At 31.6% G+C, this 63089-nt stretch overlaps 2 protein-coding genes across 2 annotated transcripts; both read left to right on the plus strand.

Moving 5' to 3' along the window:
* Positions 1 to 2346: 2346 nt before the first annotated feature.
* LOC134726428 (glutamate receptor ionotropic, delta-1-like) lies at positions 2347 to 19770 on the plus strand. Its single transcript, XM_063590830.1, has 13 exons — positions 2347 to 2429; positions 3657 to 3779; positions 5315 to 5569; positions 6045 to 6220; positions 6741 to 6923; positions 7900 to 8058; positions 10725 to 10943; positions 12091 to 12191; positions 13358 to 13448; positions 14229 to 14562; positions 15981 to 16198; positions 18447 to 18697; positions 19428 to 19770. The coding sequence occupies exons 1-13, from the start codon at positions 2372 to 2374 to the stop codon at positions 19741 to 19743; spliced, it is 2484 nt and encodes an 827-aa protein (XP_063446900.1). The 5' UTR covers positions 2347 to 2371; the 3' UTR covers positions 19744 to 19770.
* Positions 19771 to 29054: 9284 nt separating this feature from the next.
* LOC134725120 (ionotropic receptor 25a-like) lies at positions 29055 to 56549 on the plus strand. Its single transcript, XM_063588673.1, has 13 exons — positions 29055 to 29471; positions 39652 to 39804; positions 41372 to 41629; positions 45723 to 45904; positions 46519 to 46656; positions 47716 to 47799; positions 48682 to 48789; positions 49793 to 49885; positions 50425 to 50616; positions 52431 to 52749; positions 53577 to 54132; positions 55457 to 55697; positions 56217 to 56549. Exons 1-13 carry the CDS (start codon positions 29381 to 29383, stop codon positions 56331 to 56333), a joined length of 2532 nt encoding a protein of 843 aa, XP_063444743.1. The 5' UTR covers positions 29055 to 29380; the 3' UTR covers positions 56334 to 56549.
* The last annotated feature ends 6540 nt before the right edge of the window (positions 56550 to 63089 follow it).

The raw sequence follows: 63089 nt of genomic DNA on the forward strand, positions 1-63089 counted from the left end.
TTGGTTCAAGAATTTGATAAACATTATTGTTTACCACTCACTCGTTTCATATGACTTTAAGATTGCCAGACATAACCAGGAAAAATCCGGCCAAGGCCAAAATCTGAATCACAACATGACTGTATAAATTAGGGACATCCGAAAACATGTCGACGGGGTTTCTTCAATGTACAATGACGCTTAAACAAAATGATGGTTATGTATCTTGTTGAACCCATGAGTTTGAATTATAGATTTTTAACATTTTGCTATGCCATCCTTTTACTTCACACAAAAATTACACAATGGGGAAAACACAGTGCAGAACTTAGGAATTGAATGCATATTTTTGTAACTTCATTGGAGTGTAAAAGCGTTGACCGAAGTACATTTTGAATGAAGCGCGTTTTTACAACCGTATGAAATTACGAAAAGACGCAGTTAATACTTATAATTACATTTTTTTTAGCTACAAATGTACATGTAGGATCATGAAACACGATTGTTATCAAGTTTTTATTTAACTTACCTGTACAGTTTATTGTGGGACTTTGTGTCATCATGAATGATGTATTGTATTCTGTAATGAAGTTGCTTAAGAAATAACGCTAGATTGCAGTGTAGCCAATCAGAATAATTTATTATAATAAAACTTACATCTAATGTAGTTATTTAGCGTAAAAATGTTTTTAATTCTGAAAAAAATCAAGTGTGATACATGTACCCTGTGCATTAGATTTAACAGCATATGTATACACCACACTGCTTGTCATTACAAAAGTGCAGCTTTTTATAGCTGACTATGCGGTATGAGCTTTGCTCAATGTTGAAGGTCATACAGTGCCCTATAGTTGTTGATTTCTGTGTCAGTTTTGGTCTCTTGTGGACAGTTGTATCATTGGCAATCATACCACATCTTTTTTTTATATGTATAATTTAATTACAAAACATTACGTTTACTCCGGGGTCATCAGTAAACATTTCATTAATTAATGATCATGTGGGAATAAACCGGGAAAAACTTTAAGTAAGAGCAAACATAACATTGAAAAACATGCCTGTTTGCTTTCTCTTTGGATTCTTTCAAAAATTCAATATCAATTAAAACGCTGAGAACTGATTTTACTCTCTTTAAAGATACTTTACCCGTGGATAAAACCTGGAAATTAATTATTGACTGGAGATTCAGCAAAGATAAATATCAGTTAATCACTATTTAAAATCTTTAATATAAAATCACGAATACTTTACGTATAAATTCTAAATGACCAGGGGAAAAACTATGAAGAACTGAACTTAGGTAAACATTAAAATACCTTGAAAACAAATTAGTATAGTTTACTATCTGTCAGCCTTTATTGTATTTTTGAGAAGAAAAGATCATTATGACTATCATCTGTTTACTCTTTCTGATCATACAAGATCTGATATCATATGCACTGTTACACTTCGCTATAATGAAAACCTTGATGCATCGAATTAGGCAATTTATTTTTGATTAAATTAATCAAATGCTTATTTAGACCCTAGACAAAAGGTGAAAAAAAGTTCCTAAGAAGTTAAAAAATCTTATGACCTTTGTCTAGTTTAAGTTACTTTTGTTGTTTAACAATGAATAATAACGTTATATCCCTTTTGTTTTTCAAATGAATAAGCAATGTTGAAAGTTTAGCTCCAGCCCAACTTACATAACATTTAAACTGTTCATATTTTCTTTTGGGGACATAGTTCAAAGCACAGGTTTTTGAATTTGAGCAACTACTTACCCAAATTCTAAAGAACAAGGAGTTAAACAGATGCAGATTATCATACAACCTTCAACACTGAACGAAAGAAACACTGCATTTTGATAAATAACATTTAGGCTGTAAACAACTGCATGGACCATAAGGCTTCCAACACAAATATAATTTATTTATAATGTAATATCAGCTTGTAAATTCTCGAAAGATAATGTTAATATTATTGCATATGTTTATATAATAACCTTTTAATTGGTTATCGATGAATAAATGCTATATTAGTGATTTTGTCCTTGAAAAGATTTAATACTTTTATTGATCTTACATATTTGATAGTATCTGTTGAATTTATCAATTAAAGTTTTAGACTCGGGCGATGTATAACTCGATATATTGTATGCACTTTTACACTTTTCACGACAGAAACTATGTTCACCTTCAAAAAATATTTATAGTTCGGTTAAATGTATCTTTGGATTGCTGTCTCAATGCATTTTACATCATTTTATTTCTATAGTATCAAAGAATTATAGTTATGCAGAGGTTATGTTCCCCGATCCGTTTGCATTTTCAAAGACAACACTATTTTAATACGTACTTTCCACATATTGACTAAGACACTTCTTTTCAGGTTGAAGTAGCCATTAAAAATGTGGCGATTGTTAATTGTGTCAGTTGTGATTACATCCTGTACACCCTTCAAGATAGGTAAGCTGTCTGAAATCTAAAGACGTTATATGTAAATTTAATTAAATAAAACAGTTTTAAATCTCTATGCTTAATTGTTTACAAGTTTGCAGTTGTTAGTCCTTTAATTTTCAGACAAGAACTGTAAATTTTGTTAAAAGGAACCTAAACAAATGTTTAGATATGTTAAGATAACAAAAAATCACTATGATATCATATGCGATATTATCACCTCGTACACGATCATGAAATATATGAAATCAAATATCTAGTTGATGCACATAAGACAGCCATGTGACTGAAAACTAGAAAAAAAATACTCAATTTAGAAGGGGTCCGTGTGTTTTTTTGTTTTCTTTTTAAGCTGGCAATGTATTGTATTGTTATATTATTGAAAGACTTTTGAAGACTTACTACAAAGTTCGCACCTTTATTTGTTTGCAACATTCTGTTACAGCGATATTAATTGAAATACTTAATTAAGGTAGCACAATACAAAGATTTTATAACTCCCAAGTTTTAAAATGCTGTAACTTTCTTAATAATGCTTGAAAATTTATAAAAGTGGTAGTTTTGGATAGCTAACAGATTACTCTCTCAAATTAATGCAATGTTAGTATTATGTAACAATTATGTAACCAATTATAATGTTAACTGTGTCTAAATTATTTTTCACCAAATTTCCACTTTCAAATGAAATTAGCTTCTGCATATGTATCCCTAGAGGGTTGATTTTATTATATGTTGTTCCTATGGCCATTATCTACAAAAGGGTGTCTCGATTTCAGATAGAAAGTATAGAACAAATTGTACACCTAAATAAACATTATCTTCTTTTATGTGGTTAGGATGTTTACACTAATTAGAGATTTATGAGAGAATGGAACACCATAGAGACAATCTGAGACACCCTTTTGAAGCCCTTGATGTGTTGATTAAGATTTCCTTAAAATATTATGTATAGTTAAAGAGATGATAGAGCTAAATTCAGTCGAGTGAACTTACCCAGATTTTGTCGCTAATTACATAATAATTGATTGCATAATGATTGCATAATAAAAATATTGCATTCATTTTAAAGATTAATCTTTTATCTATCTATATATACCTCTTTTATTATTTTCTATGCATTCATAAGAAAGTTACAGCATTTCAAAGGTTAGTGATTGGAAGTAAAAAAATCTTTGTACTGTGCTACCTTAAAACAGACTCTCCTTCCTTTGTTATGCATTTTTTACTTATTCATAGGAGTTCTTGTTGACACAGACTGGATTGATGATGACCTGTCAGCCTTTGATGACGTCTCATCAGGAATGGAATACGTCACACATAGAGTACCAGAAAATAATTCAATGAAAATGACTAACAAAGGTATACTATACCTACAAATTTATCATATAAAAATGATATAAGGTAAGTTCAAATAAAGAGAACAGTAAGACAGAAAAAGTGAAAAAAAATTGTAGAAAAGATGAAATTATTTATTCTTGATTTTTACTAATGTGGTAGTTTACTTTTTTTTGTTTTTGTTATTATATTTATTTTCAAAGATTTCAAATTTTCGGTACGTGAAGCTATTTGTAATTCAACAGAAATGAAGACAGAACCATGAAAAATCGTTTTGAGGTAATTGTCACAGACTATAAAAAGTGAAGCAATGCCGAGAAAATTACAAATCAGAAAATCACTTAACAGATAGCAAAACAAAAGCTCAAACGAATAAAATGAAAAGACAACAACTGCCATGTTCTTGACTTGGTCACCACATTGAAAACGAAACGGTTCATTAAACCTAGTTTAACAGTACTTCGGTACTGGCATGAAAATACGGATTTTTTGTGTTATTAAAATTTGCTGTTACAAAATATTAAAAATTATAAATTAAGGAATGTATCTCCCTCGTGCAAAGCTCTGATTCCTTTCAGGAATTTGGCTATACTTTTTGGACCTTTTGGATTATAGCTCTTCATCTTTTATATAAGCTTTGGATTTCAAATATTTTGGCCACGAGCATCACTGAAGAGACATATATTGTCGAAATGCGCATCTGGTGCAACAAAATTGGTACCGTTGATTTTATTACTACCACTGGGTCGATGCCTCTGCTGGTGGACTATTAGTCCCCGAGGGTATCACCAGCCCAGTAGCCAGTACTTCGGTACTGGCATGAAAATACGGATTTTTTGTGTTATTAAAATTTGCTGTTACAAAATATTAAAAAATATAAATTAAGGAATGTATCTCCCTCGTGCAAAGCTCTGATTCCTTTCAGAAATTTGGCTATACTTTTTGGACCTTTTGGATTATAGCTCTTCATCTTTTATATAAGCTTTGGATTTCAAATATTTTGCCCACGAGCATCACTGAAGAGACATATATTGTCGAAATGCGCATCTGGTGCAACAAAATTGGTACCGTTGATTTTATTACTACCACTGGGTCGATGCCTCTGCTGGTGGACTATTAGTCCCCGAGGGTATCACCAGCCCAGTAGCCAGTACTTCGGTACTGGCATGAAAATACGGATTTTTTGTGTTATTAAAATTTGCTGTTACAAAATATTAAAAATTATAAATTAAGGAATGTATCTCCCTCGTGCAAAGCTCTGATTCCTTTCAGGAATTTGGCTATACTTTTTGGACCTTTTGGATTATAGCTCTTCATCTTTTATATAAGCTTTGGATTTCAAATATTTTGGCCACGAGCATCACTGAAGAGACATATATTGTCGAAATGCGCATCTGGTGCAACAAAATTGGTACCGTTGATTTTATTAACAGATAGATTTGGTATTTTTAGTATACCAACATAACGCCACACATCAGAAGCGCAGATAAAAGCTGCAAAAATGAGAGTGACATTAAGAAATATTCTAAAATAATGACACTTTACACTTTGTGTTTCAGTTTGTGAACTTCTTAATCAAGGATATGGTGGATTCATTTCATTTCTTGGATGCTTCAGTGCATTGTCTGTAGAACTCCAAGCCAAATCGAGAAAGATTCCTCATATTATGTACACAAGAAAACCCTGCTTTCTCGGTGCTCAACCAGAAACATTCCAAATAATTCCTAATTGCAAAGAAGTAAACAAAGCTTTGACAACAATAATTTCGAAGCTCAGTTGGTTGGATGTATTTATCATACACGACAAGACATTGGGTAATTTGAATATATGTATATATCTCACTAAAAGAGAGGCAAAAGATACAAGAGGGACAGTGAAACTCATAGATTGAAAATAAACTAACAACGCCAAGACAATTCATAGTACACAAGACACAACATAAAAACTAAAGACGTAGCAACACGAATCTCAACAAAAACTGGGAATGATCTCATTAACCTTTCTTTATATTTTAAGTAAAGATATGTTTTATATGATAATGATCCGGATAAATTCATCAACGATACCAAGCTCATAAATTGGTACGCCAGACTTACATTAGACACTTTTCTTATAGGACATAATTACATTTTCCTCAAACAAATGATCATAATACCAAGAATTTGGTCAACTAGGTTTAGCCAAAAAAAACAGGAATCTCATTTAGTTATGTTACACTGTAAAGATGAAACAAAAACTGAATGTATCTAATTAAAACATCATACTACACAAATTATTGCATTGTTCTAGAATCTAGGTGTCTCCAAGATCTAGTTGCACGTTTTTCAAGTATTGCGGTTAGGTCAAGAATGCTGAGTACGTCGACTCTATCCAACAAGCAGACTGTCACAACAACAAAGACCCACAATCCCGGTATTATTGTTCTTTTTGTAGACGAAGAAAGAGTGGAAGATATTTTAATCGAGGTGAGTGAAATTACATTTGTTTTAACATTTAAACAGAAATTTGTCATTTTTTGTGTGCAATCGATACTTTTGAATAATATATTTTTTTTAAATTTTTTTCTAAATATAATTGTTCAGTTTATGGCTTCGCTCACTACAAAATAAAAAAGAAAAATCACAAAAGATACTTAACTCAGAGGAAAATACCCGGAACGGAAAGTCTCTAGTCAACTGGCAAAATCAAAAGCTCAAAAACAGCAAACGAATTGATAACAACTGCCATATTCCTAACTTGCAAGTCGTTAACCTAAACCCAATGCTTTAGGTGTACGCACTGTAAACGATTTCACGTAAAGTACAAGACCGATAAGATGAATATTCATGCATTTCTATTTTCTAAATGCTCTGATGGTAAAACAATTTAAAATTGACTGAAACATATCTATTTTCGAGTTTTAAAAAATACAAATTTATTGGAGATTTTTTGGATATGAACCGATTAAGATAGATACTTATTCATCGTGCTTTATCTTTTTTACAGGCAGAAGAACAGGGATTACTGACGGCAAAAAAATCCTGGATTTTTATACCACCTGATATAAGTCTTCCAAAAACAATTAATATTACCTCTCAAGATTCAAGAGTACTTTTTTTACGTCAATATAATAAGAAGCTGAATATGGAAAACGATAAATGTCTGTCTGTTTTACAAGATAATTCAACGGTACTGAATAACAACAATTATAAACGGGTCTGGATGTGATATCCTTCTTTGTTATGTTCTTTAATTTATTTTTGACATTTTCTGTAATTATACCACCGCTTTAAAAAAAAAAAAGGGGGATATACTGTTTTACCTCTGTCTGTCCTTCCGTCAGTCAGTTCGTCCGTCCCATGAATATTTTTCGTCGCATTTTTCTCAGGAACTACAATTCAAGGATTTCTGAAATTTGGTTTCAGGGTTTATCTAAGTCAGCTATACCGTGTGATGCGTTTTCAGATTGATCACTCGACAACTTCCTGTTTACCGAACACTTTCATATTTTTACACTATTAATATTATCCACTTGCGGCGGGGTATCATCAGTGAGCAGTAGCTCGCAGTTTCACTTGTTGATTTTGTTTTAGGGGGATGCTAAGTACACAGATGTGCCGGAAAACAACTACATGGTTGATGATCCTGAATGTTTTAACAACATCTACTCAGCACACACATGTTCGCCAATGTCAAATTACGCAAAAGAAAATACTACATGGCGTACAACTTCTTGTTTCCTATGACTTTCATTCAACTTTGGATCGTTTCGATTACAAATCCCAAAGGCTGTTTTTTATAAAGCACGATAATTTTCTCATAATTCGGTCAAACAGTATATATATAGAGAGATTAAACTTCTAATGAGATCAAAGAAAATATACCTTATAATAAAGAATAATTTCAAATGACGTCCAACAGTGTTACGTTAAATACTACAGTGACCTAACCGTACAGGGTAAAACTTAATCATGTCATTGGAATTATACCTTCAAAGCAGATTTGACAGTTTTTTTTCGTTGATTAAATTAAGAAATACTCTATTCTTAATCCATTTGCATGCTTGGAAAAAGACAAAAAGTGAAATGTATCAACTTCAAATCTTGCTTAAATAATGGTTGTTGCTTTTAAAAACTTCTGAATTTTCAACCAATTGTTTTTTCAGATGATCACTGAAATTCTAAAGGATGCTAAAACAATTTACAAGAAAGCAATACACAACATCTTAGCTGTTTCGCCGAGTTTTACTTTCAAACCATTTGATTGCAGAAACCATACACGCATTATGTCAGCTGGTGACAAATTAATTACAGAAATAAAAAAGGTATTATCTGTTTCACTGTTGGAAAAATTGTAGAAAGTTTCCTAACGATATAATATGAAATATAGAATATAAAAACCTCATTACCAGTTTTTGAACTTATGTCAACCAATGTTTAATTTTCTATATAAATGTTTGTATAATAAACGCGTTAACAAAAAGTCTTGAAAGTAAATGTTATTACAGAAAAGTACAACAATAGTTGAATTATTCGACCTCATTAAATCCGTATTGATGTTAACCTGTAAGCTGGAGATGGCTTGAACAGCTAGTAATAGGAAAAACATTATCAACATTGAAAGTTTATCAAGGGTTAATCATTTGATTCACTGATTCGATCTGCAAAATTTTATTCTTTTACGAATAAGAACGATATTTAAAATATTGTTTTAACCTATAATATGATTTCAAACATATCTAGAAAAATTAAATTGCACGAGTTTGCCATCTATTTATATATGTTTAGAACGGGTAATATAACCGTCAACATTCATTGGAAGGTCACCTTGATGGTAAATTAGATGAAATTTTGAAAAACACCAGAAATGCTGATACATGATTTAGAGTTCATGCATCGTAAATTGTTAATTGTTTTTTTTTTATCGTTTGAATATATACGTTATAGTATGATATCAATCGAAAAAGAAAATTTAATTCAAATCGATGAACATTTTGTGACAGACAGTGGCCTTTAAATTGTTATGCTTGTTTAGAAAATAGATGATTGTCACTTTGTTTTGAAGGTTTTATGGACTCGTCAGTTTGATGGGATAAACACCTTCCATGATTTAAAAGCGACATGTAATGAAAACAAAAAGTCAATGCACATAAGAAATTTATTTCATTCTTTTTATATGTAACAATGATATTGAGAATGAAATGTTTCAGGAATAATAATGAACGCCCCACAAATGTCAATGCAGTCAGACAATTCAACAAATATGTTTCGTATTATTAGTGTTAATTATTTTAGATAATTAATATTCGCGCCATAAACTTTACAACTGTCATCTTCGGTTTAAAAAATGATAATGTTAGTCATGGCGGTTGTAAATTGAACATCTTTTGACTCAATCTCAGAGAATACATCTGAAAATACAATGTCCAGTTACGTTCGGTCTTTCTCATCTCAGAGAAAAGGCTTCCGTGCAGTTTATTGATAGTTGTTAATGAAAAACTTGTTTTAAATGGATCAAAGATAAAAATAAAACAAATTTGAATATTTTACTAATTGATTAAAGTTTTAGTTTAGGAAAATAACAAAGACAAATAGACAATTGAATAAGATCTTATCAAAGTTATTGCTTTAACGTGATAGATGTGACCTTGATGCCCTTTTATTATAGGTTTACACGAATAGAAATAAAGAACATGTGACCCGAATAAAATTAAAAGATACGCCGGAAATATCGGAAAATTATATTGCTGTCAAAACTTCCGATTATTTTTCAATTAAAGACGATGAAAGGATGTTATATGCTATCATTTGATTGAAAAGAGTTCTTACGTTTACTAGTTATATGAAGCGAGTTCTGAGTGATTACAATGTTACTGAAATTTTTAAAACAATGCGGGAAAAAGCACTTTAGTAAAAAGTACACTGTACACGAGTTATTCACATGTAGAACAAATGAACAAAGTAATATGAACAAAATATATATTTACATCGATTATTGATCGACTACTTCGACTGCAACCCTCTATCAAAGAAATCACGATATAGGAAACACAAGCCCTTGCATATCGTATCAACAGGGAGATATATTCTACACATACAAAAGTATCTTTTGGTAACGAACTACATGACTTGATATTTGACTAGTTATAAAATTGAGAGTGGAAATGGAGAATGTGTGAAAGAGACAACAACACGACCATAGAGCAGACAACAGCAGAAGGTCACCAACAGGTCTTCAGTTTAGCGAGAATTTCCCCGCACCCGGTGGCGCCCTTCAGCTGGCCTCTAAACAAATATATACTAGTTCAGTGATAATGAACGCAATACTAAATTCAAATTGTACACAAGAAACTAAAAGTTTTAAAATAATACAAGACTAACAAAGGCCAGAGGCTCCTGACTTGGGACAGGCGCAAAAATGCGGCAGTGTTATACATGTTTGTGAGATCTCAACCCTCCCCTATACCTCTAGCTAATGTAAAAAAGTAAAAGCATAACAATACGCACATTAAAATTCAGTTCAAGAGAAGTCCGAGTTTGATGTCAGATGATACATAGACTACGTTGAACTCTTTAACGTTGAACTCTTTAAATCACTAGAGGCAGAAAGATATAAAAGGCACACAAATGTCCAAAAAAGATGAACAAAAGTTTATTGTCTCTTTTGTCTAAATCTTTTGTATAATTTCCAATGTTAAACTGAATTATTCAAAATCTAATAAAGAACAATCATGAAAATTAAAATGGAAGTGCTTACGATTTAACGAAGTCTACTAGGATAAATGAAAATATTTGGATATTTTTGTTTTTTTATAATACTGATTAAAACAGCAGAACTCATTGAACCAAAATACCTTATGAAAATTAATGTATATTGAAATTTTGTGAACAGTTACCCAAATTTCTTATAATTTAATACACAAAGAATAAACAACAGTATATATCTTCCATTTTAATTTGTTTTTCTTTCTTTCGATTTTTCACTTAATAGATCAACTTAAAAGGTTTATCAGGTTATTTAAAATGGGATCAAAATAAGTACCTATCGGAAGCTGAACTAGAACTCTGTAGTTTTAAAGGTGGCACAGATTCTTTACATCATATGGGAAAATGGACAACAGGAAATGGTCTTCAACTAAATGATGGTGTATTGTTTGGGAACGAGTTCACCAATTTTGGCGGGAAAGTCTTGACAGTTGCAACTTTGCAGGTAAAATGTTTACATTCTTAATTGTATTTCTTGTTGAATTATTTTTCTTAATTTCTAATTCTCGTTTGAAATCGGAATTCAAGTTTCTTAACAAAGCTCGACATCATTTGAATTTAAGCAAGGGTAAACACACTTTTCAAATCTATTTAATGTCACAAAAGTAGTAAAAAATGTCGGTACACATCTGTATAAGAATCATAGCCTATATGTACTTGAACAATGTAGTCCACACGTACACTGATGGCATTTAAGATAACTAGAAACAAACATACAGCATCATGCATAACAAGTAATGTTTGATAAAAGAGAAGATATCAGCAAATAAGTTGATGTCTTTTCGTTTCCAGGACACTAGGTTATTGAAATAGGTCAATGCAATATACAAGCTATACAAAGTGAATTAATTGAAGAGAACTACAGACTTTTTTGTGAGAAGCCCAAGGTAGCAATGTTAAATTTCCCCTGAATATCTATAACTCATAGTGTCAAAAACCAAAATATGTTTAAATCGACACTAAGTTATTTAAAACTATAGAGTCTAAATTACGAGAATTTAAAAATCACAATAATTTTACACATATTCACAACCACTTTTTGTAAGTGTTACATACTGTTATTGACAACATTGTTGATACACTATCGCAAATTTTACTAAGGAAATATTAGAAAAGCATTTTTAACCAAATCGAATTCACTTGCATCCTTGTTCGAGTTTTGTTTACCATTTTTTGTGTATCAGTTCATGAACGTTTGTGAAATGTTTTGGACTCAAATATTTTGGCATTTTTCGAAAATTACTGAATAGAAATATGCAAATTGGTAGCGGGATGTTTATTAAAGACAAAACATATTACTAGCTAATAAGCTTGATATTTCCGAAAGAATTTCGTTTTTCGAAATTAGAAAATCTAATAAAAATTGCTGTTTTAAGTCATATATTTCAAACAGTTATCATCTGGTTTTGGTTCTTTTTGTAATACGCTATATGTATAATGCTGCTCCATGTTGAATACACATGTTTTCACTTGTAACTTATTAGTGCAATATGACAGATTTTGCCCTGATGGCAACAAATTTTAGGGCGAATTCAAGCTACCAACTTTGATTTAATTTTTGTTTCCATTGATAAGTTTGGAAATAATTACAGGTAGAACCATTCATTTACATCGAAAACAACAACAATGTGACGACATACACAGGTTTTTGTTTTGATATATTGAACGAGATGGCAAAGCGTTTTAATTTTAGGTAAGTTCAAATAATATATTTATCTTTATTCTAATAAGTTATCAAAGGTACCAGGATTATAATTTATTACACCAGACGCGCGTTTCGTCAACATAAGACCCATAGGGACACTCAGATCAAATAGTTATAATACATTGAAATAAGAAGATGTGGTATGCGTGTTAATGAGATAAATCTCCATCACAGTCATAATTTGTAAAAGTGAACCATTATAATTATGTCAATGTACGATCTTCAACACGGGGCACACCGAACAGCAAGCTATAAAGGGCCCCAAAATATGACTAGTGTGTAACCATTCAAATGGTGAAACCAACGGGCTTATCTATATTCAAACAAGAATGTGTCCCCAGTACACGGATGCCCACTCCCACTATCATTTTCTATGTTCAGTGGACCGTGAAATTGGTGTCAGAACCCTAATTTGGCATTAAAACTAGAAAGATCATATCATATGGAACATATACTAAGTTTCAGGTTGATTGGACTTCAACTTCATCAAAAACTACCTCGACCAAAAACTTTAACCTGAAGTTGGACAGACGATCGAACGAACGAACGGACGGACGGACCAACGGACCAACGGACACATAGACCAGAAAACACAATGCCCCTCTACTATCGTAGGTGGGGCATACAAACATTTATGCATGTTCATTTATTGTTTTATCTGCTACCTTCGTTTGCTTTGAATATACATTATATGATATGCGAAAATTTAAGACTGAGCAACACGATCCTCACCTAAAAACGTGGTGATGTCAGGCGTTCCGACGGTCACGCAGGTACTGCTCAAAATGCTTCACCCGTTAGGTTATCTTATATGAGTACAAACCGGTTAATATTTTCAACTAAGTAGGTCGAATTCGTGGGAAATTATCAACTTTTCAATGGCGACATATTATATACGTCTTTTAAGTTAATTCAAGTTATGAAAATATATAGTGAAGTGTTTAACTGTATTTTTTGCATCTGTTAATTACTTTCTGTTAGTTGATTACTTTTTGAAAGCAGTTAAAACATCTTTTGCAACTGAGGTTTTAACAATTAAAAATAGGCACACTCCAATTATCTTTGTGATTATTTGCAATTGCTAATCTATAAAGAAAGCACTGTCCTAAATGTGAGTGTATTAATTTATTTTGCTGTTATGAAAAATGATATAGCTACAAAGTAGTTCAGCCCCCGGATGGACAATATGGTGGTCCCAAAGAAGATGGAACTTGGACAGGAATGGTCGGTATGATCATGAGAGGAGTAGGTTTATTTTGATATTGATAACGTTCTAACATAGTACTGCAAACAATCTTATTTTCGCGAGCGATTTATTTTCGCTACATTCGCCATTATAAAAATAGCACGAATAAAAATCGTCGCGAATATTTTAAACTTAGATTGTTCCCTTTTCAACTTAGTTTTTGCCAAATAACGTACCAACAAAATTTCACCGTTAGGTTAACACCATGAGCAAAATCAATTTCGCATTACAAAAAGTATATAGATATTAAAAAAAAAAAAAGATATTAAAAAAAAAAGGTTCTACAAATCAAACGTAATAATAAATAGGATATTTAGCAAAAACGACAATCAATTTCAGTATATAGGCGCCAGCAGAAAGTCATACTTTGACCAGGCTCCTACAAAATGTGGAAGGGGTTAAATGCATGTTAAATACTTTTGACAAAAGACTGTTAAAGACCGTTCTTTGACCTACAATTGTTAGTTTTATACATTGTGACTTCCATGGATAGTTGTCTCATGGGCACACATATTACAGTACATCTTTCAATTCATATTGATGAAAAAGTATTTCCCAAAATATGATTCTAAGTTTGAAATGCAAAATTCAACTGTATTCTCATTGTGCAAATATAAAATAAACTGTTTTCTATGTACAGACATAGATTTTAACATTTTTACTAATTGTCTGATCTCCTCCGGTAAAAAAACAATAAAAAAACTCTTTAGCATAATGAGTTTCCGTTAAAACTAATTCGTCTACGATTTGATTAAAAAATCATATGAATTACTTTGTAGGAAATAGACATTGCAGCAGCCCCTTTTACTATCACCTGTATAAGGGAGTCCGTCATTGATTTTACTGTACCAATAATGGAGGACGGTGTGGGAATCTTAACCAAGAAAATCACCGAGGAACCTTATAAATTGTTTAAAACACTAAAGCCTTTTACTCTGAAAGTTTGGGGTGCCATCGGAATGGTAATAATTGTTGTCGGTATCTTCCTGTATATTGTAAATCGACTCAGTCCTTATACTGTCGATGGTCAAGATCTTATGGTGGACACAGCTCATGAGCAAAAGAAATTAAAAGAAAATATGTGGTTAATCTATGGATCCTTTCTCGAACAAGGTAGATGTATATATAAAAGCAATGCAAAAATGTCATACGATGTCTATAAAACATTTCAGTCAATCAAATCTAGATACTTGAATAGAAGCTTCGATTAAAAATTGAGCTTCGTCTAATTTTTCAAAATATCAAATTGATGAAAAACCTTTTCAAGATTCTATTCAAATGAAAAAAATGAATGCTGTAAAACAATGAACTGAACTGCTTATCCAGTCCAATAGTTGTCCAGCTTTGAATACAGAAACTGGCATTGAAAACAATAAATATGAATTATAATTTTCATAATGTTTAACCTCTTCACTCCAAACTCTTTATATGTAACTAGGTTTATGTGATTTTTGTCATTTATTTTAAATAAAATGAATTGCATTTCATGTTTACTTACAATGTCAATGACCATTCACATTTTCGTATACGTCCCTAAAGTTGTTTTATCAAATTTTGCCCAAAGATATATCATCGAATTTCCACCGCAATCAATTGAGAACATGTTAGAAATTAAAACTGAATTACTTTAGTCAGAGCTTTTGTTTGTTTTCACTATTGTTTAACACGTCATTACATACTTTTAATTTTTTTATAGAGATTTTTGTATATGCTTAAAAGAAACAAAATTGCACGAACAAGGTGAAATAATGTTTAAAAAACAAATGCATAAAATATAGGATAACTACTTTTAATCAATATGCTCAACGGATTTCAAACTTTACATAAGAAAAATTCATTTAATAACATACAGGTATAATTCATTACCTAAATCTAGAATTGAATATGATCAAATAAATGTCTTGATACGGATTTAAACATCTGATTTTTGTCAATTCTATTTAAGAAATAAAATTGAATTAAATGTATAGTAACAAATTAAAATTATCCTGTTAACTATAAATCAAAATTATGATAAACTTATCGTATTGGTGTCTTTAATTTAGTTTATGAGCTTCACACATCTTATTGGTATTTGTCTGTACAACTTTCACTTCACTACCTTATTACCTAAGTTTTTTCTAAAGATGAAACATATAGATTTAGATAAGAAGTTGATATAATATGATAGTTGACTATTGATGGGTACCGCATGCTGCCCCCAGATGAGGTCGCTGCATTTCCGTCTATTTGACGTGTATCCTTCTACTTTCAGTAATATCTTAAAATTAAAGGGCGAGGAACGCCAATATAGAATATTAACCCTCTGTAAAGTTTGACTTAACATACTTTTTTTTATACAGGAATTAATACTATTCAGCATCTGTCAGAGTATTTTAATATCAAGAACTATATATCAACTTGCCTTCTTTGTTGTTTTTTTTTTATAAAAAAGCAAGTTGATGCTGAAAAGTACTTAATATATAAAAACAAATTATAATCAAATAACGACTAGAAGTTGTAGAAATATATCAAAGATTTTTTTTCATTAGCTGTAGATCCACGTCCAAGTGCCACTTCAGGAAGAGTAATGTTAGGATTTTGGTGGGTTTTTACCATATTGATGTTAGCAAGCTATACAGCAAACCTTGCAGCCTACTTGACTGTCAGTATTACTGTTCAACCGATTAACAGCTTGTCGGAACTCATCACTCAAGACAAAATAAAACCGTTAGTAAAGACAGGAACCAGTCTCCATACGCTTTTTCAGGTAACTAGAATTTCATTAGTTAAATGGAATTACTGGATCGGTATAAAACTGTATATTACTACTTAATAAATGCAACTATGATTATACAACAACTTTTAAGAGAGATTCTCTTTACAACGCTTACAAAACTAAACAAGATAAAAGAAAAACATTAGAGCAAACAATAAAGTGATGCTTTCAGCATATGGTGTTCCACTTACTGTGTTAGTAGAGAGGAGATAAAACTTTGGTAGACATTTAACAAAAAAAAAATAGCAGCCAATATATTTTTCCCTGGTTATCATATTGATAATCAAAAACCAGTTTAACGACGCATTAGAAGTCTCATATGGTTAAATTACCGTAAAAAAACCATTAACATACTTTTTTCCCAACATAGAATTAATGCAAAAATAACATTTAAACAACAGCCCTCGACTATTAACTGCAACAACTTCGAATGGAAAAAAATATTAATGACTTAAATAACTTAATGTTATATTGTGAATATTTATATTTATGATGTCATAGTCGTCAGCCCAAACTACTTTCGAGATTATTTTATGTGATTGGAATTTCAATGAGTAAAAGTTTTACAGCTTTTACAGTTTTACGATGGCATCACCAGCCCAGTAGTTAACACTCCGGTGTTGACATGAATATCAATTATGTAGTCCTTTTTCTAAATTTCCTATTTACAAAACTTTGAATTTTTCGAAACACTAAGAATTTTCTATCCCAGGCATAGATTACCTTAGCCGTATTTGGTACAACTTTTTGGAATTTTGTATCCTCAATGCTCTTCCACTCTTTACTAGTTGGCTTTATAAATATTTTGATATGAGCGTCACTGATGAGTCTTATGTAGACGAAACGCGCGTCTGGCGTACTAAATTATAATCCTGGTACCTTTGATAACGTTTACACCACTAGATCGATGCCACTGCTGGTGGACGTTTCGTCCCCGAGGGTATCACCAGCCCAGTAGCCAACACTCCGGTGTTGACATGAATATCAATTATGTAGTCCTTTTTCTAAATTTCCTATTAACAAAACTTTGAATTTTTCGAAACACCTAGGATTTTCTTATCCAAGGCATAGATTACCTTAGCCGTATTTGGCACAACTTTTTGGAATATTGGATCCTCAATGCTCTTCAACTTTTTCTTGGTTGGCTTTATAAATATTTTGATATGAGTGTCACTGATGAGTCTTATGTAGACGAAACGCGCGTCTGGCGTACTAAATTATAATCCTGGTACCTTTGATAACGTTTACACCACTGGGTCGATGCCACTGCTGGTGGACGTTTCGTCCCCGAGGATATCACCAGCCCAGTAGTCAACACTCCGGTGTTGACATGAATATCAATTATGTAGTCCTTTTTCTAAATTTCCTATTTACAAAACTTTGAATTTTTCGAAACACTTAGGATTTTCTTATCCCAGGCATAGATTACCTTAGCCGTATTTGGCACAATTTTTTGGAATATTGGATCCTCAATGCTCTTCAACTTTTTCTTGTTTGGCTTCATAAATATTTTGATATGGGCGTCACTGATGAGTCTTATGTAGATGAAACGCACGTCTGGCGTACTAAATTATAATCCTGGTACCTTTGATAACGTTTACACCACTGGGTCGATGCCACTGCTGGTGGACGTGTCGTCCCCGAGGGTATCACCAGCCCAGTAGTCAACACTCCGGTGTTGACATGAATATCAATTATGTAGTCCTTTTTCTAAATTTCCTATTTACAAAACTTTGAATTTTCCGAAACACTTAGGATTTTCTTATCCCAGGCATAGATTATCTTAGCCGTATTTGTCACAACTTTTTGAAATATTGGATCCTCAATGCTCTTCAACTTTTTACTTGTTTGGCTTTATAAATATTTTGATATGAGTGTCACTGATGAGTCTTATGTAGACGAAACGCGCGTCTGGCGTACTCAATTATAATCCTGGTACCTTTGATAACTTTTACAAATTTACAAAAGGGAAGTAAAAAGATAAATATTTGTACGATCTTTCCTCTAAATTTCTAATGGATATTGGCTTGACAAGTAAAAACAGCTATGGTTTATTTAATCACAACAAAGAACCCCAATCTTGACAATAAAAAAAGTAAAATCACAAAAACACCGTACTCCGATGAGAATTCAAAACCAAACAGAGCTTTGAATGATGTTTTTTTATCTTTGCCAAGCCTTCTACATAAAGCAAAAGATCATAAATCACGGCTCGTTTAATGATTATAATTACTTTCAGACAGCTTCATCTGGCGTATACACACAAGTATGGGAGAAAATGTCCACGATGCCGTACGTTACAAGTCGTGCAACTGCTGTAGAACTGGCAAGGACTGGGGAATACGCTTTTATGACGGATATAAGTCAGTTAGAGTTCATTCAGTTACAAGACTGTGAAGCCTTCGCTTTAGCTGCGGAAGTTTTCAACCAAGCTGGGTTGGGCTTTGTCATGCCAGAAAACGCACCGTACAAGGAAGCTTTCAATTTGAAGTAATAAAATTCAAATTTATCTTCTTTTTCAGCTCTTTCACATTTCTTACAAGCAGCAAGCATGATCAGAATACTGTAGATGTCGTATTTTGTTCTAAACTAAATGTGAAAAACTGGTTGTCACTAACTATATAATATATACTAGAATTATTTAATTTAACTGACGGAACGATATCTATCAAACGTTATGCAATCTACCACAGATTTACAATGTCATGCTGGGAAAATTATCACATTGAGCCTTCGATGAGTTGTAAATATGTAATTTAATTTGAACTGTAACAATGCAAATACAAACGTGAACAAAAATAGAAACCTAATGAATCCTTCAATATCTATATGATAATTAGGATGTTTATATAAAAAATCTTACAAAGAAATAATCTGAAAATTAGTAATGTCTTACGCGCATTTCTTCTATATAAGGCTCATCAGTGATAATCAAAGCAGTTAGAAGACTAAATAACGAGGTTGGATATTAAATAAAGAACACTTTAAAACGTTGTGCTAAATACAGTAATCTATTTCCGTCAAACAGTAAAAAAATTGTAATACAAAGAAGTGAATTTACAGTCACGTAGATAATAAAGCATAATAGTAATCCCACAGTTTGCTTGAAACGTAATCCGTGCAACCAAAAAACTATTTACCACAAAAAAGACAAGACATTTTTAATGAATCATATTTCTAAATAGTAAATAGTATTTTTAAATAGTAAAACATTTTTCAGCATAATGAAAATGCACGAGGCTGGAATGACAGAACGATGGAAAGATAAATGGTGGCCAAAGATAAATACTTGTTCTACAGTATCTCGCACAGGTGGAGCCAATTCTCTAGGAATGGATAGCATTGCTGGAGTATTTTTAGTATATGTCAGTGTTGTTGGAGTGGCTATTATTACATTTCTTCTTAATCTGTTCTGGCAAAAGTGTATTTTTAAAAGATACAAAATTTACTTGGCCCCAATCAAGAATCAAATGTGGGGAAGGTCCATGAAATATAGAGAGACTACAGACATAAAGAACAAGTGCCATAAGCAGTAAAATGTGCTTTGTTTATTATTACTCTAATTATAGGTTACGCATTCAACTGGAAACTAATAATACATAATAGAATCGATTGATTCATTTTGTTTATTAGATATGTTTTTATTTTTGTTTGCTTGACCCATATGGGTGCATTTAAAAAATAAAATTATTATAAAAAAAGTGACATATTCATTGATTTCAGATTTACTATTTGTAATTGAAATTTTACCAAATCTAACTCTTAACTTGGGTTTTCTACAAATTAAATATATCGGTTGATCTAGCAATCAATATCTATATTATATGTTTTTCTATTATATAGGCAGAGGTAATTATAAGGTTGTGTTGTCAAATTGACAATTCAGTGCCAATATTATTGGCGTAACCGAGTTTTAAGATTGACAATGGTATTTTTACTGCTTCGGTTTGAAATAAACATATCCTCTTTACATTACCAATATGCAGTCAACATTTTGTTATAATCTTAATCACTATATAAAAAAACTAACAAATATGTATCAGAGAAGCACAAAAAGCATACAGACAAAGCACACTACCACTTTTGACAATAGCACAATAACGGGATGTGTAAATACAGAGCCACGTCATATATATCAAAGAAACACAGGAAGGCATATAGACAAAGCACATTTGTTTTTTTTATTATCTTACATTTTCTCTTGAACATTACTTAACTAAACTATAAGGTTTTAAAGTGTTGGTCCAACGTACATGGTCAGCTATAAACACTGTTTTAAAACTGTTAGTGTAAAATGAATGCACGTCGAAAAAGAAAAGGAATCATTATGGTAAAAACTATCTGATCATGATTATCTCTCTTCAAGTGAGATAGCATTTAAGATTAACAGTAAAAGTTAAAAATGCAAAATAAGGAGCACAGAGAATACAGCAACCTAGAAAGAAAATAGTTTAGCCAATTGCATCAATGAAGAGACATTAAGGTGTTAATTTCATTTCTACCACTGGGTCTATACCTTTGCTTGTAGATTGTTAGCTCGATGATATCAACTCTCAAGTAATCAGTACTTTAACAAGGATAACAGATGCGGATATTTATTGAAATTTTTTATCATAAGTTATCATGAATTTCATGAATTTGACCTACCGAATTAGACTTTTTACCGGATTTGTAATCACATAAGCAACACGACGGGTACTTACCCTTCCGGAGCACCTGAGATCACCCCTAGTTTTTGGTGGGGTTCGTGCTGTTTATTCTTTAGTTTTCTATGTTGTGTCATGTGTACTATTGTTTTTCTGTTTGTCTTTTTCATTTTTAGCCATGGCGTTGTCAGTTTGTTTTAGATTTACGAGTTTGACTGTCCCTTTGGTATCTTTCGTCCCTCTTTTATCGGAACCTATTTTAAATTCAAGATTACAACTCCCTCACGCAAAGCTTTGATATTTGTCCTGATTTCGCTATGTTTTATGTTTTGTTTTGTTTGATTACCTCTTACTGTGTGTATTGGGCTTTGGATATTCAAATATTTTGACCTCGAGAATCATTGAAGAGATAATTGTTGAAATTGGCTCAGGAGTCTTTCTCCATCTTAGAGTTTGAACTAGCAAATATCAATTGGCATTGATCTTTAATGAAATGGGCACATTTTGAGAGTAGTATGTAATTCATATGTAAAACTATTTATGTAAATGTAAAATATTATGTGTTTTATAACTTTTGAACAGCGGTGTATGACTTTCGAGTAGCGGTATACTACTGTTTCCTTTATTTATTATATTTACGGCTATAATTTCTAACAAAAATACCATACTTGTGTTTATGTTTGATTCGTTTTTTTTTTAACTTTGCAAACAAAGGAGAGGAACTCTCAGACAGCAGGGAAAATAAGTCAGTTAAGTAATTTTATAACAGATAGTGTTTCGAATTTACCATTTTCAATATGTAGCAAGAAAACAAGTTCGATTACCACCTTGTTTTGTTTTCTTATCTGAAAACATGTTATAAGGGCTATCTTCTCACATTTTATCTTACAGCTTTAAGTTGCATTTTCTTTTTATCACACAAAATTTGATTTTCAATGCATAATCTATACATTAATTAAAAACCAATTGTTCAGAGAACAATTGAAGGTCTTTCCACCAAAACATGAATTTTGATATGAAAGGTGTAAAAATAGGTTAAAATTGTCATTTCAATCGTCAAATGATAGCTTATTGTACGCTGATTCCAAAAATCTATGTTTTCTAAACAATATTGTTTTAGATAAGGGAGATAATTTCTTACTTCCGGTTAAAAAAATGCTATTTCCGATAATATTTGACTATTAACTTGACACTGATTCCAAAAATATCTGGTTCTATATACTTTTATATAAATAAAGTACAATAAATAGCTACTTCCGGTTTACACAAGGTCACTTCCGGTTTTTTTTTCAAGCTTAAATGGTTTGATACCGTTTGCCAAAAGTCTCATGGCTTTATCATGTATACACATAAGGTAAAAGCAAAGGTCAAAATCTAGGACGTCAAATTAAACTATGACCTTGAAATCAATTTCAAGGTCATTAACCAAGAACCTCAAATCAAAAGACCATAGGTCTTAATTATGTTAAGTTAATGAGTTATATCACCATACGCGTATTTTTAAATACCAAAGGGGAGAAAACTCCCTTTTACATTCAACGTACTCTTGCAAGCAAAATTTACGTGTTACGACATGTCGTAACAAACGATTTAGAAAAAATAATTTGTCGATATCTCATACGGTTTCTGGAAATGAGTGAAAATGAGCCAAATTCAAAAATTAGAATATGACCTTGACCTTTGACCTTGACCTAATTTTCATTTTTTTGGACCAAGGACCTCAAATCAAAAGATCCTAAGTCTCTATCAATTATGGTTTACCAGTTAGAAATGCAATTCACTTATATCAAATGCATAAGGGGAAATAACTCTCATATGGAGCGTTCATATCACTTCGGTCAAAATAGGACAAATCATGCGAAGGATATAACGAGCAATTTTGTAAAATAAATTTGTCATAATATTTTACGGTGGCGAATGAGATGCGCTAACAAGGAAAACAGTGTTTGGGGAGATAACTCCTACAAAGAAAAAAGTAAAAACACAAAAATACCGACTCCGAGGAAAATTCAAAAGGGAAATCCAAAATCAAAAGGCAAAATCAAAAGTCCAAACACATCACACGAATGGATAACAACTGTCATATTCCTGACTTGGTACAGGCATTTTCTAATGTAGAAAATGGTGGATTGAACCTGGTTTTATAGCTAGCTAAACCTCTCACTTGTATGACAGTCGCATCAAATTCGTTTACGCAGGGTAAATTACAAAAGCACATAAACTGTTCGATATCATATACCAAATATCTAAGCGACTTATTGCGAAAAAAATGTTTATCGCAAGAACAAAATTAGGTGGAAGAAAAAAAAGAAAAAAATAATCAGAAGAAAAACAATAGGTCTTTCCACAGAAAAGTGGAAAGACCTAATTAACAATTTGGCACAGCCTGTAGCGTAAAAAAAAGTCTGGTGACACATCCTTTTTATTATATTTTTGAAAAAGCTTGATCAAAACTTCATTTGTTAATGAAAAAAATCTATGGAATAAAATTAAAATGCCCGGCTCCATCCAAGGTATAAACTGAAAATAAAAAAATACGTGTGTAACTTTCCCAAACTTGCAAGTTAAGCTACATTTATGGTTTTGTTTGCAGAATATCGAATATTTTCTAAAGTTTGGATTTTCAATTATCAGAGATCAGATAACTCTTTTTGTTTCCTTTATAAACCTCTAATTTGTCTTTCGTTGATGTATTAAAAACTGTCAGATATGTATTACTCTGTCCTGAGTGTTCTTGCATTTATTTGAACTTTATTCGTGGCATGTAAAGTAATCCAGTTTTAGCAAGCCATAAATTATGCCCAACCCACCTTGTTATTCCAAAACATGTCGAGTACCAAGTCAGAAATGAGACAGTTGTTATCAAAACGTCTGTTTATATGTATGTTGGTGTTTGTTTTTGTAGCAGTTCAGTGTTTCTGTTAATCCGTTGTATTTTTCTTACAGTGAATGCGTTACCCTCAGTTTTGAATTACGACCCGGATTTGTTTCAGTTAATCGATTTATGACCACTGAAAAACGGTATACTACTATTGCCTCTTTTCAAATGGCTTTTCAATCGTGCGTTCAACACACAAATGTTTAAATCAGTTTTCCCGTTTGTCCATACATACTTTAGACGTAAACTTAACCTTTAATTTTGATACCTTGATTTATCATTTTCGATGACGATTCAAACAATATCTTTAACCAATTTGATTGTAGATATAATTTAAAATATCAACGATCAATTAAGTCCATTTGTATCGCATGTAAGCATCATAATTTTACATTAAAAAAATCAGTCGTTTAATTTTAAACCTTTCTTGTTATGGTTCTTTCATGCTTTTACAGCTGTCTTGTGTAACGTTTTGCATTTATTATTTTAATTCTCCAGCGCTTGGTCAATATTGATCGGATTGATCAGAACTATGATTGCTATATTCTCTGTTTTCTCTGTTTTCTATGTAGAATAATGTTAATTATTCAAAACAGCATGTATATATATATATATATATAAGTAAAATAAATCGTATTGTGGTAATACACTGATCTGAGATTTAGGCTTTTGATTGTGGTCGAATAAAAATTACACTTCATAAATACCATGCGTCTTTTAAAAGAAACACCTCGGAGCACAAAAATCATGCTCGAAACATGAAATCCAGCAATTTGATTGGTTGATTTTCGAGTCTGAGTACAAAAATCATGCTCGAAAGTTTTATGACCGTGAGGCCTGTTATTGAACTGTTGTTGTCTTTGATATCTTTGTCGTCAAACTGGGTTGTCGTCTCCTATTCATGTACGCCACAACTATGTTTTCGTTTCCACAAAAGAACCAATTACATTTTACATGATTGATGACATCTATGTCGTAGGTCTCGAAGTGTAAATTTAGACGGTTTTGTTAAATTAACAAACTTTATATTGCAGTTAATATTTATATGATTATATTAAGATTATTTTACAATTCATAATCTAAAGAAATGTTAGAATATTTTGCGCATACAATAATTGTTTTCATTGATTAAAGTTCATGTCAATATTATGACGTTAAGATTCGATGAAAATCGATGCCATGTTTTGTTTAATTTTTTGTATTGTACAAATATGCGATTTTTTTCTTGTAAATTTGTTAGGTATTCAGTAATGTGTAAACAGTAGATACCGTATAGGAATTGCTTAGCTCGACTCTTTCTTAGCATGGTAAAGGTGAACTTCAAGTTTATTTAACATAATATATACATCATAAAAAAATTTAGCATGGTGTATCTCACAGAGAGAATAAGTTCAAATTCCGAGAGTGTTTTCGTCGAGGTCTTGAACGTATATATTTGAATCCAAGAGGAAATGGTTTCCTAATTTAAACATGTTAAAAAAAGGAGATAACTGTGTTCCCTGTTTTTCTTTTGTTGCTAGATCATATTAAAGTATTTGTGTGTAAATGCTGACCTGTAGGACGTTTTTATCTTATAAGAAACCAAAACATATGATTCAGGTCCATAACCGTCCAAAACTTTGTCAACAATTTCATCGTATTCATTTTAACGAAGTTCATTTTTTTTTGTGAACAAATTATTCTCATTGGTCAGTTTAAGGATCTATTTTTAGTTTTTTTAAATTAACTGAATGCGATCTAAAATCTATCATGGACGTCAATCCACTTATTTAAGGTTCTTTCACACTATCTTCTTTACCATACATCTTTTCTTTGTGTTGATGAAGGTTTCATTTCAGTGTTTCTGTTGTTCCGTTGTAATCATCTTAAAGTTAATGTTTTTCCGTGGATTAAAGTTTGTTTCCCTCATTTGTGTTCCCTCAATCGATTTATGACTTATGAAATGCTGTATACTACTGTTGCCTTTATATATAGTGATAGATATGTCTCCTACTCTATTGACATCTTAATTAATATAGGTCAAAACATTTTAATTAAAGTCAACTATATATGAACTCTGGTTATATAAAAAAGAAGATGTGGTATGACTGCCAATGAGACAACTGTCCACAGGAGACCAAAATGACACATACATTAATAACTATAGGTCACCGTACACCTTCAACAATGAGAAAAGCCCATACCGCATAGTCAGCTACAAAAGGCCCCGATAAGACTATGTAAAACAATTCAAACGAGAAAACTAATAGCATTATTTATATAAAAAATGAATGAAAAACAAATATGTAACACATAAACAAACGACAACCACTGAACTACATAGTATGTTTTGTTCCAATTCTTTTCTTGATATAATATTTACCGAAATAAATTGTACTTCACTGATCTGTATCCGTATGTTTCATGTTTGATACGGGTTAAATTATATCTCCCCACTCATGGTACTCTGTAAATAATGTTTTACACTCTCCGCAAGTTTACTAAATTCTGTAGTGTTTGATACCTTATATTTTAAGCAGGTTGAAATTCAGTTTCGGGATAGGCCATAACGAAGATGTTCGTGTATGTCGACAGCCACATGAATATGTATAAAAAGATTTAACACTGATGTCATTTTTATGGAAAACAATTTATAAAGATAGACCAACTGTCATGTCATTTTTATTCGTTCTGTTACAACTTGAGAGTGCACGTTTCTTCATATTCCAAATCAATGTTTTTGTACGGATGAACCGCAGAATCTCGTGGTTAAAATAATTTCAAAATACTACATTCCTTCTGTTTACAGAAATCTATTTCAATAGTATTTGTTATAATATAATAGTAAAAGACACAATTGAAAAGGAGCAATTGATTCAAAACGATTGAGCCATGACCGACTTTAATATTTGCAAAACCGATTCATCATAATATCATTCGATAGAGAATTCAACACGTCAAATGATATATTATAAAATTAGTGATACAAGATTTCACGGTGCTTGTGGTTAGATGCTTGGATAAAATAAGAGAATGTTTTGTACATTGTAGGTTGTGTCTAACGAATTAAGAGTGTTCATACTAAAACAAAATTGCAGATTAGTGACAAAGAATATATGACAATAAAACAATAAAATTAAAATCCTGGTACTTTTGATAACTATTTACACCACTGGGTCGATGCCACGGCTGGTGGACATTTCGTCCCCGAGGGTATCACCAGCCCAGTAGTCAGCACTTCGGTGTTGACATGAATATCAATTATAAAGTCATTTTTATAAATTTTCTGTTTACAAAACTTTGAATTTTTCGAAAAACTAAGGATTTTCTTACCCCAGGAGTAGATTACCTTAGCCGTATTTGGCACAACTTTTTGGAATTTTGGATCCTCAATGCTCTTCAACTTTGTATTTATTTGGCTTTTTAACTATTTCGATCTGAGCGTCACTGATGAGTCTTATGTAGACGAAACGCGCGTCTGGCGTATAAAATTAAAATCCTGGTACTTTTGATAACTATTGACTGCTGTATATTTGACATTTTTACATATTACGTCTATTTGTTTTGTTCAAGCATCGTTGTCAATATAATAGAGTTTGATGCGACTGTCATACAAGTGAGGGGTTTAACTAGCTATAAAACCAGGTTCAATCTACCATTTTCTACATAAAGTCAGGAATATGACAGTTGTTATCCATTCGTTTGATGTGTTTGAGCTTAAAATTTTGCCTTTTGATTACGGACTTTTCTCGAAGTTTAGTATTTTTGTGATTTAACTTTCTCTACATGTTTGAATTTATATTTTCTTCAAAGTATAAATTCAAGGGAAGTAGTTTGTCAAACTTCTCGAAACTTCATTTATAGACATGTTGGTCCTGAATGATACGTTTACTTTCAAGTACAATAAGAAACAACCTGATATGGAAATATTAATTTGTATTGCAAACATTCAAAACCATGTCAGATATTGCCATTTTAACATAACGATGATGACGTCTGCGTTTCTTTACTCAATAAAAATGATCGAAAAGTTTCTTTTATTTATATGTCTCCTCTACACAGGGTGTTAATTTAAAAAATATACTAGAATAAGACAATCGTAGTGGTATATATATATATTATCAATAACTAAGTTGTTAATGAAAAAGTTAAGTTTATTTACTGTAAGTATTGTTAGTATAAGAATTTAAAAAATATAAGGTAAGGGGTTGAAATAAAGCCGCTTTGGTGCGTTCTGGTATCTTGGACACCACCGTTGTTTCAGATACACTGTAATTCAAATGGAATTCTTCCAACGCAGGTGAAAGGGAAACATTTATCAAAAAAATATATCTTTCTACGATCGTTCAAGTAAATCTATTTTCAGTCCAAATGGCCGTTCTTGATCTTTTTTCATCAGAATCGTTCAAATCTAATATAAAAAAGGGGCAAAGATATATACGTAGATGAATACCAAAATAAAATTGTACTTGATTCCATATTCTTACGTCATTAAAAGTACGAAGTTTATAGTTTCCTTAACATTGAATAAAATAATAACCAGAGCGTATATACCGATTTTATTAAGTTTAATATTAAATTTATAAAATGTGCTTCCCCTCTATTGTTCACGATACGTTAAGATTGGACGCAACGAGAATTGAACCATTTAACAGAAATGTTCCCGATAGGTGCTTGATAATTTGAAATTAAAATCAACGAGATGCAGAAATAGCTTTAATGAAACTTTTAAATTTGATATGGCGCACTAAACGAAAATAGAAGCAGAGCAACCGCGCTTTTATTGCTGTTCTCCTTCTCAATGTCACAGTTAATCCTTCATAGAGATTTATGGTATTTAACTTAATAAAATTAAACTTCAAGACTTTAAATAAACTGCTATATTTGAGATATGTATTGTTATCTTAGATTATATGAACTATTGGAAGTTTTACAAATGAATTATTAATTTTGAGTGGTATTCGTTTAAGTATATTTAAATTTAAACCAAACGCAGCAGTCAAGGATATTATTCCACGGAGTAAATATTTGTCTGTGTTCAAAACAACTGTGAGAAAACTATACATTAAGATCTACATGACAACTTTTTCTAAAATTTGGTTACTATTATCTTAGTGTTTGAAGTTTCATGAATCATTAAGAAGTAGGTTCATCAAAATTAAGAATTTAGATTATTCACTTCTTTAAAATAAGCAAATGGGTTACTGTTTTAAATTATTTAACATTTACGGAAAAAATACAATGAAATGTCTTGAATATATGAAAGGTTTATTGGTATATTTAATTTAAATAAAAGCAAATACGATCACCGGCACCACTTGTGTTTGCGGACAATATTTCCGATATTTCATTATTATTTCAGCAATTAATTAGCGGACATAACAAAGGAAGTGAGCATACCTGTAATTTATTGATTCCAAATAACCAGGTAAAATTATTGAATATACTTAATGGTAGATGTGCTATTTCAGCGTTCGGAATTGGATTAGGGATATTAAAAACTTACCGGATCTTTCCGGCTTTCGAAGATTTGACTGTAGGAGTAGGATCTCCATGTAATGTGATTCATAATATCAACAAATGAATTCTATTCTGGTCTTGAAAATCTGCTTAGAACCACTAGTTTTTGGACTTAATAGTCTCCATGTACAAAAAGCGGACTATGGATAGATGGCATCAATGTTGAAGACAAAAGAATATTTACTTTGTATATACACCTGCTTCTTATATCTCTGCCATGCACAGTACACTGCACATTTTGGTGAGTAAATTCATCTTAACTTTAATTAAATCACTTACAGTACTGTTTTAAAATGATTTACTTCAACAGTTGACGGAAGAAAATATTAGCTAATCGTTTGTCTGCGACAATATTTTATTTATCTTCAAACCAAAAACGCGCAATTTTTGTAGTGCTCAGCGAATTCAAACAATATTTTATAGATGACCAGATTGACAGGTTTTATATATTTCAAAAACAAGTACAAAAATTGATACAGTTTGCTTTTAAAGCCAAGAGTAGAATTCATTGAAAACATTTATTCTTAGAAAGTACTTACTTGTGTACAGATTTTGTTTTCATATTTGAAACTAAACGGCTACCAGATTTATTTGTTGGTAAAAAGAACAAAAAAGTTCTTTAATTTGTAAGGTACTATTGCATCTACTCATTTAATTAGTTATCAAAGCAAGTTACAGAAAACTCACCAGTGACTCTCAGATCAAAATAGTCTTCGCATTTGACATTAGTTCCCACGACCACAATAATGAAGACAATATATGTACTTGTATATATTACTTGATATTTTTGTGTATTGTTTATATATGGGAATGACAGTTGTTGAGTTTTGTTTTACCGATCAATTCTGTATTACTGATACACAGAATGGTTGTTCTTTATTCTTTTAAAGATATACGAGAATAATTGTGAAGTTTTGGATTATAAGACTACACAAGTAACAATAAATACCTTCATATTGTTATGTTTTCTAAAATTGACTGCTACTTATTTGTGGAATACTAAGGTTTATTCGAATTCCAAATTACATGATACAAATATTGTTTTTAAATATCTAAATATCAATATACTTTAGATTATGTCATTGTTTTGTAAACAATACCGACTCTAATGAAGCTATTTATCATAATTATTATTCATAAAATATTGTAAAATTCAAAAGGCATTCGTTTCGATTTTTATATAAATTACTTGAATATTTGTAAACTATGTTTATATGTTCTGTCTTTTCGTCGTTTTATGTTGTTTTGATAAGATATTGTCATTTTTTTTCGACTTATGAGTTTGTAATTTTCAATCTATGATGAGTTTATTTACAACCACTGGGTCGATGCAACTGCTGCTGGAGTTTGGATTCCTCGAGGGTATAAACAGCCCAGTAGTCATCATTTCTGTGTGTTGACTTAGTTATCATTGATATGTTCATAATTATAAAACAACTGTTAATAAAACCTTGAATTTTTGAAAGATTACTTTAACTGTATATTCCTAACTCCTATGAATTTTTGGTCCTAAATGCTCTTCAACTTTGTGCTTTATTTGGTTTTTTTTAACATTTTTGATTCGAGCGTAAAGGTGAGTCTTTTGAAGACGAAACGCATTTCTGGCGAAAATAACAAATTCCAATACTGGTATCTTTGATGAGATTATTAACAACCACTGGGTCGATGCCACTGCTGGTGGAGTTTGAAATCCTCGAGAATATCACCAGCCCAGAAGTCATAATTTCTGTGTTGACTTGGGTTATCATTGATATGTTTATAATTATAAATCAACTGTTAATAAAACCTTGAATTCTTGAAAAACTAAGGTTTTTTTTACCTCAGGAATAGATTACCTTAGCTGTATTTTGCGAAACTTTTAGGTATATTTGGTCCTTAATGCTCTTCAACGTCGTACTTCATTTAATTTTTAACATTTTTTTTAATTCTAGGGTCACTGTTGAAGCTTTTGAAGATGAAACGCGCGTCTGGCGTAAATAACAAATTTCAATCTTGGTATCTTTGATGAGTTTATTTGTAATATGCTTTGAGTTTTTGTTAAAAAAATGGTTTTCCTCTCATCTCACCATCTAATGGTATAAATACTAACAAATATTTATTTTTGTTGTTTAAAAGATGTAATACGTAATTTTACATGCTTATCATTAACAGAACAATTATATTACTTGATTTATTGACAAATTCCGTGCAGACGATATCAATTTCAGTTAACAAATGTATCACATATATTACTATCACAAGTTATTAAAAAATGTCAAAACAACTCAATTAATAACCAACAATATCATCAGATTTTTTAATAGGAAGATATTAAAATAGCTAAATAGGTTATGAGGTAAATAATAATGTGGTTAACGTAAGTGTAAGAATATAAAAAAGTAATTTAGGAATCTGGTTAATACAACTGTGATAAATTTACGTGAACAGATATGATATTTCCCTATGGACCAGACACTTTTATTTTATGAATCGGAAACCCGATTATTTTAAACATGCATAGCATCAATGTTAAGAAGAAACTTAAGAATAAGGTATAAGTTCGATTGTCTTCAGTCTTATTTTTGTTTCTAAAATCTTATTCAATTACATCGGTACTAAGGGAAAATTTCACGGAACTGTATACATGTTATGTTTATCGAAAAGGGCATAAGAAAGCTTACTTGAAACACACTTTTTAATAATATATTCACCAATATGAACCCCTCTGTTTGGGTTCAAACCGAAATTATAATTTATAAACCCAATCCAGATATTTGAAGGTACCCATTTAATCTAAAGAATACTGCGTACAACAAAAATGTTAGTCACACTCTTTTGCTCAAAATTAAGTACAATACTAAGAAAATTGTTATCCATTTAGACTCCAAGGTATTTTGATAGACATTCAGTTCAGGCAATGTGAAATAGACCAACACTGTTCAAAGGCAATAACAAAGATAAAAAATATGAAAATATATCCAAATTTGACACTGTGTACAATTTGATATGGTATTTTTCTGTTTTCGTGGTCTGTGATATAGTTTAGATACTACTGGAAATTTAAGGATTTTACTATAACGTGTTAACTACATGTATCATAACAACAATCGCGCTTGAATTCAATTCAGTGGAAAAAACTATATACTATATAGTAACTGTGAAACAACTGTCCAATTCCTTACTCGATACAGACATTTTCTAAAGAAAGGTACCAACTTCTACCACAAAAAAAAAGAAGAGTACGTATATTTGTAAGATGAACAGACGCATGATTTTTTAGCCCAATAAAAGACAAACATTTGGACGTCATGCAATCTGAAATAGATGCATGCAAATGGATATAAGAGTGTCATAACTTTTCTCTGTATTTGAAAATATTGGAATCGGAATTTTGGGTCCTCAAGGGTTTTCAGCTTCGTATACTTTATTCTACTTTTAACTTTCTTGATTCCAACGTCACTAATGAGTCCTTTTAAATATACGATGTATATAATGCATTAATATTGAAACCAACAATTTCTGTAATTTTAGTGTATTCATGTCTATATTGACCATGACCCTTTACATTCGAAATCAATAATGATTTCTGCAAAACGCTTACAATCAGGGTACTAGTATTAGTAAACTAGATTACTAGTATAAAATATCCGAAAACAAAAATATTTTTAAAATTGAACTGTTTTCACCTTTGTTGTGACCTAAAGTGAAATGAATTAAGAAAGGAATTTTGACTATTTTAGGTCAATAAGGATTTGATGAAAGAGTTATAACATTTGGTCTTCCTGCAATGAAATTTGTATTAACGTATGCTTCAGGAACATCGTTGCAACCCCACACGCTACGGGGCGCCGAATTGGACTCTTGTGGTTTTGTACTCAAAATTCAATTTTGTACGGACAAAAGTGACTTTTGTTCAACAAAAATGAGTTCAGTTTAACAAAATTCGTATCATACTACAAATTTGAAATTTTGTCATACAAAATTATCTATCAGCGGACAAAAGTCACTTTTGTCATGACAAAATTCTTTTTTGTTACACAGACTTGACTTTTGTTACCTAATTTGAAAATTGAGCGACAAAAGTCAATTTTGTATTTAAATTAGTTTAGTTTGGTTTCTGTGAACTAATTTGCATACAAAATCGACTTTTGTTACACAAAATTGACTTTTGTTACACAAAAATTACTTTTGTTACACAAAAATTACTTTTGTTACACAAAATTGACTTTTGTTACACAAAATTGACTTTTGTTACACAAAATTGACTTTTGTTACACAAAATTGACTTTTGTTACACAAAATTGACTTTTGTTACACAAAATTGACTTTTGTGAGACAAAATTGACAAAATTGACTTTTGTCTCAACAAAATTGACAAAATTGAATTTTGTCTCAACAAAATTGACAAAATTGAATTTTATCTCAACAAAATTAACAAAATTGAATTTTGTCTTAACAAAATTAACAAAATTGAATTTTGTCTCAACAAAATTGACAAAATTGAATTTTGTCTCAACAAAATTAACAAAATTCAATTTTGTCTCAACAAAATTAACAAAATTGAATTTTGTCTCAACAAAATTGATTTTTGTCTCACGAAAGTCAATTTTGTCTCACGAAAGTCAATTTTGTCTCATAAAAGTCAATTTTGTTGTTACAAAATTGAATTTTGTCATCACAAAAATGAATTTTGTCGTCACAAAATTGACTTTTGTCTCAACAAAATTGACAAAATTGACTTTTGTCTCAACAAAATTGACAAAATTGACTTTTGTCTCAACAAAATTAACAAAATTGACTTTTGTCTCAACAAAATTTACAAAATTGACTTTTGTCTCAACAAAATTTACAAAATTGACTTTTGTCTCAACAAAATTTACAAAATTGACTTTTGTCTCAACAAAATTAACAAAATTGACTTTTGTCTCAACAAAAATGACAAAATTGAATTTTGTCTCAACAAAAATGACAAAATTGAATTTTGTCTCAACAAAAATGATAAAATTGAATTTTGTCTCACAAAAGTCAATTTTGTCTCACAATTTTGTCTCACAAAAGTTAATTTTGTTTCACAAAAGTCAATTTTGTCTCACAAAATTGAATCTTACCGTACACAATTGACTTTTGTGATTTAATTTCCATATCAGGTAACAAAAGTCAATTTTGTATGCAGATATGTTTATATTTGCATACCTTTAAGACAAAATTGACTTTTGTCATGACAAATATGAATTTTGTCTACAAAAATGAATTTTGTCATGACAAAAATGAATTTTGTCTACACAAATGAATTTTGTCATCACAAAATTGAAGTTCTCACGAAACAAGTCTGTAGCACATAGTTTTGTAAGACAAAAATTATTTTGTTATGACAGAATTGAATTTTGTACAAAACTACAAGAGTCCCATTCGGCGCCCCGTACACGCAAATGTAGCTAACGTTAATCTACATTTTCATTGATTTATTTTCTCTTCGTGTTTATCTAGGTTTGAAACACATTACTAGTATATCTTTTTGTCCTTTGCGTGGTGCGTTTTGGGTGGGACATAGAAATAATTAGCGTCCGCAAGTCTGTTTTCCCGATCTGTTAGTGTTCCCCAGAACAATTCTTACCAGATTTAAAAAAAATAGTATTTAGCGCATGCTACCATTAATAGGTATATACATGAACATGTATCAGCAATGACTCCGATAACTTACAAAATCAGTGACGATTAACTATTTAGAAAAAGAATTATGATCTATGAAAGTATTAAATAAATGGAAAATTGCATTGTGAGGATAGAGATAACAGTTCTTGTCTGATTTTTTTTATTTATATAAAACTGTTATCATAGGTTGATACTGTAAAGTAACTGTAGATGAGTAACTTTTTTTATTTTGGGAGAAAAAACTTATTTGATGATTCATCATTAGATAAAAAAAAATATAATTATGACGTACATTTTTTCTTCATATCATATAAAGAATCAAACACGCCAGTATGGTTTGTTTTCCATGTTAATGAAGTACCATCCAAAGTGGTGTACAAACTATCGCCGATAAATATAAACAAATACATTACAATATCTTAAGCATGAGTGTTCCAGACACAAATATTAGGATACTTAGAAATAAAATAATTAATATGAGTTATTATGTGCAATACAATCTACAAATTCAATTTATAAACCCATCAAATTAAATATTTATATAAAATAGAAAATTTCTACTCAGGAAACACCAGATTCGCATGATGGTGAAAGCGTCAATCTGAATAACTGTCAGTTAGCCTTTTATCTCCCAAAATGCTAATTAATTTGGAATCATTTGGATACCTTGTACAGAAATATTTAGGAGAATAATTATCTCGTAAGATTTATAATATTCGGGGTTAATAACTACGTGCTGACTCGTAATATGAAAAGCAGTTAATAATTTAGAATAAAAAATATAAGAAATTGTGGTATGAGTGTCAAGAAGACATCTCTCTCATCCAAGTCACAAATAGATCATAGTACGGTCTTCAACACGGATCCTTGACTCACACCGAACAGCTATCTATATTAGGGCCCTAAACATGACATGTGTAAAAACATTCAAATAGGAAAACCAACGGTCTATTAATCTACATGTATAGAAAACGAGAAAATAGAAACACTTATGAACCACATCAACAAACGAAAAACTACTGAACATCAGATACTTCAACATCATTGTATGTTACTTTTGTACGAGGAACATTAATGTAAAAGCTGTCTTGAACGATAAACGAAACGGAGCATTTTTCGAACGTTTTTGGTAACATATATGTAACCCGTGGTGTAGTGGTTAGTGCATCGGACTACTAACACAAAGGTTCCTGGTTCGATTCCCGTTTGGGATGAAAATTTCAGGAACTCAATTTTCGGCTCTCCCTTGACACCATTCGCGAGTATGGTCTTGAGGAAACGATGATAGTCCGTCGGAAGGGGACGATAAATGGCTGACCCGTGTTAAGAGAGAGTCATATCTCTTGCACGTTAAAGAAACCCTTGTAGATTTCGAAAAAGAGTAGGCTGATGCCGCTACAAGGCTGCACTCGCACCCGCAAAGTGGAAAGGGATTTACATAAGTTGCAAAACTTGTTTCCCAATCCACTATAAATAAATATGTTTAAACTAAACTAACATATATGTATACATGAAACACCTTAAAGACCTTACACTCATTTACCAATAGTTGCAAACATCGTCTATAAGGGATAAATGTCTAACTTGTAATACTACCTCATCATTTTAATTAGTTCTAGAATGCTATACTTAAAATATATTGTAGGTAAAATTCTAGCAAATTTATAAACAATCATAAAAATGCATTTCTTATCATCTCAATTTTGTATACTACACCATATTCCAATAGAAGTCCAGTGGCAACTTACATATCTAGGAAGAGATCATATTTTCAAGATTTGAATATAAAATGTACCCAATAGGACGACTCTCTTCTGAGGATTTTTACCTCACATGTTGGCTTGTACCGAATATATACGTATCTATTTGAACCCCGTGTCATCGTTTAACTTGCATGCATACGTAAGATATAAACAATTCTGGAGATATATATACTTACGATCAATTTTATTCATACGTGTATTTGTGAGTTTCAGAAACGTTGTTTTGTGTCACTATAGGGAATTATGCAATGTCGTAATTCAAATATTTTCTGTCTCAGTAGTACATTGTAACTAAAGTTTCAGTTCTGCCGACGGCATCAATATCATGTCAACCTACTCACTTCGTGTATTAATCAACTTGACCAGTAGCTATGTTTTACATATTTCCAGTGTCAATACTGATATTTTCAATAAGCAGATATGACAAAGGGAATTGATTATTAAATTGAATTCAACTAAACATAATGCTGTAGTATGTTTTTCTCATGTTTTGTTTCGTACGACATAGTTTATATCGACTGACGACGAAGCGACATATATTGATCATTGTCTTGGGTCTTCGTAGTTCGCGTCACATTTTGTAAATCCGCAACACTTTGAAAACGGCTTGAGAGAATTTAACCGAACTGGAACATTTTCTTCTAATTAAGATAGGAAGTTCTACACCTGGTATTTTAATTTGTGGTCTGTGTGATTTTTAAGGCTTTCTCACGCCTGCAGGATGGCAGGCTTAGTCTTTTCTGGTATGCTTTTTCAAATTGTTGAACAGAAAATTTCTCAGATGTTCCTCGAAAAAATGCCATCAAACTTTTAGATTCTTTTACAGCCATGTCGTTTGCTCTTTAGATTTAAATTTTTGATCGGGGCTATTTAATTGAGAATTAATTTATCCATATTAAAACACCTGGTTTTCGCCTTTTGTGTTGACAATATTTGGAGACAGCGTCCCATCTAAAATTTTTATGTATGGGTTTTTGTCTTTATAAATTTTACTTCAAATGCATGCAATTCAACATACACATATGTATGTAACTATATATTTTTGCTTCACGTGCGTTTTTTGAAATGTTTTAATTTTTTATTCCCAATTCTTTGCTATCAACATATTCAAAATGCATCTTCCCAACGGAATATTTTCTAATCTAATAATGTTAAAAAATATTCTAACGAACCAAAGTCTCGATAGAAAGTTACTAATACTAGAACACTAAAGAGATAACAAAGAAACATACCAATTGCCCTTTTTGAAATCTATAGAATTAGCTTGGAAAGTATACAACAAAAGCCCTTTTTATTTAATCTTTACTTCCCTATATCGCGTGCTTTTGAAGTTTTGATTTCTTAACTTAGTTAGAATTCCATGTAATTAGTACAGATAAGATAACTCGTCATTGATCAAAGAGAAAATAACAGAAAATCTCCTCTTTGTAATCTCTAAAAGATGTGGATTATTTCACTTATCTCATAAGTCCATGATTTAGGGATTTACAAATTGCCATTATGCATTATTTGAATGATTGAACAATGCAGTCAAACGAAATAAAGAGACTAATGGGTATGCACATGCAACATCAAATAATACACACAGAAATATCCATAACAATTATTCATTAGAGTATCATCCGGAGTTCAAGGTCGTAATGGCGTTTATTTACATAACTGTTAATTCTATACATCAAAGTATTGCAAAGATGATTGATACTTCATTACCAGCCTGATAGAAAGTTGAAAGATCACAGACATTTAAGGTTGCAATATCCTCCTTCATTTTGTGTCTCTTTTGTTTTTAGAAATGTTTTTCTCTGAATATTCTTACATGTAAAGATGTTGTGCATTGTAATATAAGGAAAAAGAACGCACAAAAAAATGGTACGTCTTACTAAGAACCATAAGATTGATTCCATTACTAACATGTTCATTTGATTTTCAAATTATCAACGGTAAATCAGCGTTTCAGAGTTTTCAATTTGAGACATTTGGCAATATTCTATATCTCTTTTCATTCTAGAGCTTTAAATGCATGTAACCATGATTTTAATGCCTTTGTGTTTAAATAGCAATTGAAAATCTGTTAAAAAGACAACAAACCGACAAAGGAGCAGGAAACAGCCCAAGGCCAACAGAAAGTCTTCAACAAAGTGTGAATATTCAACACCCGGAGTAGGGCTTCAGCTACATGTAGCTCCTAAATATAAATGTGAACCAGTTCATTGAAAATGAACGTCACTCTACTCCCAAACACCCTAATGGTATAATGTTGATGTGGTTCATAAGCGTTTCTCGTTTTTTTTTTATATACATGTATATATTAGACCGTGGGGTTTCCGGTTTGAATGAGTTTTACACTAGCAAATAAATTCTAGCAACAGAAAAAAAACCAGTTTGCACATCTAGATAAATTTAGTACATGGAAAACCTTGTCGATTAAACTCATCATACCTGCTACTTCTCAGTAATCAAGATGTAGTTACCTTGACAACCATTTTATCTGAGCATTTTGATTTCAACTTAAATATTTCCCCAAAATCAGAATATTAAGACAAACATTGTAGCTACATTGTAGCATTGGACATTTGTAAAAATACAATATTTAATATTTTAAACGAATTCGAATATATAGCAATAACACTGAAGAAAGCGCATTGTTGTGACGTCATGCTGATTTCAATTACAGACTAATAAAACAACGGGACGAACCAGGAAAGGTTCCATACTCAAAGTAATCTGCATATATGTAGCCATATTTATGATATTAGTTTACAAGATACTTTGTCTCAGTTAATGACATAATTTACCGATAAACCGTAATAGTTTTTAAAAACCATCATAGAATTTAATTACAATTTGCCATATACATTTTCTAGCGACGGAAATGGTTTAAAATATGATCATGAAGTAGGAGCATGCAGGGATAAACAAATAGGTTAGACATTAAACTATCATGATATTGAACTTTGTAAACAAACATGGTATGTTGTGTTAACATATCACTGGAGTCTTCTAAGCTTAATAAATTTATTTTTGTAGGAGTGTTCGTTGACGAAGAAAACCTACAGAAGTTTTCAGATTTAACCGATTCGTTTTTCAACCAAACCGACCCATCATCTCCAGTCAGTATAACACTAAATTTTTACAATGAAACGCCGACGCTGGTCCTGGACGACACATATCTCACTGATGGTATGTTTAAATATAGACCAAGCTGCGCAAAAAGTCATGTGTACGAATTTCTTGAAGTCCATTAATTTACATTTAACATACAAAATATGAAGACATTTATATTATTATTATTATGTAAATTGCCTTTTGTGCACTACATATATGTCGATTTTTCATTTGAACCTCAAGAGAATAGTCATATAAATTAGACTAAATTATTAATATTTGAATTTTAAGTTAAGTGAATAGCAATTTATTAACCGGTCTTAACGAAGGGACAAACTACCAACAGAAACATGGACGATTGATGTAATCTACAACTTTAAGAATGCAGTACAGTACTGTTAATTGTTGAATAGGTCTAGTTGTGTAATATTTGACACTGAACATTTTGCAACAATCTATTAATCCGCGTACGTTTTCTTACTTTTGATAACTATTCTTGCGTATATCTCTTGTGGAGACACTGGATATCCTAGTTCATTATGATTTAAGTCGAACGCACCCGGCACGAGCTGGATTCTTCCTCACAACCTTTGTATTAATGTGGCATTAGCTGCCAGCTTTATAGACATAGGAAGATGTGGTATGAGTGTCAATGAGACAAATCTGAATCCTTCATATTTACCGATTTGACTCAAATTCTCACATTTGATTTATAGTATATTAAAATGTTTATCCAACTATAAAATAATATAAAATACATGTTTACGATGTATGCAATGGATAATATGTATCAGGATTTTTGCGTGTATTTTAGTCTTAATTCTATCTAATAAATCATCGAGGTGACCCCCGGTCATGTAATCTTATATATACATAAATATCTATAGCTAGTGAACACATGCAATTAGATTTATGATCTTTGTATAGGTTTAAAATATGTTAATTGTCGATTTTCCTGTATAATAATGAGTTTTTGTTGATTGAATTCGTCAACCAAATAGTCTAACCTTGGGTTACATGGACGTTCAATGTGCATACAATCTTCTTTTCCTTTTAATACATAAAATGAACACGCATATGTTATGCATAACCCATCTTTAGCTAAGGAATTAACTTGATTGAAGGTCATGTGAATACGGATTCACTGAGGTCAAATTATTCACTTGCAAATAAATAATATATCAGGAATGTTTATAAGCTTATTTTGACAAAATTGAACCATACCGGTAGATAAATAAAGGCAACAATAGTATACATCTGTTCAAAACTCATAAATCCAAGGACAAAAAACAAGATCGGGTAACAAACTAAAACTGAGGGAAACGCCTTATATATAAGAGGAGAACAACGACACAACATTAAAATGTAACACACACAGAAGCGGACTAAGCATTAGACAAAATCATATAAAAATAACAAATATAACATCAAAACCAAATACATGAATTGAAATGATAAAAGCGAATGATTATTTCTCCATTTCACTAAATGATTAACGAAAAAGTCACATTTTATTTTATATCTCGTAGCTAATTTCCCTTTAACAGACTAGTGATACATTAGACACACTTCTTTGACCACCCTACACAGAGACCCCCACAACGAATTTAGATTTATTGAAATTGTACCTCAAATGTTTTAGATTTGGCTTACAAGGTTAACAATACAAATGGAGTCGTTCTAATCGATGCTGAGAAGGATACTACTGGGGCCATGTGTCATGTGGCTCAATGGACGAATACATCCTTCGTTACTATATCGTCCAACATACAAGAGGACTGCACCCCAACATATTATTTACAGCCCAGTTTCCGTGAATATCTTGAGATGTCTTTGTCGTTATTTCAAATGAGCGACAGTGGGTATCTAGAAGTTATTCTACTGACAAATACAAAATTTGGTGAGTTTACAAAAAAAAAACCCGTCAAATAAGATAAGAATGAGGGAAAAATTATCGACTTTGTTTATTCATGATTAGTTAAAGGAGTAGGTCCGGTAAGGACCGATTTTTGTCTCAAATTTCAGTTTCATCTGACGGAAGATTTTGACCACTTTTTAAACATTTAAGTGTCTATTTCATATGATTCAATTAATTTATGTGAAAGATTTTAACTTATTGAGTCATTTAAAACGATCTGATTCAAGCCCAAATATGAAAAATCTACCAAATATGCGAAAAAAGGTCACTTTTCAGATGGTTTTTGTCAAAAACGAAAGTGGCCGCATCCGTGTTATTCCTCAATCTTTATATATGTTATGTTTTATCATCAAATACAACTTCCATTTCAATATTTTGGATGTACACGAATGCGGCCACTTTCGTTTTTACACGGAAACCGTCTAAAATTTAACTAAAATGCTGGAATTGTGAAGATTTCAGTAATTTAGCATGACTTAATGGTCATTAACATGTGCATTGTATTGTCAAAAACAGCCAATATTTATGTAGCAGAAGCATTCTTCTGCCAAATAAATAACTAAAAGTTTACAACTTTGTTAAACTGCTATATTTTGGGGCCAAAAAGGGGTCTTACTGGACCTACTCCTTTTAAGAATTTCATAGTATCATTAACATGTATTTTCTACATTGGCTAGAGGTATAGGGTGAGGGTTGAGATCTCACAAACATGTTAAACCCGCCGCTTTTTTTTACGCCTGTCTTTTGTTAGTTTTTTATTATTTTAACTTTTAGTTTCTTGTGTACAATTTTGAGTTTAGTATGGCGTTCATTATCACTGTACTAGTATGTAACTGTTTAGGGGCCTGCTGAAGGACGCCTCTGGGTACGGGAATTTCTCGTTTCATTGAAGACCTGTTGGTGACCTTCTGCTGTTGTCTGCTCTATGGTCGGGTTGTTGTCTCTTTGGCACATTCCCCATTTCCATTCTCTATTTCATGTACATATGATTGTAGCTATTCACGTGCATATTCTACCATAGGAATTTATTATCTAACGATATTTGGCAAAACCGGAATTGTCGGTTCTCAATACTATTCAACTTTAGTTAGTAACTTATTTGTCATTTAAAACTTTTTATTCCTGCGTCTTAGATGAGTTATTTATAAATATTAGTGGTAGATATTTGAAATTGAATATGAATAACATTTTAATACTAGATTTGATAAAATTTTAAGTTTTGAAAATGATAAAAGCGCCTTACATATTAATAATAAACATGGCGAAATGTAAATTAACCACCTCGCGAAATTGATTTTTTCTCTTATTTCTTTATTTGGTACACAAAACGCGCTTCTGGCGTACACTATTTTAATCCAGGTAGTTATGATGAGTTTATTTGGTTAGTTAACCTATAGCTGTAAAATGTAACCTATGGAAGTGCAACCCGAGTATAAATCCCAATAACCGAAAATTATACCATAGCTATCCATGGTATAATTTTCACAATTATACCATGGTTTGGTGTATAAGGAATTCAAAAGAAAAAAAATGTCGCGGCCGCCTGAATTTTTTGATAGAAACAACAAAGTTAGTGTGGGGCCACTAAGCTAAACTGCCCGCTTTGCACCAGCTGAAATAAATGATTGCTTAGGGAGGGAATCGAACCCACATACACCAAATCTGTTGTCCTATATTTTAAATGAATCAAGATTCGCTCCCAGAACAAACAAAAAAGGTTTAAAAATATGTTGATTTTCGGTTATTAAATGGCAAACTTTCTATAGGTTCCATAGTACAGCTACATTTACATGAATCACATCTAACCGTTTGTTTGGCAAGGCAAGTTTTTTGCAGATGGAGGCGACAGGGAGCACAGCACGCTCCTTTTGAAGAACTTTAAATATTATGAACAAATAATCTTTTAATTAGTACTTTCAAAAGTTTGCTTGCTTTACCCCCTCCCCCACTTTAAGGTCAAGGAACAGTAAAAGGGCTATGTCGCAGATTTTGCTAAAAATTTGCATACAACCTTGGCTCGTTGAACTACAACTGAAAATCGAAAAAATAATACATTTACCTCTTTTATTATCTGAAAAATTGCAGATTGATTTCTTTTATCAAACACTGCTGACATGTAGACTTTAAATGAGGCTACTCTATGTTGGCCGTTAAAATTAGATAGCGTTTGTCAAGTTAGGGAGCAACCATTTGATTTTTAGGTGGGGGGGGGGGACTAGGATGAAATTTGAAAAGAATAGGCAGGACAGGAGTTTTGGGTAAAAAAAAAGGCAGGATGAGCAACTTGGTAAAAAAAAAAGGCAGGATGACCATTTGTGTAAAAAAGTCAGGATAAACTAGTTAAAAAAAAAAGGCAGGACCGAATAGAGTAAAAAATAAAAAGGCAGGACAGAGATTACAACTAAAAATAAGCAGGACAAAACTTTTCATCCTAGCCCCCCCCCCCCCCCCCCCCCATAAAAATCAAATGGTAGCTCCCTTACTCTAAACGGGAATTTATATATGTTCGATATACTTCCCAGCTCTAAATGAGCGATTTTTTTTTTTAATTATATCGTCGCATGTCAATGAATTTTATCGAGAACATTTTGAAATCCTATTTAATTAATGTACGCTATTGGCAAGAGAGGATGGGACTCCGGGATCGGGTGTTTTAAGCTCGGGATTTCGAAATTGACTCTTTCGGGTTCCGGGAATTTATTTTTTTTCTTCGATTTTCGTGTTTTAAAACCCGGCATTACGTGATTTCGTGTTTTTAAACCCGGGATTGCGGAATCAGGACCCCTCCTACTCCTACCCTACCTCATGGACTTTTAGTTTAAAGTTAAAAGTGGAATAATTCATACAAATTCTCAGACAGATTCTTGTGAAATTAATTTCCTTAACATAATTAGTTAATATAAAAAAATTAAAACATTTCGAGCATTTTGAAAACAAATAATAAAATTAAAAAACCTACCCTTTGCAATTCAATTGTATGTCAGTTTGGGATTGCAGCAATCTTCCAAAATATCAGAAATCTGTACTAAAAAGTTCTTGTGTCCTTATCCAGAACATCTTTAACAGTGTTTTTCTTCACCAATGTAAAGATGCATCCACCGCTGTCGAAAAATCTTTTCAAACTGAATACCCGCCGTTTCTGAAGCCCGTGCTAGTTTTAAAAAGTAGGCGGATCCTTAAGTGAAAGGTCCGAAAAGGGTTATTTTACAGATTCTTATTAAAGTAATTTCGATGTAAACAATCAAAAATATGTGAAATACACAATTTTTAACAGCGAAGAATGCAATAGGTTAAAACAGATATTTCATATTTTTTGGACAGTTTTGTGGTGTTTCGTAAATTATACCATAGCTTTTGTTGAAACCCCTTGGCAACCTCACTCGACTTCGTCTCGTGAGGTTAATGCCGGGAGTTTCAACTAAAGCTATGGTATAATTTACGAAACACCACAAAACTGTCCAAAAGATATGAAATATCTATAACTTATTCATTCTTGAATTTCATTTGTTGTGGCCGTACATGCATGAGTGTTTCAGATGCACGGCATTCTTAAAAAAAGCTTCGGATTCATATCATATAAAAATGTGTTACTTTCAGTGTTGACCAATAATATCAGTTTATAAGATTAAATGATTCGGAGACTTATACTGATGTCCTAAAGCTGATTTCTACTTGTGTATCGACACTGAAGACTGACCACTAGGCCAGTAGTCAGTAAATTATTTGCCGCCGTTTGTTGCTGTATACAATATTTGTTTTTCGATTATTTGTTCCTACATGTGCCTTTAAATAAACAAGATCGTTAGTTTTCTTATTCGAATTGTCATTCTGGGGTCTTTTCTAGCTTGCTTTGCGTTTAGTATTGCTCATTGTTGTAGGACGTACGGTGTCATATAATTGCTAGCCTAATACATCATTGGTGCTCTTACGTAGAGTTGTTTCATTGGCAATATTACCACAACTCTATATTTGTATAAACACACGAAGCAAACTTTATAATTGATAACTTCATGTTGTGCTGCTAATGTTGATGTTTAAGCAGATAGGCTATATGCCAGACTATTTTTTTTCTCAGAAATTGATACATCCGTCTTTGTCAGTGACAACGATACCTTATACTCAGTTCGTCTGTATAACATGTACAACATGAACACCTCAAACCTAGAACATTCTCTGTACACGAGTTTGACTGATGGGGCAACTAATAGATTTATAGCCATTGGAACGTATACAGAAATTGCAGATATATTAGTAACAGTAAGTCAATAAATTTTAATGAATTTCTGAAACGCTATTTTATATTTGTCATTTTGAAAATAGACAAAAAATGAAAATTGAGGTCAATTCGCTGACCAAAATACATAATACGTCAAATGCACTCTTGTTGACATTTTTCTGACATTGACCTAATATTGATGCTATAATTCAGCTTAAGGAAGTTCGCATATTTTGAGATTTTTTCGGAAGTTTTCGGAATCCTCTGGTTTTATCCATTTGAATGCCACAAAACAATTTGCCCATTGACTCCCATTTTTATTTTTCTAAATCTGTTACCTGTATAATAATAAGCCATCTGTAAAAGCCTTATGAAATCTTAATTATTTTTTAATAGTTTTTGAGAACTAACACTTGTCAATGATAAAGAGAGAATATTTTCCCGCCAAAATTTCCATGGTTAATATCTGGAAAACAAGCACATTTACCTATATATATATATTTTTGCTCTTTTGATTCCATTATTAAATCCCTAGTTATATAAACTAGTGTTTTGATGTTAATTATTTTGAAACTGCAAAGCAAACTCCCTTAACATGTTATTATTTTGAGGTACTAATTAATATAAATTATTATAAATATATAATTGTTTCTAGGCAAACAATACAGCCAATCGAAAGGAAGACCAATGGATTGCGGTTCCATTTGATTCATTTGTATGTCCTGGGAATATTACAATGTTTTCCTTCGTGTGTATTGTCCAGTACGATGCCAATTATACGGGTAATAATAATGTAAGTATATTTGTTCAACGTCCGGTGGTAGATTTCAGTGGAAATTTTGGACGAACAAAACGAAACTACCAATTTTAATACCAACTTATTTTCGCGAACGATTTATTTTCGCGACTTTCGCAAGAAGAAAAATAACGCGAATATAAATTTTCGAGAAAAAGTAAATCCTTATTAATCTACATCAAGTCAATAAGAAAATCGCGAATTTTAAAAGCCGCGAAATGGACTAGAATTTGTAAAACGCGAAATAAGGTATCCGCGAAAATAAGTTGGTTTACAGTAATCAATTAATAAGTAGGTTATACTGTGGATGTCGTTTGTCGCTGTCTGCCATTATTGAAAAAAAGAAGGTCTGAATGTGTCATATCGCAAGGCAAAATTTCTATCATTATCCTTCAAGCACTGTTCTCTTTCAAGTGACATTCTAGATTTCCTTCCTATTACCTATGTATATGTTAAAGAGAATATGTGATATGATTGCCAATGAATGAGACAACTTCCACAAGATTAAAAAATGACACAGAAATTAACAACTATACGTCACCGTACGGCCTTCAACACTTTCCATAATCTTCTTATGTATAACTTTATTCTCATTTTCCAAATGCCTGGAATATTTGCCACTTTACTTTCAGTACGCAATAAATTATAAAATAGCAATCATTTTGCAGGCGAAATGATTTTTCTTGTAAAACATTATCTTAGAATATATTAGTACATGTAGTATTACTATCGGTAGATCTGTCATGGGCTTTCAAGTGGGAGTACTGAATATTACTAGTATACGATTTCGTGTATATTGAGGTTTTTTTTTCTACATGCTACATGTAGCTACGGTTACCTCTTACTGGTATGTTATATCATAAAATTGAGTGCTTTTTAGAGGCTGTAAAAGCGTATTTTTATGAAATGAAAAGCAATAACTCATGTACTAAAATAAATGTTGAATCAAACGACACACTAATTGGATAAAACACGTCAATTCTATGCTAAACCTTTTCCAAATTTAAAAGCGGTTCCGACATAAAAATTATGTTTAAGAAACATTTTTTCTTGCAGGTGAATGAGCATAATTACGATGTATATCTTTCACAGTTATGGAAAGCAATTAACACTTACGTCAGCAACACGTTATATGTAACTGTAAGTATAGTTTTCTCGTTATTTCTCGTTAAAAAGTCTTATCAGAGAGTTTGAGGCTACACCTGACATACATGGGATTTTTATTTGTAGTCAATAATAAATCATTTAAATTCTGATAAGCATACATGTTATTTTGCCGAAGCTGGTAGTGGCTTTGAGTATCTTTAAAGTTTATTTTTTTTCAAATGTTTGTGATGAAATATTTCTATTGTATGAATCATTTGACATGAACTATTATAATAGTTCGGATCTTAATAAAATACATTGTAGTAGGTTCGGTTAGGGCCCATTTTGGCATCAAATTTCAGGTTCATCTGACGATAGATTTTGAACACTTTTTAAACACATAAGTGTCTATTTCATTTGATTCAATTATGTGAAAGATTATAACTGATTTAGTCATTAAAATGCTCTGATTTAAGATTATATATGAAAAATCTAAAAAAAAAAATATGCCAAAAATGTCACCTTTCAGGTGTTTTTTTTCAAAAATGAAAGTGGCCGCATGCGTGTTTATTCTCATCCTTCATATATGTTATATATTGTTATCAAATACGGTGCAACTTACATTTCAAATTATGAATGAATACGAATGCGGCTACTTTTATTTAAGACAAAAAACGTTTAAAATTTAACTTAAATGCTAAAATTGTGAAGATTTCAGTGATTTAGCATGACTTCACGATGCTAGTACGCGATATATGTAAAAAACAGCCCACATTTATATAGCAGTAGCATTCTACTTTCCAATGAATTACTAAAAGTTTACGTTTTAACAATTTCGTAAAACTGCTATATTTTTGGGCAATAAAGGGTTACTAGACCTATTCTTTTGCTTAAATCAGATAATAGTGACTGCAGATTTCTTTGCTTTCTTTTTAGCAAAACCTGAATGACTACTTAACAACAACAATAAACGCCAGCAATACCTCTTCCCAACTGAATATCATAAAATATAACAACAATGGAAGTTCTATGACTGAATCATTGGTAAGTATTATTGTTGAGCGTAAGGTTGGGCGTCAGATTAATGTCTTACATTGTCACTGTTTGTATCAGCCAGTAATTCAGTAGTTGTAGTTTGTTGATGTATATCATTTATTATTGTAGATAGATAGGTTATCCTCATAAAACCATGCAAGGACAAAGGTTACAGAGAAGTTAAAAAATAATATACATAAAAAATAAAAAAAATATGCATAAACAAAGTTATTCGTTTATTGTATTGTACATAAATCAGTTAATAAGTTTTCTCGTTTTGATTATATTTATTATTTCGGGGACTGCTATGCGAGGTGTATTTTGTTTATCGTCGTATGCCGTTTTGACAAACATGATAACGTCTACGTCTTTAAATATCTGTTTGTGTTATTGAAAAGCATACTCACATTTTCATATTGTCAAAAAAGGGTCTGAGATTTATCAATAAATCTATAATATATAAAACTTTATGACCACTGCTATATAGCTAGTTGTTTAACTGTTTTTTTTATGTTTAGTTGTATTGTTGTTTCATTGGCGTTTAATTCAGATCCTCTTCTATCTCAAGGGATATATGATATGTTGTCATTTTAATGTTATAATTAACATTGCCATAAAAGCGCGAGGTTTGGCATGCTACAAAACCAGGTTCAATTCATTATTTTTTTCTTGAAATGCCTGTACCAAGTCAGGAAAATGTACATTGTTACATACTAGTTCGTTTCTGTGCGTGTTACATTTTAATGTTGAGTAGTTGTTCTGCTCTTATATTTGAAGCGTTTCCCTCAGTTTTAATGTGTTACCCGGATTTGTTTTTTTCTCAAAAAATTTATGAGTTTCGAGCAGCGGTATACTACTGTTGCCTTTATTTATCGGTAAAATGATAAAACAGATGCTACCTTTTAAGTTTTACCTTTGACTAAATGTCAAATGTGTTTTATTTTGAGATAGTAGTTTAAGGATCAATTTCATCACGCATATGCTTGATCAAATTTTTGTTATATAATTACAGATCGGGCATTGGACAAGATCAAATGGATTATACACCACGGAGGTTGCCTTTTCCAACATTTCAGATAATAGGTTAACTGTTGTTTTGATACATGTAAGTACATTTACTTCATGGTTTAAGACTAAAAAAAGGGGGAGGTATTTAAAATTGTGCACACTTACTTCGTAACTGAGGGGGGATAGGACCTTTATCGGGATTCCGGGATTGGGCGTTTTTAAGCACGGGGTTTCGGGATTGACCCTTTCGTCATCCGAGAATTCTTTTTTTCAAATTTCGGGACCTCGGGATTTCGTATTTTTAAGCCCGGGATTTCGGGATTTCGTGTTTTTGAGACCGGGAATTTGGGATCAGGACCCCAACTATCCCCCTCGTAACTGATGAGATTTTCACGACTTTCTAAGAGCAAAATTACAGTAAATTTAAAACACGTTATCTGGGTGTGTTTGTTTTGTAATTTCTAAAATACGAAAATGTGAAAAGCTTGCAAAGTTTGTTTTTTTGATTGTGAAAAACAGATTCTGTATTATTCATTGGTTGCGATTAAACTAACTAAATTTGTTGTCTCATCCAATGTATCATACCAACAATATGTTCCTGTTAATCTGTGATTCAAATTGTCACTATATTTTCAGGAACCACCTTTTATAACTAAAATAGAAACAGATGACGGTGTAAGATATGAAGGATATACGATCGATATACTAGATGAGATAGCCAGACGACTTAGTTTTGAGTACTCTTTTCACTATGTCCCGGATGGAGAATATGGTGTTCTACGTTCCGATGGAACTTGGTCTGGTATCATTGGTGAAGTGGCACGAGGGGTAAGTAAAATGATTTAAGATACATAAGCATATTATGCTTATCTCCGGTAGCAAATTTACCTGGCCATATCGGGAAAAAGGTATTTAGTCGGATCTTAACACGTACTTGTGATTTGTTTAAAACCGGATTTCGATAAAAATATACGAAGAAATGTCGAAATGTTCAGGACTTAATTAAATCCGTATTTCGTTAAGATTGTGCAAGCATACAATTTTTATTGCGTCTTACACTTTGAGAAGCGAATAATCTTTATTCAAATATTGTGTAAAAACGTTAATTTTGAGCTATGAAAGTCAAGTGGCTCGAGCATTTTTCTTAGGGAGTTTTAAAAAATTGCAAAAAAATATTTTTACAGTGGGTTAGCTGTCATTAGTCTTCACTATCTATAGATTAACAACTTTTTGTTATATTTATAATTTAGAATCATCATTGAAGGTGGAGCACGATTGCACAGTTAATTAATTATATTGATGTGCCATTTGTATGCAAGAGTGACATTCCGTGGTATTATGTGCCAATTAGAAAAAGTTATGCGAGTATTGTCTCCCCTTAACAGGTTCATTTTTTTATAATTAAGTTTAGGTTTCTGATATAATTTTTAATAATTACAATATGAATCAATGCAATATATTTCAGTTTTTGTTATTGGTGTATCAAAACCATTGATGTACGAATAGAATTTCATAAATTTGAAAAGTTTAAGATTATTACATACCAATATAAAGAACTGTTTATCATTTATGAAAAAGACTATGAATGAAAATCGTGTTAATTATCTTCCCTTGAAGATAGATTGATCGGGAAATGAGCCAGAATTATACAGAGAGTGACTAGCAAGCACTTTTTTAATTGTAGCTAATTCAATATTAAACAATTTTCCACTATAAATGAATGTTACTTTATACAAATATAAGGACTTTGTTAGCTAAATCTATAAATTTTATTAGATATTATGATTTTTTATTGCAATAGATTAATATGCTATAATATCTGTTATACTTGCGTTGTACTCTGTCTAATGTAGCAAAATAATTGCTTATCCTTTCATGGGACACGAGAACATAGCCGGTTTGTGATGGAGTCCGTGTTGTTTAATCGCATGGTGTTATGTATATCGTTGCTTTTCTATTTGTACTTTTTTGTGTTTTTTTTTTATTCGATTTTGTTTGTCACTTATTTACGAGTAAATCATCAACTCGATATTCGACACGTTGGGTGCTCCTTTCCAATAGCAATTCAGTAACTTATATAGCAACTCAAACACCTTTTTGGGTACTAGATAAAATGACTGCTTATGACTATATACGAAGCTTACGACAAGTCTGATTAATTGCTCTTTGATGGTAGAAAAGACAAAATATCAATATACATAAGATAGCTGTTCGTTAATACCATATACCGGTTATATATGGTCAACAAAATTGTATGTTAAAAACAAATCTTCTCATGATGCCTTATGAAATGGTTTAGGCAGTTGATAGTGAAATGCAACGTTCTTAGCAATCTCCGAATTAAAACAAAAACTACGACATGTACAAAAATATCGTTAAAGTTAAAGTCAAGTTAACGATATAATTGAGAATGGAAATGGGAAATTTGTCAAAGAGACAACAAACCGACCAGGGATCAGCGTATTAAATTATTAGTATAAGTTACATCTTCATTCATATTTGTAAAATCAATTGATATTTGATAGCGTGACTTTCTATGTTGTGATGTCAAACTATTGTTTCAGGTCAGGATGAATGTTGGTACTTAATATTGAATTATTTAAACCTGCTACATGTGTTTCAATGGATATTTTCTATTACAGGCTGCAGATATTGGAATTGGACCTATATCTGTAACAGCTGAAAGAGAAACAGTCATAGATTTCACAGCTCCTTATTATGATTTTGCTGGACTGCAATTACTCATGCGCGACCCAACAGTGTACAATGACATGTTTGCCTTTGCATCAGCTTTCACAGGGATAGTATGGGTTACATGGTTTAGTATCCAAATCAGCACGGCTGTGATACTGTACTTTTTTCATAGACTTCAGTTGAAAACGTTTGCTGCTAAACCACAACACAATCCGTTTAGCTTTAAAGAATGCGTATGGTTTGTTATTGGATCAATTACGTTAGCAGGTAAATTATATACAAGCGTTTTGGGAATTAAATAACACTCGTTCTAAAAGTTTGCTCATTAAAATGTCACTACATTCCTCCTTTGGCAGTCCCTGTGGATCGCAGTTTTGTCCTTGTTTTTTTTTATTATAAGCATCTTTCCATTTGTTTGACTCCCTCTGACGTTATTATGAACTATTGGTAAGGACTTTGTCCTCGGGAATAAGCACTGAAACTGGAATTACTGAAATACATTATACGGATGACTTATTCCCCTGTTTCATATTAAAAGAGAAGAATTTACCGCACGCATCAACTGCATATATTTCGCGCTTTGAAAAATCAAGTTAAACTATGTTTATTATTCTATGATTAAATGACGAAATCAAAAAAGAAGGAAAGATTAACCAATTTAGGTGTTCTGATCAAACCTTCAGATCCAGTAGTGAAGTAAACAGCTTTCATTATGCATTACAAGATAATATTATGAGCATCATACTAATCCAATTTTGATAACTTCTGCACTTTAAACAACACATTGATATTACTAGATTTATTTCATTTGACTGGATGGATTTTATGAAGTTCGCTTATTTAAGACCAGTCCATCTATAGAGTTTCGGGATAAATTCATCAATGAAGTGTGCAGTTAATCTCCCATATCACACATTCAGTTCTTTTGTATATTTGTTTGATGACCCTGATCGGTGATTAGAATTTAATAATAATAATAACGGCAATCATCCTTATCTCACACATCTTCAAATAGACTGTCCTTATGCAAATTAAACCATAAGCTCCGCCCGATCGGTTGAAATAATATAAGTAATACATTTCCTTTTTTACAGGTGCTGATCGCAGTCCTATTACATTTTCCAGTCGAATTCTAGTAGCTGGATTTTGGTTCTTCTGTCAAATAATGATGGGAACATATACAGCCAATTTAGCCGCTTTTATGACGTCATCACGTTTGAGTTACTCGATCGAATCATTGGAGGATTTATCTACACAGACCTCGATATCATATTCTGTTTTAAAAGGAACGGTTGGTGAAACATACTTCAGTAGAATGGCTAATATCGAAAAGAATTTTTACGATTTATGGAAAGAAATGAGCTATGAATCTGATAATGTTGGCAATTTTGCTGTATGGGAATATCCTCTTGGAGAAAAGTATACAAAGATATGGAACGCCATTCAAGCCACTGGTCTCGTTCAAACCACGGACGATGGCATTCAAAGGCTTATATCCGATAATTTTGCATACATTCACGAAACACCAATGATAAAGTACCAAATGAATAGACAGTGTGGACTGCTTACGGTCGGAAGTCCTTTTAGTTCCAAACCGTATGCGCTAGTGTTACAGCAAAATTCCCCGCTTCTGGATTCAATATCGAAAACGTAAGTTTATCAGTTTTTGTATATCAAACAGTAGGGATACAGTATTCAGTACTGGACGCTTCAACGATATTATAATATATATAATTATAATATTTAAAATCCCATGGGATAATTATAGTCCCATGGGATTTTTTTTGTCCCATGGGACAAGAAATATCCCATGGGACTACAATAATCCCATGGGACCAAAAAAAATCCCATGGGATTTAACCAAAATCCCATGGGATAATGGTAAATCCCATGGGATTTTGCCCTGTCCCATGGGATATTGAAAATCCCATGTTTTTATAAATCAAATAGCAAAATAAATATAATAGTAACAGTACAAAACCAATGAAATTATTGAATCCCATGTAATTCCGCACATTTTGGCTATATACATGATACTGTAGCTCTTATTTGAGGCGGCGGCGGATTTGCAAATGAGTGTTTTGCAAATTAAAAGTGTCCAGTGTTTATATATTATATTAGCAAGTGTTAAAAGATAATATTTGGCCATGATGTTGTTTCATGGTAGCTATAGAATGCTACTGAAAATTAGATGCATTTTTAATAACACTGTTGCTCTAAAGGGATATAGATGCTTAGAATTGACAGACCTAAAGAACTAAAAACCAACTAAAAAAAAACCCGTACAGCTACATATTTACAAAGAACAGGCATGCATGAACGTGTACTCAAATAAGTAAATCACTCATTAGCAATTATCTTTCTGCAATCTATTGAATGTATTATAAGAATACGTCAAATAACAAAACCCGAGATAATTATAAGTATTCCGAAAACATTTTTCAATCGTTTTCATATGTTTAATATGGCGTTCACATATGGAATAATTATAGAGATTTAAAATGCAGTGGGTCTTTATATGGAAAATAGTTTCTTACATATACGGAAAACAGGAAGCATTGAGTTCTTTTGCATCTATTGAAAATTCATTATTATCTAGTTGGATACAAATCATAATGGAAACAGTATAACAACAAATTTAAATTTTCAACGAATTACACAATTGCTATAAAATATGCTGACTTTTGCAAAACCATGGTCTCACATATCCACGAAAAAGGCAAGTTACCTGCAATCCATGAACAATATTGGTACCCTGAAAAATCAACGAATCCAAAGTGTTCCAGCTTAGGCATAGTTAGAATTGTTTTTCTTCCTCGTTTATTGGTCTTTTGTTGTCTCATTACCAATCGTACCACATCTTAATATGTTTAAATTATTTATCTGCAATTTGCATTCGTCAAATAACTATCTTTTTTAATTGCGAAATATTTTGACCGAAATAAAGAAAAGTTATTATATGTATTCTTTTCAGAATATTACAAATGCAATCGGAAACAATTATAACCGAGCTAAAGGATAAGTGGTGGAAGAATAGCACGATTACCTGTCCGTCAACTGAGGGGAACCAAGGATTATCTATGGAGGCTGTTGGTGGTATATTTATCGTCATGGCAATTGGATGTGGGATTAGCTTTCTTATACTATTCATAGAGCTTTCTTGGACGAGATACAAAAGTGCCAAGCAAATCAACAAGGTTAAGGAAAACGAAAATGTAAGTGAAGTGTAAATTATAAGCCAAAAGAGCAGCGATAAACTAACGGGTGTTTGGAAAATGTGGGTTGAGTCAAATACATAGAAAGAATATAATCAATAAATGAGAAAAATCATAAGATATCACATATTAGTATGAGAATGACAGTTATCTCTCTTCCTATATACACTTTTGTTATACAGTTATGAATAAGATTTTTTTTTGCATCCATATTCAGAGAATAATTTCAGAATGCATACATATGCAAGATAACATTAACGAATGAATATAATTATAGTGCATAGCTCAATTTCGAAATGAATAATATCATAGAAGTTTAAGAAGCCAAATTATAAAAAAAATGTCTCCATGATTCGTTACATGCCCAATGTGTTAGATGTTATATATTATATGTAATTTTGTACAATACTAGTAAAAGTGTTAAAAATATGTAGAAAGGAAAGGAAATAAAAGAGGTTAACAGCTTTAGCTTTATAATGTTTGTGGATTCTGCAACTAAATATCATGTTTTCGTTGCAGAAAATGGAAATGAAAGATAACCATGCATTTGAGGACAAAGATGAGCTAGGAATTCCACGTAAAACTGACGAAGATAACCTGTCGGTTATAGATTTGAACAAATACGGTTATATCTGACCGTTATTGGATAACTTTCTTGTTATACACAATCTATGTTCACCACGAATCTTAATTAGTTGAATTTTCTACAATGATTTTGTTAATTTTGTGTTATGAGATAACTTTCTCATAAAAACCTCATACTATCTATGTTCACCACTTTTCTAATGTATTTGATTTTAAAATGATTTTGTAGACTTTGTCTTTGTAATAAATCCTAGAAAATGTTGTCAATTTATTGTACCACAGTTTATGAACACAAGCTAAGAGACACAAGCAATATAATATCTGTAAAATGTTATAGATGAAAGACATCTTAGTGAATCAATATTGCTATTTGCATACATGGATGACCACCATAATAATTTTCAAAAAGTCTTTTCGTTATTTAATACATATGTAAGTGTCTTTCAAACCTCTTTCCCAGGTTTAATATTTTTGTTATTAACATCTTGATTAAATTTTTCTTATTACATGTACCTCTTTTTTTATTAACATTTGTACAATCCAACACGGTCTTACGGTGTGTATATGTTACAGTGAATTTGTATAATCAGTGATTATATAGAATCCCTGAAATATTCAGGGGTTATGTAGAATTACTGGCTACAATTTTCAGGGATTAAATGAATGTATAATCACTAGAAAAAACGTCAGTGATTGTTAAGCATAAGGTTACAAAAACAGTCATTATTTTTTTTAAAAATTGAATTTGGATGGCATTGGCCATTGCATATTTGCCCTGATTTTCAATAGGCATGTTCATTTACTTCACATCTATCACATCTATTTTACCAAAATATCCACATTTTAAAAAACATTTTCCTTCACAAATCAGATTTTACGACACGCCTAAGAGAAATAAAGTGTTCAGTAAAAACATCTGAAGGTCCCCCCTCCTCCAAAAAAATAAAAAATAAATTAATTGAAAATCGGGTCGTGCAGTTATATCCATAAATTTAAAACGGAAAGAAAAGACATTAAAACAATAAAAACTAGGGTTTACCATTAATTTCGAACCTTACCATGTTATAGCACTATGGTAAACTGATAGAAACACATGATGCAGTAATGAAATTGAATATTTGCAATAGTACTACCAGAACAACACAAGACAGAGTTGGAAACAAATGAAGGTAATTATACATACGAATTTTTTAATCACAATGCACAAATAAGGAACCGTAGTTTTCATTCAATTTATTCCTTGAAAATGTACGCTGGCGTTTAAATAATGGAACACTATATTTATTTAAACGATCAATCTTGTAAATAAATAAATAAAAATAAAAGGTTATCAGCAACCTCGAACTGGTTCGAGCAATATACCATGTTTTGGGGTTTCCCTTTCTTAGAATTGCTATGAGAATATTACATCAAATGTCAGCTTCCTCTACAATTTTGTTCTATTTGTCAATCCTAAGTTCGGCCTGCTTTCTATATACTTAGATGTGTAAGTTCTCTCAGTTTGAATTTCTTGTTCATTTGCACAAAAAAAACCCACAAAACGTATGTTCCATAATCATCTTTATCATTTGTTTTGCCACAAATAACATGCTCTGTGGATTTACAAACAGAACATGAATATCGATTTGACGCTGGATTTTGATAAACAAACAATGTATGAAAAGTTATCGCTATAAAGGGAATGCCGATATTACTTATTTTGAAGCCTTCAACTTTATCTCAAAACCCCGTGTTGTTTAAATCTTTAAAATCCCTCTGTGTTAAAATGGAGAATAATCTCATCTGGAAAGGGATATGAAAGAAAAAAAGGATAATTTGTCTATATTTAAAAAAATCACATAAAGTTTAACTTTGCGCGAAGAGATGAGTATGCGAGTTAACTATGTATCTATCTTTTATTCTTTTATAAAAATCATATGGTCGCTTACAATCGATTCGCAACTATAATATGTCAAATAAAACAATGTGCATCCGTATGTTATCAATAAAGTCTAGACGACAAAGCGCACGTCAAAGGCGTAACGTCATAATGTGTTGTTCAAAAGAGCGCAACGTTACATTAGCGCTTTTATAAATAAATAGTAAAAACTGTGTTTCTTATTCTTACAAGAATAAATGAATACGTTAGTTAAACAATTAATAATAATAAACTTATATTTAAAATTTGAATATTTCAAATCTTACACAAAGTATCCTGAAATTTTTGATAATCTCTGAAATCATATTAGGGAATTTATAGAATAATCATTAAAATGTTCAGTGATTTTGTAAAATCACTGGTCATTTTTAGGGATTATATATAATCACTAATGATTTCAATGATTCTACATATTTCCTGACAAATCAGGGATTCTACATAATCCATGATTATACAAATTCACTGTAACATATATATCTCATTTCTTACAAAACTGCAGTAGGTTAAAATCAAATATTTAAGTTTATTAAACTTCCCACTTCCAGTATTAGTGGGGTGACTTTAAGAATATACTTTAATTTGCAATGCATTTACATAACGTAGGGCTATATTGCTTACACATGTATAGAACTTTTAAAAGCTTGTCGTCCACACTACAGCTAAAAGTACACAAGTAAGCACCCATATCTTGATAAACAATTTTTAAAAATGAATTAAGTCTATAATGATATTACATTGAAGTTTAGCATTTGTTTTGTTCTTCATTTCATAATGAAGTGAAAACAGACAAAACATAAGATTAAAACAAATGTATCAGCAGACAAAAAAACAGTTTGCAAAACATGTGAAGGAATACAAAACCCACCGTAAGTTTTGAATCTGACTTCATGTGTTCTGGCGGTGAAAGCAGATCTTCTTCTACGACACTCTGTACTAGCAATAACAAAATCGTTATTTCTGAATCGTTGATCATCTGCAACGGACTGTTAAGTGCTTCAAAAATAAAATAACAAAAATACCGAACTTCAAAACTTAAAAAAAAAATTCAAGTCCCTTATCAATTTGCAAATTCAAATGCTCAACCGCATCGAACGAATAGAAAACAGCTGTCATTTTCCCGACTTAGTACATGTATTTGGTAATCTAAACACTGTCGTATTACACCAGTTTTTATATCTAGCTAAACCTCTCACTTGTAGATAGTCCCATTATATTGAGATTTAAGGAGACCTTAACTGTTATGAGATATTTAAAATCATTTAAAATTAAAGAATACATCTCCGTCTTTCTAAGCTCGGATTTCTGGTATGGCTATTTCTTATGTATGTTTAGTTTTATTTGGCGTCACAGTTTGTAATGTGTCTGATGTTTTAAAGTTGTTTGCTTCGAGCTCTATGTAGAGATGTTCTTTGTTATAATGCGCATTTAGGGTATTAACATTGGTTATATCATATCTTTTTCCTACGAAGTTTTCGTTACTGTAATGAACATATGGTTATTGTTGATTAAAATTTGCCGCTATACATTTTGAAATCATTTTAAATTAAGTAATATATCTCATTCGTGCAATAGATATAAGAAAAGGCGATATTAGGGCATATGAGGCAACTCTCCATCCGAGTCACAATTTGTAAAAGAAAACATTAATAGATCAAAGTACGGTGTTCAACTGTTCAACACGGGGCCTTTGCTCACACCGAACATAATACTATAAAGGACTCCAAAAAATGAGCAGTGTGAATCATTCAAACGGAATATCCAAGGTTTTAATCTATATATATATAAATAAGAAATACTTATTAACAACACAAACAAACGACAACGACAACTACTAAACAACAGGTTTCTGACTGTTAATGAGGATTTAGTTTACTTATCTGTAAGAAAAATGTTTTGTGCCTCATGTTTTACATATTCAAATGCGTTTTAACGATTTAAATGATATACAAATTTTAATGAATATTGGAAATATCGGTATAAAATTTAGTTTTTAATTGTGTCTACCGTACGCGTACAAGAGGGATAACATTTAGTTTAACATTGCCTTATCAAATATGTCAAAGTGTAAGTATAATAAATTCCTTTATGTCTAGGTCAATCTTATCTATTCGGCAGTTCAAATGCGCATTTGTTTAAACAAAAATAGGTTGGAAATGTTCATTCTAATATTTATATTGGCGTTTCGGGAACACAGTGGCCTACTGTTGCCTCCATCAATCGTTTGTAATGCAAACTCAACAGAACACGTGTGTCTGTTAAAGACGATTTTTGAACTGAAAGGTGAAATTAAAACACTAAGCAGCAGATTATCTACAATTGAAAAAGGTAAATTACTATTAAAAATAATATATGAAAGTTAAAGCAATGATTAAAATATATTTCTAAACTTTAATATGAAAATTAACAGACAAAGATAAATCAATTGCACGAGTTATAGTAACTATTACAAAAATTAACTCCAACATACATAGAAACGGACTATTTGGAACAATTGCCATATACATGACTTGGTATAACCATTATATGATAAATTTTGGAAAAGAATGGTGGTTTATGGCTAGCAAAACTTCCTGCTCATATATATATGGCAATGTTAAAAATACTGCTAAAATGTTACATTACGTGATAGGAAAAACGAACGCAGTAACAATCAGGATATAGAAACACATAAATAATAATACAATAGTACATTACGGCATGTGAATCATAGAATAATAACGGGCACTCATTTACGAAAGTATAAAACTCAAACCACAATCTTATAGAAAGAAATGTGCGTCACACGAATATTTCAACGCCACAAAAAGTGACATCACATGTATATTTAAAAAAATGTTATCTATGGAACGTCACAGCTGTCTTATGTGTAACTCTGATATTTCTTTAAGTTGTTTTGTCTTTACTTAATATGGTTATGACATTACGCAATGATGTTTTAATATAACTCAATTACATAATAGTTATTGAAAAACTGGTCATTATCGTGATATATGGACTGCCCACAGGACAGTAGTATTGACTGAGACCTCGATAATGACTGAGCCAAAGGCGAGGTCATTATCGCTGTCGCAGTCAATACCACCGTCCTACGTACTGTCCATATACCACGATAATGACCAGTTTTTCAATAACTATTATGTAATTGAGTTATATTAAAACATCATTGTTATGTTTATTGCATTGAAAAACTATGTTTTATAAGAAATTATAAATTGAAATTGTTGAAAGAAACCTCGAGATAATGTACGATTTATTTAGGAAAGAGTGAAGATCGGTCATAGTTTTAGGTACCTATATAAGTAGCTTCAATAATTGAAATACAAAATAAAGTTTATTCCAATTTCATCAGTAGCAAAACGGTCATTAATTAGAGTTGTCTGCACTAGCAGACGTGTCTTCCATTTCCGTAACTGTATACTGCAAATAAGTGAATCGCGTTGCATTTTATCACGGAACGTCACTCAAACAGACAAACCACGCCCCACAGGTCATTATCATGTAAAAGTATGTTAACGACCGGTTTTCCGTTCCTGTTTGTTCTGTTAATGAACGATGGAATTTATTACTGAAAATTAAGAATGTCATGTGGCCTGTTTTTATCCAATAAGCTTATTCTTAACCGATATGAAATAATATGGAATGGTCATTACGTAATGATATTTCGATATAACACGATATGGTTTCGTTTTGGCTTGATATAGTTTTTTCATTACTCGATGTGGTTCGACATTATTTAATATGGTTGTGTCATTAGGCAATGTGGTTTTAACATAACTTGATGTGTATGTGACATAATGTAATGTACTTGTTGCATTACATGATGTGGTTCTGTTATTTCGTAATGATGATTAGTCTATTTTTTACATGGTTTAAACATTACGTAATGATGTTTCAAAATTTGACAATTTTACACTACTTGATGTGTTTGTTTCATTATTTGATGTGGTCTTGTCATTCTTTAAAATGACACTGCCATTCTTTGATATGGTCCTGTCATTCTTTGATGTGGTTATCCCATTACTTGATGAGGTAAAACCACGTGACCAATTTCGAAAAAATCTGTTCTAATTTTAGATAGATTTCCATGTTAAATGTGCCTTAAATGCGAGCCCTTGAAAGCGTGTGGCTATCCATCTAATTAGTGTTCAAATTAAAGCTCGGTTACTGTTTGAGTTAAACTTTTAGTTAGTTTTTGAATTCAAGTCATGCTTCGAATTAAAGTTCTAGTTTACATGGAGTTTCGAGTTTTAGTCACATTTAAAGGGAGAGTTCTAGTTACAACATTGAATTTGAGTCACTTCTTGAGATAGAGTTTGAGTAAAATTCGAATTTAAGTCTCATTTAGATTTATTAAGATATCGAGATGAAATTCGAGCTATTGTATGTCTTTATGAGTTCGTAATGAAATTTTCTATCGTGGAACAAGGGCTTTTACTTGGGGTTCTGAAAAGAGGGCTCCGGGATATGCGTACTAAATAAACAATGTTATAGTATACAAAACGCAACATAGGAGTTGAAATAAAGTTACATGTGGTGTGATTGCCAATAAGACAACTACTCACCAGAGTTTAAATGCAGTGGATGTAAGAAATCATATATAGGCAACCATACGCGTACAGCCTTCAACACTCCGTAAAGTCAGCTACAAAAGGCGATCATGCACTCTGTGAACAAAATCTATTTTTTAAACAGATTTCATATCATGTCGTTTGTTTAATGTGCTTTGGATGGTAATCACCAAAGTTAAATTTCAAATTAAAGTTCGAGTGGTTGTTCAAAGATATTTGGTATGAAAAAGAGGAACGGCAGACAATAATAAAAAAAACTAAATCTTTGGACTAAGCGACAAAGCGTCAATTCTTTAAAATAAGAATTCTCCGATTGTTTTT

Source organism: Mytilus trossulus, chromosome 7 (genome assembly GCF_036588685.1).
Source record: "Mytilus trossulus isolate FHL-02 chromosome 7, PNRI_Mtr1.1.1.hap1, whole genome shotgun sequence".
Lineage (NCBI taxonomy): Eukaryota > Metazoa > Mollusca > Bivalvia > Mytilida > Mytilidae > Mytilus > Mytilus trossulus.

Coding starts and splice junctions, on each gene's coding strand:
- LOC134726428 (XM_063590830.1), top strand. CDS start 2,372: ATGTGGCGATTGTTAATTGTGTCAGTTGTGATTACATCCTGTACACCC. Junction 10,944..12,090: donor TGACAGTTGCAACTTTGCAG/GTAAAATGTTTA, acceptor AAATAATTACAG/GTAGAACCATTCATTTACAT. Junction 13,449..14,228: donor TCGGTATGATCATGAGAGGA/GTAGGTTTATTT, acceptor ATTACTTTGTAG/GAAATAGACATTGCAGCAGC.
- LOC134725120 (XM_063588673.1), top strand. CDS start 29,381: ATGGCATCAATGTTGAAGACAAAAGAATATTTACTTTGTATATACACC. Junction 39,805..41,371: donor CGACACATATCTCACTGATG/GTATGTTTAAAT, acceptor CAAATGTTTTAG/ATTTGGCTTACAAGGTTAAC. Junction 54,133..55,456: donor CTGGATTCAATATCGAAAAC/GTAAGTTTATCA, acceptor TATTCTTTTCAG/AATATTACAAATGCAATCGG.